The 72,089-nt window shown below is 34.7% G+C and overlaps 1 pseudogene; it reads left to right on the plus strand.

The window, feature by feature from the left end:
* Nucleotides 1-39,955: 39,955 nt before the first annotated feature.
* Nucleotides 39,956-57,868, plus strand: LOC144287630 (zinc finger and BTB domain-containing protein 39-like; annotated as a pseudogene).
* The last annotated feature ends 14,221 nt before the right edge of the window (nt 57,869-72,089 follow it).

The following is a 72,089-nucleotide window of genomic DNA, read 5'->3' on the forward strand; positions in this document are numbered from 1 at the left end:
AATAAAATAACAACATCATACTTCGTGATTATAGAATAACTTCCTCTAAAGGAAGAGAAAAAAGATACCTATCTGCTCTTATCACTCCTAGTCAGCATTGCACTGTGAGTTTTAGCTAGTATAATAAGACAAGAGAAAATAAATGAATACAGGAAATAAGTAGAATAAAATTCTCCTATTTTTAAATGACATGTTTGCCTATATAAGACATCTAATGGAAAAAAAAAACAATAAAAAAGCTTCCAAAATATTGACAGTAGTTAATATTACATAACTAGGTCAATATTAAAAAAAAATAAGCAGTTACATTTAAAAGTAATCAAGGACCAAGTGAAATTTGAAGTTAGAAATATCATTCTCAGTAACATCATAAAGCAAATCATGTCTGGGCATCATTTTAATAAAATACTGGAAAAAGTAATAGGCCTTCAACTACAAGATACCACTGAAAAACAATGAACGAAAGCAGAAACGAATGGAGAGAGATACACTGTGTTCTTGTGTTGGATTTTTACGCTATCAATTATCCCCAAATTGATCATTATATTTAATGCAAACCAAAAAACACTCCAGCAAAGTTCTTTTTTGAAGGAATTGACAATTTTTTGAGTCTCAGAGAGCTAATTAGTACATTTTTATTCCATTTATAATAGCTACTATAAATCAGTTTGAAGGCATTTTTGGAAGTACAGAAAAAAGTTAATGTGGATCCTGGGAATGTAAAGGTTTGATGTGATGGATATATGAAAAGCAACTCTTAGCAACATAGAATGAGAATTGCTATAAGCCACAAAGATAGATTTGAAGAGAGACAAAATCATGAAATCTGGTTCCAGGACCCAATATTGCTTTGCTATTTGTAAAATCTGGGTGGTTTTTTTTTTTTTTTTTTTCCTGTATAAATAATTGAATCTTGTATTTTTCTGAAGGGAAAACTTGAGCATTTCAAATCTTATTCTTGAGCCTTCTTTAAAGTATTTAGTATTTCATGATGTGCATTTTGATTACTAACCTTAGTCTTCTATCATCTCTCATTTTATTTTTGTTTTGCTTACTCTTTCTTACTATATTTTAACTGACTATATTTCATGAATTTTAATATTAACCATTTAAAATATCAAACAATGCAACAATAGAACCTTATGTTAGCTACTCAGATTAGATTATACCATTAATTAATATTATATGCAATATATCTCTCTCAGATATTTTTTTTTAAGATTTTACCTATTTATTCATGAGAAACACAGAGAGATTCAGAGACATAGGCAGAGGGAGAAGCAAGCTCTATGCAGGAGCCTGATGTGGAACTCGATCCCAGAACTGGGATCATGGACTGAGCTGAAGGGAGATGCTCACCTGCTGAGCCACCCAGGCATCCCTCTGAGATATTTTTTTTAAAAAGCAGTAATATAAAGGTGCCTGGGTAGCTCAGTCGGTTAAGCATCCAACTCTCTTTTTTTTTTTTTTTTTTTAAGATTTTATTTATTCATTAGAGACCCACAGAGAGAAGCAGAGACACAGGCAGAGGGAGAAGCAGTCTCCGTGCAGGGAGCCCGATGTGGGACTCGATCCTGAATCTCGGGATCACGCCCTGAGCCAAAGGCAGACGCTCAACTGCTGAGCCACCCAGATGCCCCTAAGCATCCAACTCTTGATCTCAGTTCAGGTCTTGATTTCGGGGGCCTGAGTTCAAGCTCTGTGTTACCTTCCCCACTGGGCATGGAGCCTACTTAAAAGCAAAACAAAACAAAACAAAAAACTCAGTAATATAGTATGTACAGTTGAAGCAGCTTTGCTCTCTCTTTCATTTGTTCTTGATACCGTTTATGGATTTTTTGTGCATTCTTATCATCCATTATTTTATGATCTATGAGTCATAAATACTTTTATAAATATGCCTTTGTAAACAATGTGTTTATATGTGGATGTTTCAAACTGCACATGCATCATGTGTTTTTTTCTGCAAACTGATCTCATCTGAGCAAAGTATTTTGAGATAAAACCATGTCGATAAAAGGTTAATACAGTTAATTCATTTTAACTGACATATAATAATAGTTGATAATATCATTGATGCCTGACACATATAAATAAAACAAAACTAAACATTTATTATTTAATTTTATATTACTTGGGGTTCCTGAATAAGAAACTGACATATTTATTGTCTGTTATATTCTCACATCAACTTGCTCATTATAATTTAAAATAATCCGAGGCACCAAGTGTTGTGCCAATGCTCTTCACATTTAAATGTGCATATTCTGTAGATGATGAAACTGCAAAGCTCTCTGACAGCCCCACCTTGTAATTTTGACAGTCACTCAAGAAGCGTGATGAAGATTATCGTGCTTATCAATACGGTCTTTCTACACATGCTCTTTACTTGTTTACTTTTGCTTTAGCTGCTTTTTGTTGGTTGGTTTATTTTCTCCAGGAAAATTTTATGGGAGTATAATATATCAAGCAATGTTAGGTGTCCCAGTTGTATTACTTTTCTCAGGCAAGTCCATTTTTAAAAATATTTCTAATAGGAAATCTATGTTAAGGGAAAAAAATTTAATGTGTCATTATTCTCCCTTATATCAGGCAGAGTGTTAGAAAAGCATTTCCTGCATAAACTATGATACAATTTCAAGAACAATTATTTGGAATTATAATAATTTCTGTGGGCATATAAATACTGTTACATCTTAATCATCTGACCTGAGAGTTTATTGTATGTTTTTAAAAAATTCAATGTCATAATTAATCTTTAGGTATTCTTTCATGACTCAGTTATGAACCTAACCTGTCTCAGCATCCCCTCTGAGCAGAGTGGTATCTAGTCCCTGAACACTTGGCACGTGATCTATGGTACCATAAAAATTAAACATTTGTTTGAACCAACATGTTTTGAAATTTTTAAAACCTATTTGAACCAACCTTTTTTTTTTATTCTCAAAAAATCTAGAGTTTTGGAGTCGTATATGTTAAGTAAAGATACTTTTCTGAAACTCCAGTGGGAACTTATATTAAAACTGACATTAAAAAAAATTGCTCACTAGGATTACAAATTCTGCCCCCCACTAGCTCTTTTCTAAATCTCCATAAGATATCTGTCTCTTGATAAATCATACTTGTATCTTGGTTAATTTTCATTATTTTTATTGTTACTAGGAAGGATCCATAAGACAGTTGAGAAAGTAATGTTGAATAGGTCAACAAAACTCACTTTATATGACAAAGTACTGCCAGTAATAAGCTGCCATTCCTAGTTCTAATTCTTATATTTTAGTTTCCATATACTTAAATTGTCATTGATTTTTTAAAATATGATGTAAGTTGTAAATTAGAAAAAAATTGTGAAAAGAAAATTCTTAAAATGTCCAGACTTTAATAAAAATGTTGGGACCTATTTCAATAAAATGGGGCAGAATGGAAGATGTACAAATAAAGTATGATTGGACTTTTTAAGGCAAGACCAGAAGATACCTTATGAGAGGAAGATAAGGAGTTCACTTGAATAAACAGGTGTTCTCTTGCAGATCACCATGGTTCTTAAAATTGGTTCATTGATACAAGGCTGAAAATATTTTCCCAGCTATCTTGGAGTAAGTGTTATTGGAAAAAGCAGTTATGAATTTCAAATAATTGAGACAAGTAACTAATTTGAGAGAAGTAAGAGCATCACTGGAGGTATGGAGAAGAGTACAGATTCCTGTGGGATGCACACAGAAAGAGTCATTGAAAAAATAATTTGAAATCTCCTTCTGCAGCTCAGAGAACAAGTAAGCATTGGAGGTAAAGTTATAAAATCCTGAGATTTTAGTAAACATTAAAGACACGGATTAGGAATAAGCAGAATGAGAAACTGGCCCAAAATGAACTCTCTAGTAACATAAATACTTGTAGGGTAGGCAGAGGACAAAGACTGATAAGAACATAGCTAAAGAATAATAATTAAAGAGAAAAAAGAGAATAATTACAGAGAGGTATAAGGATAGCACAGGAACAAATGGCGTCACTCAAGTAAAAAGACTTAGCAAAAAGTAGTGGAAACAACATGTTGAAAAAGTCAAAGTATGAAATTGTTCTTTGCATATGGAACTGCTTATGTCACTGGCGACCTGATCAAGAAAAATCATTGTGTAAAAAAGAAGTGACGATTTCGATGGACCTAGGAAAGAAAAGATCAGCGCTTGTAGAGAGCAATGTTTTTGTTTGTTTGTTTGTTTGTTTGTTTGTTTGTTTTGTTTAAATGCTTTTATATCAAGAGAAATGAGAGGCATAGAAGTAGTCACCAAATTATTATTATTTTTTAATTTACTAAGAGTGAGATTTATCAATGTTTAAAGGAGATACAGGCTCAGAGTAAAGGGAGAAGCAAATGTATGGGAATGGAAGAGATTATGGGTCTTTTATAGATTAGAGACATATTCTCTGATTCTCTGACACTGAGGAGACATGATGGTTGAGAATGCTGGTTGAAGAGTAAGGTGCCCGAGGTTGAATCCTAGTTTATCCCTCACTTAGCTGTGTGATTGAGATAGGTTACTAAGTATAGGTCTCGATTTATCAATTTTTTTGATTTGCTAATTTTTATATTGAAACCAAAAATAGCAACCACCTTCTACAGTTGCTGTGAATATGAAAGTGATTATTAATATAAACTGCTGGAACCAAGGCCTGATAAAGAGGAAGCATCCAATAAATGTAGATTCAGTGGGTATGAAAAGTTGGAATGCCTGGTCTGAAAAACTGTAGAGAAGGTTGACCTCACATAACTTGAAGGGCAGTAATTTGACCCTAGGAGCATCATCAGCACTTTAGAAAAATGAATATGTTCTCATACTATTAATAATAAAAATAGTGTTAATAGCAAATATTTATAGGGAGCTTCCTGTATGCTAATCACTGATCAAAGGGTTTTACATTTGCTAACTCATTTAAAGACAACAACAAGAAGAAAATAACATAAAATACAATCCTCCACAATACTTTAAAGTTAGTTGAGAGTAATCTTTTATGCAGAGGAAGAAATTTATGTGCAGAGTAGATACATAACCTTCCCATGCTCACCTAGAAAGTGGGTATCTTAGCCAGGATTTAATCTTAGGTTTCAAGAATGCAGTCTGTGCCCTAAACACATTATAATGCAGCTTTGTCCAGAGATTTCAAGACATGTCCCTCATTACTCATGCCTTAAATTCACTTTGGAAGTAGTGACAAATATTGATCAGACCCGAGGAGCAAAACCCCAGTCCAAAAGAACTCTGTGCCTTATGGCATAAACAGATGAGGGGAAACATACAGGGAAATCAGATTGGAAAGCATCAAGACAGTTAAGAAAAGAATGAGAAAGGTAGGGCTTTTAGAGACAAAGTTATCATAAGAACAAACAATGATAGGATATAGTATAATAGAAATCATTTTAGTGGAAATCTAAATTCAATTTTACCTAGTTCAGAGTCAGTCACTGAGAGTTTCATATTTTCACATTTTCCCTACCATATATAAAATGTTATCTCAGTTATGTTGCTTTGAAAACTCAGTGCCCTTTTAAAGTACCTAATTATCATGAGCTAATTTAGTCCCTCAAAAGAATATGACTTCTGTAAGAAATAAGATGCGTCCTCATGAGGTAGAAATCCAAATTTTATAGTACATTCCTTTGATTAAAACAATTGTGTACTAGCCATTTGCTCTAACACATGCAGTGTATAGGATGTTTTAATTTGAATTAAATGACTATCTCTTTCTCCACATGAAATGTTGTAAAACTCACTTCCCTAGATAAAGTGGTCATTTAATAAACATTTAATGAACGCTGGCTCTTTGTAGAGTACTAGATTTTATATTTATCAGAAGATATCTCCTCAGACCAAAGGATATTTTGCAAATGGTGATATTATTTTCCATAATCTGACTATTGTGAAACTTTATAGCAGTGATTTTTATCCGAGAGATAAAAATATGTCTAAAACCTTTTCCTGAAATAAATATTTCAAGTTCTTCCCTCAAAACCACTGAATATATAATAATCTAGAAACATTTATAATCTCAAAATATTTTCAGGTAAGATAATATACTTTCTCGTCTTCATTAAGAGCTACTGCCATGTAACATGTAACACATAAAATTCAGTGGACTTATTTGTAACTCAGATATCTTGCCTAACCTCCAGCCCAATTCAATAATATCACTGAAATATCCTTTAGAGGTGTCAAATAATGTCTCACTCAATCTTTTATTTTTTTAAATAAATATAGCAGCTATTGTTAACAGTAGTTCAATTTGTATCATGCTTTGAAAATTTCTAAACTCGATATAGGTTGATAGGCCATTGAATCTATTCAAATTCTGCAAAATGAGAAATCCTGGGAAATTAGCTCCACTTCACAATTAAGGAAATAAGTGCCGTGAAGACTAATTTTCACAAGGCTAAACACTATCACTTCAAGGTTGGGAATAAAATTCAAGCCTACCGGTCTAACTATTACATTATTACATGTATGCGATTTTCCTGTGTATAGGGTAATTATGGAAGACATCTACTTCCATGGATTCTATTAATATCTACCTGCTGTTACAAAAATAGATCAATTATACAGGTCTTGACAGAAGCTCTCTCTGCTGCTATGAACTTGATGGAAATTTTTACTTTGCTACAGTAAAGGCGGTAAATGACAGACTTCTAGTTGTGCACTCCCAAACTTCCACACCTGTTCTCCTTTTTCTCCGTGTTGGTAGTTTTATTTGACCCCAGCTGGCCAGGTCAAAGACTTCATTTTCCGGATTCCCTTGTGTTGTTTGCTTTTCTCTCCTGATCTGTCCCCCACTTTAGATGCTAACTAACTCTCAAAGTCTCTCTTGAATGCACACTATGTGCCTCATCTTCACACTTTTCCAACCTTGAGGTCATCTTCATCTTCTGAAACTTTTTATAGCTTTTAACTGTAGTAGCTCTTTTCAGTGTGGTTCCGTTTCCTCTATTTCATCTAGGACGCTCAACCGAACCAAAGATTTCATTCCTCAATTTAATGGTCCGTCCTCACCTTTAGGTTACACTCCAGTTTCTAAGCATTCCTCACAAGACCCACCATCACTTGAGCTTTTCCCCTGTTATTTACAAATCCCACTGCATCCCCTCAGAGACTCTGTAATCCATCTCTACACAATTATTTTCAAATTCTCCAAAGCATTGCCTCTTTCACCAGCTGCAAGTTTTTATACAATTTTCTACTTTTCTTGGATCTATCTGCATTTCTCTTATCACCATAGTTTTCTCTTCCACATGCTTCAGATTATTTATTCAGTTCTTGATAAAAATGTGACTTCCTCGATGATTGGCCCCGGTAATTTAGTTGACCCTCTTACATAATATTCTTCACTCCTGTCATAGCCCTTATTATAGTTAGTTGCATTATAATTAGTGTAACAACCTCTCATCTTTGAAAGACTGTAAAGTCTCTTCATAACAGTGTCTGTATTTTATTGTTTCACTATCAAAATCTTCTTTGCCCAGATCAGTGTATGGTAGAAATTCAACACCCAATGTATGTTTGTTGAGTGAATAGAAGAATGAGGGAATGAAATTGTCTTAGTTTGCTCAGAGTGCTCTCAAAAAATACCACACACTGGGTATCTTAACAAAACTGTTGACGTTTCACAGTTCTGGAGATTGGGAAGTCCAAGGTGGTACACATTCAGGGTCTAAAGAGAGCATGCTTACTGATTTGCAAATGGCCATCTTTGCCTTCTGTCTTCACAGGGCAAAGAGCAGAAAGAGCAAGCTCTCTTGTCTCATAAAGGCACCAATCCTATTCAGGGCTCCAATCTCATGACTTAATTGGCTCCCAAAGGTCCCACCTACAAATAACATCACATTAGCAGTTAGAATTTCAAGATAAACATTTTGAGGGAACATAGCCCATAACAAAATTCATTCTAAATTTTGAGAACATTTTTCAACAGCTAAAGATAGTACTCCCCATCCCTAATCTTCAACTCTGAAAGAAAATATTTATCTTCTTTAGCCACATTTTAAAACAAATGCACAAAACCCACCTGAATGTGTTAGATTTTATGCAGTTTCTTTGTAATTTGTGGTGCTTAGAGCTGATCTTGCTATATCCAATGTTATCTGAATGGGGTTGACAGCTGGGAATGGTTCTCTACTTTAATATGGACACTGCAGTTGTATTAGTTCTCTCTAAGTCAAATTGCCTTTCTGACAGCCCTGTCACACCATTGACTTATATTCCACTTGTAGTCAACTTAAATTCCAGGTCTTTTTCACTTAAACTGTTGGAAATTCACAACTCACCTTTCCTGTACTTCTGCATTTGGTTTCTGAATTTAAGTACTGTAATAAATTAGGAAATGAATTATTCAATATTGCCAGTGGCTAATATTGCTGTTCTTGTTTTCTACTCTAAAGGCGTCCAGTGATACTTGTTGGTGGATTTTGAATACAGTTTCCTTCACATTTTTCTCTATTGCCACAATCATAAAAGATATGCAGGAAGCATGCTGAACCACAAAATACTTACACTTCTGCTTTTGCTTTAGCAGGGCTGAGAAATATGGACCCTGACCTTGTAAAGTGTTCAATTATCTGGTGACTCTTCTGTTTTCTTTAAGAAATTCATGTGACATAGATTGAAGCTTACAATAGTTTCTGTATCTCTGACTGCCTTTCATCTGAGGGCAACTCAAAATTGTGAATTCAGAAACTGCTCTTCCTCCAACTTACACATGAATTTTTACTTTCCATCTCTGTGAAAGAGCTTTCTTTATTCCTAAAGTAATCCTTATCAAGACTTGGGTTATCAAAATAAATATTTTCATCTTATTATAAAAATGTTTCAATGCTAGATATCATACCAATATAATACAATAGCCTATATTAACTGAAAAGGAAAAATATGTACATACAGATATATGTATATATATATCTGTATATATTATATATGTCAATTATATATCTCTGTAAACTTTAAAGATAGATATTTCAGCAATGTCTGAATATGTAAGGGTGATATCATTAGATTTATTGTAACTTATTAGTTAAAGCCCTTTGAATGAAATTTAAAACAAAACAAAAAATAAGCCAGTGGATAAAAGTTATGATTCTTGCTCTAGTTCACTAATGATATAGGAAGAAAATCTTAAAAGCTTAATTTCTTCCAAGGAATTATTTGTTATAATGTAAAGTGGGTAAGATACTTGGTGATGTAGCTAGGGATTTTTTTCATTGAGATTTTCATTTCAATTTAATGTCTTTACTACTTTCTCTCTCTGTATATCTATAACTATATCTATGTTTACATCTCTGAAGAGTAGAATAAATTTTCAGCTGATTATGAGAGAATATATGTATCACAGTTAAATGAGCATTTGACTTAAGTGTAATTGACAAAAAGAAGGCAAAATCTGCTGTTTCAATGATTCAGTGAGAGGTACAAATGGGTTACATGATCTTAGAGCTCATCAATCAATCAGGATGAAATTGTATCTTATAAGTCTTCTGGAAATAAAGCTTCTTTATAATGAAGCCATGTCTCTTATCTTGTTTGCTTTATTTTGAATTATGTCTCTACTAATTGCGTAGGCTTCCTGATGAGTTAGAGAAAAAAAAGGAGCAAAGAATCAGAAGACAGAATACATAACATATGGAAATTGTTATTGTTGTTTCTGCTATTTTCTTAGTCAAAAGCAAATTTTCAAGTATCTATATCTATTTGTGTCTATACATTAACTGAAATGAAAATACAATAAAATCAAAGCAAAAATTTCACTGGACAAATTTAGATAGTCAAAGAGGACTTTTTATGAGGCTACTCTAGGAGAAAGTGGTCATAGCTCTGTTTGAGCTCAACTCCACTAAAACAAAAGGCTGGAGAGTTTTTTAAGAGCAGGAGTTGGGGGGATTTTAGGTCCTCTGTGTTTCCTAATTGGCTTAAGCAAAATGAAAAGTGTACTTTCTCATAATGTCACATCAGGAGGTAGTTTTATAATTTGGAGTTAGCCTGCAAAGTTAGGCTCCTTGAGAAAGACATTCCTATTTTGTAAACTAGCAAGAAGCTTTGAAAAAGATTTACATTCAAAGGAGCAAAGAAAGGATTTACAGCTATAGGTTTTTTAAAGCAAAGACTCTAAGAAAAGGAATGTCAGAGGCCCAGAGTCAGGAAGACTCTTCTCTAAAATCTAGTCAAGTTGCAGGGAACATTAAGCCAGCCCTGGTCAAGGAAGATTGAAAATCTCTTTAGCCTCGTGAAGTTTTATCTAATCATTCCAACCCACAATTCTTTCTTACTTCTATTAATTCTTTGAACTAAATCAGACACTGGAATTCCACATGCTAAATCAGCCTACAACGATTTTTGATTGGAACACATTGTTTAAAATATTTTCATTTAGATTCCTTTCAACAGGAATGGAGTCTCAATTTCACCATCATACCCACCACTATGGAATGTTTTATAGCCATCTGATTTTCTAATTTCAATCATCTGCTATGTCTCTAAAGGCATTTGAATTTAAAGCTGCTGCAATTCACTTTGGCTTTAATACATTTAGCATTGTTAGTTACTGTATTAGACAGGGTTCTCCAGAGAAACAGAACCAATAATATGTATACACATAGAGAAGATTTATTTTAAGGAATTGGCTCACACAGTTGTGGGGGCTCTCATAAGACCAAAATTTGCAGAGCTGACTGGCAGGCTGGAAAGTCAGAGAAGTTGGCATTGTGGTCTTGAGTCCAAAGACAGTAGAGAGGAGAATTTTCCTTTCTCTTGATCTGTCTTTTCTCTTAAAACCTTCGACTGATTGGAGAAAGCCACCCCCCCTTATGAAGTCTATTCTGCTTTACTTGGGGATCATTATTAAACACAGTTACCTAATACTATCCTCCACAATTATATATTATATATATAAAAATATACTTAGATTCTTGGACATCTCAAAATGGGGCTTATTAAAATACTTATTAAAATAATAGTTTCGACACAATTATTTTAAAAGGGGACTCAATAATTCAAATTAAGATTTCAGTCAACTTTCAAAAGCAAAATGTGTAAAATATTACTAGCTTCCTGCTTAATGTCATATTTTACTTTTTCTTTAAAATATTTTAAGTATCATAGAAGTATATCTAATAGTGAAAATCCTGATAAATCCCAAAAGCATGATTCCCCAAACCAATTATGTATCCAATTAGTACATAATTTTAGCAGATGATTGCACCAAGAAATGAGAAACCAAGTCAATATATATCTATATTGTAAATAATGCCCAAGTATATATGCTGTTTTATTTTATTTTTTTATTTTATTTTTTTTAATTTTTATTTTATTTTATTTATTTATGATAGGTACACAGTGAGAGAGAGAGAGAGAGGCAGAGACACAGGCAGAGGGAGAAGCAGGCTCCATGCACCAGGAGCCTGACGTGGGATTCGATCCCGGGTCTCCAGGATCGCGCCCTGGGCCAAAGGCAGGCGCTAAACCGCTGCGCCACCCAGGGATCCCTATATGCTGTTTTATACCTTATTTTTCAATTAGTAGCTGATACACATCTTTCTTGTTAAAACATGTGTATCTACCTAAACTCTTTGATAGGCACATAAGGTTTTTTAGAAAATTAAATTGCATTTAAACAATTTTTTATTACTGAACACTTTAGTCATCTACATATTATTTCAATGCAAACAACATGCTTATGCGTATATCTGCAGGCAACATATGCATCTTACAGTTGTATTAGTTATTTCATTATATACACTTAGTATGGAAATTTTTTTTTAAAAATTCGGAAAATTAGAGAGGCCATGCTTTGCTACTTGAAGGTTTAAATTAGCTTTGACATATTTACTGTCAAATGGATTATCGTTTCTTACTTTGTTTCTGGTGCTATAATTTTAAAATGGATACATAAAATTCCACTAATTCTTGTTTTCCAAATTATCAGTCTGTTAACATTTTCTGTTCATTTTATTCATAAATTCTTTTTTCTGAGTACCACCATAAAACCTCTTCACCTTCTGATTAAATAAATCCCCTTAGCTAATTCCTATACTATTGCAATCCGAGCAGTTTAATATAAATCTTTTTGAAATCCTGTACACTTAAACATACTGTTTCCCCCTGATCTTTCAGAAAGGACAACTGAGTTAGAAAAATAAAAAAAAGTTAGTTTCATCTTGATCATCTTGAGTTAGAATTTATAACTTACTTAAAATGATTTTACATGTATGTAGCATTGTCAATATACTTATGATTTTAAGAAATAGAAAATCCAACAGTTACTAATTGCATATTCTAAAAAAAGAACTTCATTATCTGTTATAATTTTATACTTCATTAAAGCTTTTTTTGTGTGTATATCATACTCTTTCTCATCATCAAAGAGTATCTGAAGCTCATTAACTATCTTGAAAAGACAAATTACTTTCTCTCTTTGACTACAAGTTTCTTTCCTTTTTATCTGTAAGCATTTTCTTTTCAAGATTACATTTAATCTTTTTTACCCTTTAAATGATTTACTTCCTAACTAACATGAACAACTTTATAATTAAATGTTTTGACAGAAAAAAAGCTTATCTGTTTTGCTGAAGAGCATAGATATAGATTGGCCCACTGTATGGAAAGTCTTTATCACTAACAGTATGGAAATAGGAATGGAAGGGAGATTATGAATACCAAAATAATCTCTAAGCCTGATTAATAAAAATACTTTTTAAATTTAAAATTTTAATGGACCTGAAATTTTAATATTTATTTTATTATGGATAAGTCACATAGTTGAACTTTTTTCCACTGATAACAGTGAAGAATATTGTCATGCCTTAATCATTTTAACATACAGAAATCAGTCCTGCCATGTTGTCAGTAAATGATAACATCTTTCTGTTTATGATTTTTTGCCCTATTGACCTTCAGTAGCAAAAATTCAAGGTTGAATTTTGTTTGGATCTCAGTAGCAATATAAACAATTAAATATAGCAGATTCTACAGAGCAGTTCCAATACATTGGATGGTTGCTAAGTTAAAACAATCCAAATTCCAAGCAGATAACAAGCTCTTGGCTATAGAACGGCCACTGATGAGCAAGCCAATCTCTGTTGTACTTGAAAATGGATAGAAGGGCTCAGACATAAGTCATGGCAGTGGAAAACTATACAGTGCATTTAACACTGTGGGGTTTTACTTTTACAAATTTGCCTTTTTTCTTTTTTTCATGTCAGTCTTTATCTTACTGCTTGTCAAGAATGCAAATTAATTTAGATTTTACTAGGTGACATACAAATCATAAGTAGCTCATAACATTTCAGGAATATTCAAATTAAATTAGAAAAAGTGTCTTCTAGGGACGTCTGGGTGGCTCAGCAGTTGAGCGCCTGCCTTCAGCCTGGAGGGTAATCCTGGAATCCTGGGATCCAGTCACACATCAAGCTACCTGTATGGAGCCTGCTTCTCTCTCTGCCTATGTGTCTGTCTGTCTGTCTGTCTCTCTCTCTCTCTGTATCTCTCATGAAAAAATAAATAAAATCTTTAAAACAAAACAAAAAAGAAAAAAGTGTCTTCTAATATTCAAAATTATGTGTCTCTGGCTGGTGGTGCATTATATAATTTAGGACATTAGCTCATCATTTTATATACACACATACATACACACAATACTACATGGTATAATAAAGAAGAGTTGGTTAGTTTTCTTTCAGATAATGCACTCTTTTTCAGTGCATATGATATTAAAACTATATCTGTTTTGATATAATGTTAATTGATTTTTGGACTTTATATTTTAGTTCATTTTATAGAAATATGTAAAATTAGTGCATGGCAAGTACGATATATCAACAAATTCAGAAAACATATTTTTGACAGCAGTTGGTTTTACAATCTTCTGAGGATTTCTTAATAATTACGACCTTACAATCTATCTATCTATCTATCATTCATCTACTATCTACCCACCGACCTATCTACTTATCATGAAGACAGTACTTCAAAAATGAATTTTCTAAGAATCAGTGAAAAAACTCAGAGATGGTAAAAACAAGCTTTTCCTTGATTTTGGATGTTAACTTTAAGTAGGTGTTTGGGGATTAAAATAATAAAACAAGGGGAAATAAAACACACTTGAATGGGTCTTTAGTGAGGGATAACACAGAAATCATGAGCAGTAAATGTCTGAAATTTCCTAGCAACAACACCCTGATGACCTCAGAATAAGTTAAGCATGGAAAGCAGAAGAAGCCAGCATTCTGTACTTACACGTGATCTTCACTTTTTCTTTTTTTTCTGGGTATTTCAAGTTTTGTAATTTGTAGCTCCTTTTCTCCTAAGAGTGAATAACCCCTAATGACAAAATTTTCTGTTCAAACTTTATATCTTTATTTAAATAAAGGAAATTATGTGAGCCTATTAAATGAAAACAGCTAATGTTCCTTTGCATTATATTCATTAATTTAAGTGATAATTTAAGGATTTGTACATAAACAGTGGGGTTAGTGACAACTGTCAAAATAAGTAGTCAGGCTTATCATTCAGAAAAGGATTTTATATTTCCACTCAGTCATACAGATAACGCAGTTTAAGTAGTGATTGTATATGTGACAACACATTAACACTCCAGGGGTCACTGTAGTAAGAATTATTAATTCAGTAAGTGGAATAGGCTTTGTTGTTCATGGAAGTGTCCAAACTAAAAATATATACATATCTGCCCCCAGGTGAACAGTATTTGATTAATTATAATCTTTATTTGAGGTTATAATGACAACTTAGTCTGTCAATAACTATGTGTGTATTTATGGGTGTATGAGTGTGGGTGGGTTATTTGGTTATGCTATGAGCAATCATGAAATCAACATAAAGCTAAAAATTAGAAATGTAATTTTATCTACCTCCGTCTACTCTTTTCATCTACTTCCGATCCTTTCTTATTTAGTCTCCCTGCATATACCCAGAAGTTACCCGTATCCTGAATTTTGTTTTCATTTTTTCCTTTCATTTTTAAAATACAGTGTTATTGCATATATGTTTGTCTCTATAGCTCTTATTTTAATTTTATATATGTTCTTGAATTATCATGTATATATATAAGAAGAGTCATATTCCAGAACTTGATTATTCCATTGTCAATCATAATTAGATTAGTACAAATTTACATACACAATGAAGCTATGGTCCTTTCATAGCTATATTTAATATTACATTATATAAGTCTATCACAATGTCTTTTTTGTTTCCCGATTTTCAGCTGTTAAAAGCAGTGATGCAATTAACTTTTTTTTTTTTTTCCTCTTAGTCTCAACTCTTCTGTGGCCCCTGGTTTCGCTCTTGGTAACCTCGAATATAGCTAGATTTTGAAAAATCAAAGGTGATCAACCATGTTTTTTGCATTGTATATATGTATGTACTGTATGTATAGGTGTATGTATGTGTGTATGTATTACCCCTGTTGCAAAGAATAAAGTTCAACTTTGTTCAACTACAGATTTGTTCCTGGTCGTCTTTGGCTAAAAAGACATGGAAATTCCCATTAATTAAGTTAAAATAGTTTACTCTCTCTAAACAACTGATTCTCTTCCTAAACATCTCTTGCATTGCAACTTTTTCTTACAATCAGAGAGAACTTCTAATAGAGAAAACACAGCTTTCTAAATTCTTTTGTTTTGACCTGCAGCAATATATTCTTGGTTTGGTCTTGATCACTATAAAATGTTTTTTATGTATCCATCCTTCTTAGTATAATTGTTCTTTCCTGGATGGCAACACTCTTGTGGATCCAAATTTTTCTTGGTTTTTGTAAACTTCACACCAGTTTATATCCAAATATGTCAATATTTGATGTATTTCTCAAGCCATTTTTTTCAGTTAGAATGATGGCATTCTAGATATCATGAGGATTAACTTTATATTTCAGAACATGAAATTTCATGAAGGTCTTCAACCTTGAGGTCTAGGTTAGGAGCAGAATGTATCTTGTATGTTTTACAATCTATGTCCTCAGTTTAGGTTTGTGAGATTTCAATGATATATTTTAGAATATTTATCAGCTTGTGTGGGGCAAGGTCAACAGAATTCCTCTCTCTCTCCCTATATGTAGTGCAAACTTTTGTTCTGGGTCTATATAAGTCACTTCGTTATTTAAGTAATTATAGGTTATAAATGTCAAGATAACAGACTAACAACAAAATCTTTGCATGTTTCACATGTTAATTTTAAATACACTATGTATTGTTTCCAGTATCAAAAGCAATACTAAACTACCTAACAAGAAACATTTAAAATGTGTTTAAGTAAAAACACCCATATAACATCATCTGACTGGCGATAATAATAATAAAATCAATCACTGAACATTTACATTATGATTTTTTCACGCATTTGCTTTTAAATGTGCTTTTATACAATCCTCCCAGCTTCCCCATGGTCTTCATGTTAATATCAACCCTATTTGTTAATGGGAAAATTTAGACTTAAAATAAACACTATATTTAAAATCATCTATGCATAACCAACTTTTTAAAGATCTAGTCTAAAATAATATCTATTTAATCCCTGTCTTTGAATCTTCTTGTATGTTTTCCTCACCTTAAGTATGATATCTAACTACTTCATTCCAAAGACCAGTAGTGTGTATGTGTGTGTGTGCACATGTGCTTATATACGTGTGTGTGTGTGTGTGTGTGTGTCCATGCAGCAGAATGGGCAGGTGTTGGTAGGTTGCTTTGCTATTCCCCTTATAGCAACCAACTCCATCTTTCGCTCTGCTCCCTCTGTCTCCTCTGATCTCAGGGCAGGAAATGGGTAACAAGAAACATTGAAAATATTGCACTAATGAAGCAAACCTTATTAGAAGTTTACTTTTATTTATAGATCTGTCTTATCTCTTTTGGCAAGGTACAATAACTGTCATTGGCCACATTAACATAAAGATCTTATAGCGCTCTCAGATCTGTTGGAAAGCAATTCTCCACAGTGTTTCTGTACATCTTGCATTACCTTTTGTTCTGGACCATCTTTTTAAAGAATGTTTGCTTAGCAAATAGCTTCTGAGATAAAGTGTCTCCCTCTAGGTCAAAGGGCAGATATGTTTAATATTGAAGATAGAAAAGCTAATGTCTCCCTTTCAAGGCAAAGTTTGGGTGAGTTTTCTAGCATCCCCCTTTAAAATATTGGAGTTTCTTAAGCTTGGGGTTCCTCAGCTATGATACAAACCCACCATCATGTCCTCCATATACTTGATCCTGCATCTATATTTCTCCCATAGGGAAGTAGGGCAAGGGACCCTGAGGTGAACATTAAGTTCTTTCTGTCATATTGCTTGCTATGATATTTAAATCTCTTTATTGCTGACCTAGGAATCTTTTTTATCTATCCACATCTATGAAAACCATGGCAGACTGTTAGCTTTCAAGAAGAGTAAAATTTCAAGCCTTTTTACAATGTTTTACCTTTTTTTTTTTTTTTTTTTTTTTTTTTTTTTTTTTTTTTACAATTTTTGACATGGTCCTTCCCCAGTGATACATTTCTGGAAGGGAACATTCGTAGGCAGGTTCTTCCTCCAGTCATTAGGCCCAAGGGAAAAGTCAGCTCAACAAAACTCAACAAACCTCTGGTGTTTTAGGTCTTTCCACTGCTGCTTTTCTTTATTTATACCCAGCCAAAACGTCATTGGGTATCCCACATTCAGATTCTTCTGGATAAATTTTGCACTGGGTTCTGTTACCCTGGGTTTCCATGGGACACATGTCAAGGTCCCAAGAGCTCTGTACACTCTGTTCCTATTACAGCACTGGGACAGCATCCAGATATTCAGAGAGGTGTGGGTATTTGCTTTTGCACTGAGACCTAATCTATATAATGAATCTATATAATTAATCTACTTAATCAGTCAACTTGTTTGCTACAATTTCATGAAATAAGGAACTTGTAGCAAACTATAAATCTTGGCACTACTTCTGTCACTGGAAATATTTTATTGTGGAAAATAAAATGTCAGCTGAATTAAATAGCTTACATGATGATGCAATCCTGGTACAAACTCTTCATCCCACTCTGGACTAGAGGAATGGTACTAATGCTGCATTTTGTGTTCCCCTCCCCAATATATACTTGTTACATGAGATCATCCTCTTTCCTTCCTGGGAAATGGAAATATACCCCAGAGATCTCAACTATCTAAGAATCCCTTCAGCCAATCTTTTTTTTTCCATTTTATCTCTAGGCTTTTCTTCTACCAACTGTTGGGAGGATTGGTCACTAATAATTTTTATCTTCTCTCTGTTAGCCCTTTCAATATGTGTCTTACCTTGCACATACCGCTATCATCCTCTGCTTTGAGATGGTCAATACATTAAAATCTAGTACGTGGTTGAACTCAGTTTCACATCCAGATCCCTGTGAGGACAGACTATAAGGTCTTCACAATTACACTGAACTCTCTCTTGAAAAGTAAAGGGAAAAACTAAACAGATTGAGGGATATGTTAAGGGAACTCTCTACATCTGACCTCTTATAATTGGATCTACCTAATATGTAATGTCAAGAACTGTAATACAGTGCCTCTTATTCTCTGGTTTTATTTCTGATTTCCACTCTGCTGGGAGTTTATGCTTTTTAAAAATACAGCACAAATAAATTGTTTGGAAAACAGAAATTTAAAAAAAATATGAAGTAAAGGTCAACATTTTATCATTAGATTCAACGGACATAAAATGACTCTGGCAAATTGCTTACAAAATTTTCTCAGTGTTTCGCAGAATTTCTATGCTAACTTACGGACAGTCATAAACAGCTAAGGAAGTGAAATGAGTCTGTGGACTATAATTTGAGTACTGCTGTGCCAAAATATTTGCAATATTAATATTATGTTCAGGGCCCCATATTTTATTTTCTTATACAGAATATCCAAATTGTAAAGTTTGTATCTAAGTCAGGCTAGACCCCTTTTTTTTTCCCTTTTATTTAGATCACACCACTATATTTTGGACCTTATTTTTTATCTTCCTGATAACAGTGGTATCTTTATAAAGATTATTTGTAATAATTATTGGTATAATACTGTTACTTCATGTAATTTGTTACTGAAATATTATTAGTTCCCTTATATTTGAACTAAAATTTAATTTCTGTATCTATTTCTGCTGTGGCTATCTCTTCCAATACCTATATTAAATCCTTACTTTTCAGAAAGATAACTTCCTTTACAAAACTCTATTAAACTATAAATACAATGTTATATTTCTGGATTCCTGAGCACATCTTATGTTGTTAATAGTTAATTTATCGAGATATATTCCAATTTAAAACCTAAAGATTTGTGGCTGCTCTTAATATTCTGTAATAAAATTTCCTTTTCCACTAGTCAGAATCTTCTGGGAATTTGCATGATCTCCAGTGTTAACATAACTGGTTGGCACTAATGATTGCCAGTCATTTGATTCTGTGTAAAAGACCCAAGATTTAGGCACAGTACTATCAGAATTTTTAAAATGTAACTCATCTTTATTTAATAGTATTAATGAGTATTTAAAATCATGTTGCTCTTTTCTACTATTCTTTCCACACTATCATCAAGGGTCTTTTGGTTATTTATTTATTTTTGCTTCACTGTCTATTTCTGCAGCTAAGGAGCATTACATTTCATTTCTGTCGCATTTCAAATAATGAGGATATATCAGTAGCAGTAAGGAAGTTAGTCTAGATCTGATTAAATCCTTGCAGATCTCAGCTTTCTTTTATATTTGTAGCTACTATCTTTGCCCACTTAATCCTCCTACGCCATCTAATTTCAAAATGTGATTGTCATTCTGAGGTATCTTTTAGTTTCTCATTCCTAAAGTACTATAACATTTTCAATCATAAAACTGATATGCAAAAATGATGATTTCTTTGTAATCCATGAGGCATTTGATATAACTAATAACTAATAGTGATAATTAAAATTTCTCCCTCTCAGTGAGATACACTCTAAAAGAAAAAATCTCCTGATTGATGAAATATTTTTTATTCATGTTTTTGTAGCATATTCCAATAATATGTCTTAAAATTTTACTGTTCGTCATTTAAAAAATGTTTTTACCATTCAACAAATATAGGATGCTAGCTACTTCTTAATACAAGGAAGGTGAAAATCATATTAAATTATATTTAAAATGAAAAATTTATATTTAAAATTGATAATTTGCTTATAAATTGGAATTATTTATAATTATTTATCCAGTTATTCATGTATAGTTAAATCAACATGCAGGTATTTTTTAGAATACCTCTTGTCAGTCTGAGGGAATAATATGAGCATACGGCTAACTTTTGAGGCTATGTGATTAAACAGTAGGCATGTCTGTTTATTTGCAATTTTAAGTCTAAGCTTTCAGAGAGCCTTTGATTTATTCATTCAGTGCCTTGTTGTATGAATCTGAGTTCAATACAATACTGCAATATTGTAATAGTGGAAGTAGAAAGGAGCCAGAAGTTTGTATTCTTTCTGCTAAGAATTAGAACCTGGCCATAGAAACTAGGTTTTCTCAATCAGATGCTTTAATAGGTCTTTGGAACTCAAGTGACTGAAATACCCATAACAGCTGTGCCCTGCTTCATCACAGAGGTGGCCCTGAGAGTGTATTTTTTTTTTTTTAATTTTTATTTATCTATGATAGTCACAGAGAGAGAAAGAGAGAGAGGCAGAGACATAGGCAGAGGGAGAAGCAGGCTCCATGCACTGGGAGCCCGACGTGGGATTCGATCCCGGGTCTCCAGGATCACGCCCTGGGCCAAAGGCAGGCGCCAAACCGCTGCGCCACCCAGGGATCCCGAGAGTGTATTGCTGGTGGAGCTAGTGGCTGTGTCCTGAGGGGACTGCCTCAGTGTGCTGAGCTCTGATGCTTCTCACTGCTCAGCCTCCCCAGCTCCCCACATTCTTCTGAGTTTAGTTCTTCAGAATTCCTCTGGATTCTATGAAATCTATATTGATATAAGAAAATAAAAATAATGGCACCTTATTTTTAAGGATTTTATTTATTTATTTGAAAGAGAGAGAGAGAGAAATAACACCAGGAGGGGGAGCAGCAGGCAGAGGGAGAGGGAGAAGCAGACTCTCCGCTGAGCAGGGAGCCCAATGAAGGGCTCAATCCCAGGACCCTAGGATCATGACCTCAGAGGAAGGCAGATGCTTAACCAACAGAACCACCTAGGTGCCCCAAATAATGGCACTTTAAAAAATGAAAAAAACATCTCCCTCAGAGGTGTTGGAGTAAACATTACATTAACAGATTGATGGCTGTGTTCCTAAGGCCTCAGAAGTCCTCATACCTTTCAATATTTTGTTTATTATCTCAAGCATTTATCCCCAGTCTCTGTGATCCACGTGGGAGTAATTAATTTACCTATTATGTCTTCTACTAGGATATAAACTCAGCAAGCGAAAAGAACTAATGTTTCCTTAGTGCTTAGTCCTTAGTGTTTAGGTCATTGACTGGTACCTGGTGGGCAGTCAATTAAATATTTATGGAATAAATAAATGACTTCCATTTCTGTGTAGGTTTTCTCACGTTGAAAGTCAAGGAAGTCTTTCTTTCCACAGAATTTCCCAGACTTAATTTGCTACCATCAAGTCCTTCAGAGTTCCGCTCTCTTTTACTCAATCGAAACTTAATCTACTTATATAATCGCTTTAGACTAGATAGCTATCAGATTAGCTGATGTTTATTACAGCACCTAATTGCATCCTAAACTCTCAGTAACTGTTAATTATCAATAATAGCAAAACATTCAACCAGGATTGGCCTCTAGCTCTTTGGAAATGTTATTCACGGAGACTGCAATTCAAGGTTGACATTCTGGAGAGGATACAAGTACAAGAGGATACTGCAATAATTATTTTTATGTTTTTATGTAACACCTGTGGTTTACTCCCAATATTATTGCTGTTAGTATGTTGGATAACATTTAGCCTCTTCAAGAATACATTTCATTTTCCTTCTGAGTCATGGACATGGGTTTTAGGAAGTAATGTCATTATTTTGACTTTATTTCTATTAAAGTCTCAAAAGATAAAGGAAAGTCTTCACTGTGACTTGCTCAAAAAATAGTTTTCTTAAATAATCATTACTTTGCCAAGTACTGCACAACATAGGAAATACGTAGTAATATGAATATGAGAGCATCCCTTTTTATTACCTTTGTTTATTAGGCCACTACAATTTAATGAGAACATTACTGTGAACATGATTATTTCTTTGTTTGCATTTTATATAATTCTCAATGTAGGCAATGCTTTATAATTTGTCATAGGTTATTTGAGTTTATGAAAAGTTATATAAACCATATGTAAAATTTAAATTCATTATTTTTGCTGCTTTATCTTCTAAAGTGATTTTTTAAAAATATATTTTTAGTCAAGTTCATTACCAAGCTCTTCTGTAAGCCCAGGAGATTTTATATAACTGTCTATAACAGAAACAAGGATATTCTAACTACTTTGAGTGATTTTGAAATTTAAAGTGAAAATGTTTTTGCAAATAAGTCCTATGTTGAGAAAAGCTGAACATATTAGTTCCTTGAATATCATTTTGATTAACTCACTGAACTAGTCAATGAGTTCTCCTTTTGCATCTCCAAAGATCTCCTTTGAGATCTCCTTTGCATCACCAAAAAAACATTTTAGTACTTAAAAAAACTGTCAGTATTTTGATGATAAGACTCACATGCTGTTCAATAAAGTTGGATTTTATTCAAGAGCATAGAAAGTATTTATTCATATATGTTTTAATCAGAACAATATCATTAATATACAAAGATATATTTCGGTGCTTTTTTCCTAGTCTTTACTATCTCTACTTCCAGGGAAATGTTTCAAAACTTTTGCATTCTTTTCAAGTTTATTAGGCCAATCATATCTGCTCTCACAATCCTCACAGACCCCTAGAACCACTACACAAACACACACACACACACACACACACACTACCACCACCACCAACAATACTACTACTACCACCACCAGCATAGACTTAAGAAGCTTCCAACTGAGTAATCCAGGAGGCTACACTCTCAACTTCCTGAATGCTAACACACAGCAAGATATATCCTTTCACACTGATGCAGACTGAATTTTGTGCTCTCCCCCCATTCATATGTTGAAGCCTAATGTTCAATGTGGTGCTATGGACCCTCAGGAGGTGATTAGATCCTGAGGGAAGAGCCCTTGTTATGGCATTAATGCCCTTATTAAACAGATGCCCAGAGAGGTCCCCACTCCATTCTGCCATGAGAGGACACAGTTGGAAAACAGCTGTCTATGAATCAGGAAGCAGCCTCACCACAGATAGAATCTGCCAGCACCTGGATCTTGGACTTCCCAGCCCCTAGAACTGAGAAACAAACTTCTGTTGGTTAAGCCACCCATTTATGGTAATTTGCCATAGTAGCCTGAACAGACTAAGGCATACACTAACTTTTTTTTTTTCCCTTCAGTTTTTTCCCCTAAGGAATATACAATGGGATTTAATACTTCCACTTGCAGCCCAGATCTCATTTTCTCACATTTTTTAAGGAATATTTTGGCATCATTTATTTGATCTCTCTCTTGAATCTTTACCTTCAATTTCTCTAATGGCTCTTTCTCCTTAGGCATAAAATGATAGTCTCTCACATTTTAAAATAGTTCTCCCTCAATTCTAAATTTCTAAATTCATCTTAAGCCATTTTTCTACCTTTTTCCTTCATTTCACTGCCTTCAAAATACTCTGTTATCTATGCTGGATAATATATTTGGTATTTTCCTTTATTTTGGTCCATATGTGAGTTATATGTTCAGTTCACCATGGACCAAAGTCATCCCTCTGCTGCATTTTACTGTGCAACCTGAGTCTTTAAATTCCAAGTTTGATCACAGCTCATAGATTGAACCATCCAGAAACAATGTAGAATTAGATGACAATGACTATGTGTGTGTGCGCACACATGTGTACATGTGTGTCTGCAGGGGTGCTAGCCATAGCTTAACAAGCAAGCCACCTAAATTAAAGTCTATTTTTCCTCCTTGGCTCTCAATAAAGAAATTCTTAATCTGAGATTACTGTAATAGTGCAGTTTGCTATTTCTTATGATAACTTAGTCCAAAGCATTCCTTAATAAATTAAAGTAATACTTTCTAGAAGGGTAGAAATTTAAAGTGAGATTGTCCATGTTGCATTCATTCTATTTATTCATTGAGTGCCTATTAAATGACCAGATATCATTCTATGTACTTTGCATATTTCAGTGATTAATAAGAGCAAAATAAAACAAAAAAATCCTATTCTTAAAGAGCAAATACTTTAAAAACCTACTATAATCTTTAATAAAAAGTAGATCATAAAGTATTTTAGAGGGTTGCAAATGCTAAGATGGTGAAAATAGAAAAAATAAAGCAGGATAAAAGTGATCAATAGTATTGGTTGTTCAGGAAGCTTGCATAGGTGACATTTGAGAAAACATCTTCAGGAAGTTCAGGGGATTTCATGTCATTATCTAGGCAAGACCAATCCAGGTAAAGGGAATACCAGTACAAAGGTCCTGAGGCCTGATCATAACTATATTGTCTGAGAAACAGAACGCATATTAGTGTAGATGAAGTGGAATGAGGAGCAGTCGTAAGAGTTGAGGTCAAAGAGACACAAGAGCTTTGTAGGGTCTAATTGGGAATTTATCATTTCTCAGGGATCCACAGTCACTTACGAATAAAGATTTATTATCACTCTATGTTTCCTAAGAAAACTTCTGACTTCAGAAAACAAAGCAGTTTCAGTGCATGGTCATATTCCTGCTTTTTGTATTTATTTGAATTTTTGGACCCTCTTAGAGTTAATTGAGAATAGTCAGTAACACTGCACACAGTGTGTTAAATGCTAGAGGATACATGGTTCACACATAGTGAGGACACATGTGATTGCTGTACAAAGCGACCATGACCTCCAGATACTCTACCCTGGTCCCCATGTGCTGATAATTTGGTGATAGCCATTGGCTCTTGGGTTGTGGCTGCACAAAGTGGGCGGAGACTCCAGGCTCCCTTTGCTCTTCTCCTAGTGGAGAGAACACAGAAAGAGCTGATATCCACATATAAACTCATAGAATATCACATGGATTAATAAACAGAAAAGCACCAATATTCTACAATATATCTGGCCCATAGTAAAAGATAAATTAAAGAATATGATCATGTGATATGGTCAGCTAACTTGACTGTGCAACTCAACCATTGGTGAAAAATAGTTAAAATGGCATGTTCCACACACATCTCAATGTTTTTTCTTAAATAGTGGCTTTACAATGGTGGGCTTATTACTTGGAGAACCAAAAAAATCTCAGTTCTGAATAAAAAGATGTCATGCAATTTATGAGATATTATCTATGACAGATTTAAGCTGACTAATACATAAATCTGGCTCTTTAAAATAGTGGGCACTCCTCTGTAGCTTCTATGGGTAGAGGTCAGAAATACCAATATTCTTTATCAGCACAAAAAGGGTAGAAAATTTGACAAAAGTTCCTTGCCCATGGGATTCAATGGAAAAATGGATGAGGAATGTATGTATTTGCTTCTTATTGTAGTTAATTTATTCAAAACTTATTTTTCTACTTGATAAAAGTATTGTGCTAGATACTAGCGATCTGACTGGATGAAAGTAGGTAAATTAGAAAATGCTGGCAAAACTCTGATAAAGGACTGTGTGCTTTACAGGGTTATTTATAATAGAAGACTGCCAGATAAAAGAATATAAAAGAAGTAGCCATATTGGAATCTTTCACTGCTGAAGTGAGAGGAGTGGCTTACTCTTGGTAAAGGACAGTTGTCTCTTGGGTTGGATGGATTGATCCCATCCTAGTAAAAGTTAAATTGGAGGAGCCATCCATGAATCAGGACCACATGGGGGTCCAGGAGGTCTCCATAGCTCCGTGCTTATGGGGCCAGTGGAGATTCCTTGGTATTCCTGGGAGCTAGAAGAGCATACTGAGACCTTTTCATGGGGTTGTCAACCTCTGCAGGCCTGAAATTTGCCTGCTCTAGTTTGTACCATTTTCACTTCACTTGAGGCGGTTCTTGAGCTGCCCCCATTCAGCAACTTTAGACTTTTAATTGGACACAACAATTGAGATTTCTGGTCATAAGAGTACTTCACTGCCATGGGTCATGTGCTCAGGATCTACCAGGGCCAAGTAATTGCTCAATTATTACCTCTCAAAGGGTGTGTGCATTCAACAACCCTGGGAATTTATGGATCCACAAGCCTACAAGTCCATAAGTCAAATGGGTGCCTCTGATCCATGGCAGTGTTTTTGTGTGATAGGTTCTAATCAACAAACTAGGAATTAGCTGAGACCTGTAATGTAAATGCAAATGGGAAATGTAGATTAGTGGGACCCTGGGTGTCACTCAAAAGAGTGAAGAGACATTATAGATGGGTTAGGTTGGGTCCCTGAGAAGGTGGTAATCTTATTAAATTTAGTGAGAGAGGAGAGCACCTTGTGGGACACATTATTACAGAGTCCCCCTTCAGAGTGCGGTGACAGTGGCCATTTGGCCTAAGGAAGAAAAGGAAGGAGGCCATGAAAGGGAGAGAACATCTGAAAACTTCTCCTTCCTCAGGTGGGTACCTTTTGGGCTCTATTGTGTTTGAATCACCAGTGAGGGCTTCCCCACTATAAAACATGTTTTGAGTGTAAGTCAATTTATAAAGAAGTATCTTAATCTGAAAAGAAAATGATACCCACTACCCGCAATATTCATTTAAACCTAGAAATCCTTTAAATTTGTTGGTAAAGGATCTAGGGTATGTTTAGGTGGTCTTTATTCTAGCAGAAGATTTTTCTCTCCTTAGATAGCATGGGCTACCTAACTGTATTTTGGCAAAATTGTAATTTATCTTTTGAAACTTTATGTTCCTTTTATGTTAAAGCCAAAAGGAAGTAAGTGAAGTCCTTTTTACAAACGTCTTTATTCTCCAGATGAAGTGGGAAATCAGCTACATATTGCATCAAAACTGAAATGCAAGAGAAATTTAGATCATTTAGATCATCACTGATGACTTGGGGTAAACAGTGTGTTGGGGGGCAAGCTTCAGTAAATAGGGGGAACACAAAAACCCATGCATGTTGTTGTCTTTCTTAGGTGAAGACAAGGGGTATTGACTGCTCTAGTCTAGAGGCACACTGAAACTGCAGAGCAAAGATAAACTACAGTGAAGAAAGTGGCTTCAGGGATAGTTGATGATAGAATAGTATTTGGTTAGGTATCCCCAGGCAGTGAAGGATAACAATTCTGTTGATGGCCCTGAGGCCTTGAACAAATCAATATTATTGTCTATTTGGTTTTCTGATTGGCAGAAGTGTTACAAAGACTAATGCAGGGCAGATGAGAACACTTTTGAATGTAAGCCTCCAAAGATAGATTTGTTCTTCCTTTGCTTTGGGTTTCAAAGGATACTAGGAAAGTTTGGATAATGGTTTACAGGCTCTATCCATTAGCAGGCTTTGCTCCAATTATTTTTCAAATGTCAGTGGGATTTTTAGCCTATAGAGAGCTAGGTATGGTTTTTATCTGGTGTATGATCCAAATGTAAGGGATGAGGCACAATTTGAATATGAATAGATAAATTCTCTGGAATTTTAAGAATTAAGTCACTTTTGTATGCATTTAATATTATAATTCCATTTTCAAAGTAAATTTGCCCCTATTAAATTTATAGTAGTAGTATCTCAGAGGAAGAATGAATGGTTTTCAGCCCAGGGTCTAAAGACAGGGAATATCTGTGTGTTATTTTAAATACCTACCAAATGTGTGATATGTTTCCTTGGGGGAAGCGGTTAAGCAAAGATGGAAGGGTTTAATGTGGAGAGATTAGCATCTGTATCTACCAGATATTGATTAGTCTGGCCATCTATATTTATAATTAATTCACCTTATTAAGTATTTTAGCATAAGGCATGATATGGGGTGCTTTTTTTCTTCTTCAGAGTACCCTTACTGGTAGAAAGTGATGCATCTTTTCTTTCAAAATAAAAGATATTGTAAAAGACAATGGATTTTGGTTTTTAAAACTAAATTTTCCAAAAAAGAGAGAGGGAGAGGAAAGAAGAAAGAAGAAAGAAAGAAAAAGAAAGAAAGAAAGAAAGAAAGAAAGAAAGAAAGAAAGAAAGAAAGAAAGAAAGAAAAAGAGAGAAAAGAAAGAAAGAAAGAAGAAAGAAAGAGAAAGAAAGAAAGAAAGAAAGAAAGAAAGAAAGAAAAGAAAGAAAAGAAAGAAGAAAGAAAGAAAGAAAGAAAGAAAGAAAGAAAGAAAGAAAAGAAAGAAAGAAAGAAGAAAGAAAGAGAAGAAAGAAAGAAAGAAGAAAGAAAGAAAGAAAGAAAGAAAGAAAGAAAGAAAGAAGAAAGAAAGAAAAAGGAAGAAAGAAAGGAAGAAAGAAAAAGGAAGAAGAGGACAAGGAAAGAGGGAGGAAGGAAGATTGAGGGTTATTTTAGATTCAGAGACTAAAGAATGGACAGCCTGGGTGGCTCAGTGGTTTAGCGCCACCTTCAGCCCAGGGTGTGATCCTGGAGACCCGGGATCCCATGTCAGGCTCCCTGCATGGAGATTGCTTCTCCCTCTGCCTGTGTGTCTGCCTTTCTCATGAATAAATAAATAGAATCTTAAAAAAAAAAAAAAAAAAAAAGAGAGAGAGAGAGAGACTAAAGAACCACAAAACTCAGATACAATGCTTTAAGCCTGACAGTATTCTGAACCAAAACAAGCAAATAACTTCACACCTGTAGAAGATATTTTAGGAACATTTGTAGACTAGATGTAAGACTGTAGTAGGAAATTTATGTTAATTTGTTTATGGATGATTATATATTTATAATTATGATGATGTAAGAGACTTTACTTATTTTTTTTAAAAAAAACATGCTGAATTATTCAGGAAAGAATGTCAGAATATCCACATTTTATTTTAAAATGTAAAATGGTTATATAAACAATATTTCAGAATGTGGATAAATCATAGATCCAGAGCGGGGGCATCACTGTATTGTTTTTCTTTGTTTTTCAGGTTTTAAATAATATATTTTATTATTTTAGTCCGTATTTTATTATTTTGTGTATTTATTTGATCAAAAGAGCTTTTGTTTGTCTTATAACTTAGCAGGCCTCACCTCACACATCACATATATTTTTGTATCACCTTTTTAGCTTACTATCATTTTGAAAGTATTCTCTATTATCTATCTTAAAGTTAGGTTTTGTTTGTGAAATACAAACTGAAAATTTTTTTCTTTTTTTTTTAATAAATTTTATTTATTTATTCATGAAAGACACAGAGAGAAAGGCAGAGACACAGGCAGAGGGAGAAGTAGGCTCCATGCTGGGAGCCTGATGTGGGACTCGATCCGGATCTCCAGGATCACGACCTAGCCGGTGGCAGATGCCCAACCGCTGAGCCACCCGGCGTCCCTGTAAATTTTTTTCAAGTAAAGTTGTATCATTTAAAAGGAGAGAGAATTTTGAGGGCACAGACTCTTGATTTCAGCTCAAGTCATGATCTCAGGTCATGAAATCAAAGCCCTGCACGTGTACTCTGAGCTGTGCATGGAGCCTGCCTAAAATTCTCTTTCCCTCCCTCTCTTCTACCCTTTCCCATCCTCCCTCTCAATCTCTCAAAAAAAAAAAAAAAAAAAAAAAGAGAGAGAGAGAGAATTTTCATCTCATCTCATATATCCATTGTGTATTTTATATTAATGCTGCTATTTAGTAAACTACTTTGAAGCCAGTGACTTTTAACAGTCATTCGGGGGTGTTTGGGTGAGCTGGGTAGCATTTCTCATACCTCTGTAGTCAGCTGTGGGAGAGTCAGTTCTGCTGATTGTGATTGTGTCCTCTTACAAATTTGTAGGTCAGATTTCTGTTGGCCAATCCACAGTCTTTCATCCTCCACCAGGGTAGCCTGGACTTGTTCATACAATAGCAGCAGGGTTCCCAAAGCAAGTCCTACTGTGCTTTTAAGCCCACACTTCTTATTATTCTGTTGACCAAAATAATTCACAAGAATTATGTAGATTCAAGAGGCTAGGGAAATAGACTGTATCTCTGATAGAGGTACAGCATTGTTTTGCAAGGGGCATTTATACAGAAAAGTTGCAAAGGTGCAAGGAGAGATGAAGTATTGGGACCATTTTTAAAAATTTACTGTCAAAATTGTCATGAAAGTTTATGTTTTCCAATTTATAAAATCTATCAAATTAAAAATAATGAGATATTACAGACAAAGAAATCCACTAACTCATTCCAGCTCCCACATGCTGCAAAAATCTACAGTTTTTATAAAGTGATTTTTCAATATTATCAGGATATATGTATTTATATTATGTTCTAATCCCTTAATTTCACATTTGTTTTGTTAATTCACTTATTAAATATAATCAATTTTATCTCCAAACTTTTATAATTTGTGGAGTCTTATTCTCATTCCAAATAATACTGTAGTCACTTATACAGAAATAAAAACATGAATGGCAGACTGGATAGAAATGTCATTGTGCAATTATTTTCTCTCCTGTGGTTATTCTAATTTTAGTTATCTGAGCTTGGGTTCCACACTCCTTCCTCCCTCCCTACTCCCCAGCCTTTGTTAGAGAAAAGTATTCTTATCTTAATTTTGAATTTTCTATTACAAACTTACTTTTTGTCTATTCTTTAATGCTGTTTCCCAACAATTTGATTGCATTTGCATTTTGCTCTCAGGAATTCCTACACATTGATTGTCATCTAAGGACATGTTTTAGGTTTCTTCATTTATATGTAAGTATGTGTATAAATGAATGGCCTTTTTATACAGGAAAGGAGATACTTGGGTGTGCTCCTACCAACAAACCAGGGATCCAAGTTTTAGAATCTTTGTAATCATCCTTCCCTCTTGTTAAGCATAATCAAAGAAAGTAATCTTTAAAACCAGAGGCAATAAAATATTTTTTATTATAAATTTATTTTCTATTGGTGTTCAATTTGCCAACATATAGAATAACACCCAGTGCTCATCCCGTCAAGTGCCCACCTCAGTGCCCCTCACCCAGTCACCCCCACCCCCCTTCCACCTCCCCTTCCCCCACCCCTAGTTCGTTTCCCAGTGTCAGACTGGATAAAAGAGACTCATTTTAGACATAAGGACACCTACAGCCTGAAAATAAAAGGTTGGAGAACCATTTACCATTCAAATGGTCTGCAATAAAATATTTGTATCACTTCATATGTACTTTGCTTCTCTTAAAATTCCACCCCCATATTTTACATTAAAAGAGGAATTGTAGATATAAATTTGCCTTTCTGGTTTTGAAATCCAGCCATCATTTGATAACATGTGGAGTGAGTCAGCATCGTGGGAAACACACAAGGAAACTTGGTTTCTCAGTGTTTCTTCTAATTGCGAAGGAACAATACCACTAACAAAATTTGCAGCTTTAAAAATCAGCTGTCCTGGAGTCCTGTTCAATTATCTGTGGGTTTTGTCCCCTGTTTAAGATTCATCTCGAGAAATGCCTGACACAGTGTAGGAACTCATTAAACACATGTTAAATGAGTAAGTGAATGAATTAAAAAAAAAAAAAAACCCACAGGTGTGGCTCTGCCTTTCTCCTTGCCAGTGAAGCTCTCCTCATCAGTAAAAAGTTCTTTTTTTTTTTTTTTTCTTTTTTCTTTTTTGTCGGTGAGAGGTTGACCCATGGGAGCTTTTTGTTTGATTAATTCTTACTCATTCTTGAGTCTCACAGCTCAGCACCTTTCAACCACCTCTGAACCACATAGGGTTGAAAGAGATTTCATCTCGCACTCCCTTTCCCCTCCATACTCCCACCTCCACTCTCTCTACCTCCACCTTCTCAAAGATCTCCTTTAATTACTTCCCATGGCAACAGACTGCTTCTCTAGGTAGATTGATTGTTAGTGATTTTGCAGTGCCTTTTCCTCAATTTATTTTTTTCCCTATGTCTTAAAGAAATGTGTAAATATGCTTGCATGTTGAAAATAACCTTCAGCTCTGAGGCAGATTCATAGGATTTCGTTTATTTTGTCAAATATACACACACGGGGTTGCTTAATTAGACAGTCTATTGTTTTGAATAGTATTTAAAAACCACAAATGAGTAGAATGTGCATCTGTTCACAGTATAACAAGTTTGGTATTTTAGCTGATAAGCAGTGTTCCATGTCTTCAAGTTGTATACCATGACTATATTTGTTTTGCTTCTGTTACTGAAGAAAAATAATTCTGAATTCATGCTTTTACTCTTATCATTTTTCAGCATTTTTATTTCAAAGGTGGCATTTTTTCTCTTTCTGTATTAAAATCCTTTAATTATAGGCTACATGTAACATGCACCAAACAAATAACTTAGCCACTATAAATGGAGAAATTTTTTATAATAATTTCAGATAATGTTTTGCCAATTCCATCTCTCCATTTTATGGCCTTTTATTCAAAAATTAATTACAAATGTTAAAAATTATTAATTATTTATGAAAGTGTCTATTTTTATAGACACTTATATACACAGTGCTTATTTTGGAGCTTTAGCTTATAAACGCCCTCACAAAGCACTTATTTTACAAATCATGTAATTTGTATGTTGATATTAAAACATGATTAGATTTCTTCTAGTGTTCTATTTCATGTTACACTTGGAATTTTGTTAGGATATACCAATGAGAATAGCTAAGGATAAACTTGGTGAATAATTTTATAAATATCATTTTATATTGGAAGTACAGGTTGAGCATACTTAGTTGAAACCCTATTTCTTTAGGTGTTCATTTAAAACAAGGTTAAGACAATTCTGTTGAATATAATATCTATGACTGAGAAAACAAATGTCAAATTTAAAATCCCTATGAATGCAAATGATTCCTAGTAATCGACACTAAGTATTTTGGGATTTTTTTATTCCATAATACTGCCAATATAAGTAAATGTATCAATAATATGTACCCCTTAAAATAAAGTGAATATTCAGCTCTTCTCAGAGGACACATAAGCAGTTACTGCCTATCCTTCCTTATAATACTTTTGCCATTTGTTTAACTAAATTTCATTATGTATAGAAAAATTTAAGTAAGCATCTTGCATATCTGAAAGACAGAAATTAAGAAAAGCTAAACAAACTAGACACACATTTATGTTCCACTTAGATATTTGTACACAATGTTAGAAATATTTATTGGGGGATCCCTGGGTGGCGCAGCAGTTTGGCGCCTGCCTTTGGCCCAGGGTGCGATCCTGGAGACCTGGGATCGAATCCCACGTCGGGCTCCCGGTGCATGGAGCCTGCTTCTCCCTCTGCCTGTGTCTCTGCCTCTCTCTCTCTCTCTCTCTCTCTCTCTCTGTGTGTGACTATCATAAATAATTTTTAAAAAAGAGAAATATTTATTGGTTGAACCTGTATTCAACCCAAAAATTCAATTGTAGCAAAGCTTATTTGTAAATACAATTAGTTCACTGTGATTTAATGGCATATTGAAAGTAATCACAATATCACTATATTGTAGGCCTGAAACTAATACAACACTGTTTGTTAACTAGAATTAAAGTAAAAACTAAAAAAAAAAAAAAAAAAAAAAAAAAGACAAAAACCCACTGATATCTTTAAAAACAAAAAAACAAACAAAAAAGAAAGTAATATGAAGGAATGAAATTGTTTCCTATAGCCTGAATGAATTGATCATTCAAATTCCACAAATTGAATCATGGTTATATCATAAACTTTTTAGAGCAAAAAATATGTTTATTGCAATATAACTTATAGATAAATATATTACAAATATACCTATAAATGAGTCTATACATTTATTTTATAATATATAATAATAAAAATAATACATTACATGTATGTATTAAATATACATATATATTTAGCATTATCAAATTTTTATAGGAAACCCTGCTATGTAAAAGAATATAGAAGCTGATTTCTGCCTGAGAAGGGTTGGACAGAGGTCTTATTTACTTGACTTCCCTTTTTCAACGGCTCCATGCACTACAGCTTGAAAGCCACTGCTCTAAATGTGCTTTTACTATTATAATTTTAGACTGATAAGACTATAAGAGACACGAGTGTTAAAGGCTCTCAGTCTTCTTGAGGTATCTTGGGAATTGTCACTTAGCTGGTTCACGGCAAAGTCAGGGCTGGTCACCAGACACAGTGATTCATTTACTCTGCTTTTCACTTACTTCGCTATAACAAGTACTATAAAAATAAAATGAACTCATGCCAGGAATAGCAGAATCAAAATACATTTCACAGGAACATAGAAAACTAAGTATTCAATTTGAGTAGCCTAAAATAAAGACATTTTTTAAAACTGTTTTCATTTTTTCAATGTTTCAATTAGAATATTTTAGTCATTTTCCTTCTCAGTAAATTAACTAATATTTATAAGATAGCAAATACCAACTAGTTATCTATAGATTTCCCTTACTCTAAATTTTTGATAGGGCTTTTGTTAACCCAATAGAAAGAATCCTACACCAGTATTCCTTTTACTACTATATGTTTACTCAGAACACAAAATATAGTGTTTATAATAAAACATAAATTCTAATTTTGGTATTATCTCTCTTCTGTGATAGCATTATCTAGGTAATTAAACCAAAAGTTGAGGGTTAAAAAAAATTGTTCCTTTGTTAGTATGTTGACTGAGATTTTTTTTTATCTTTATGACAAATTTTGGTATACAGCAGTTTTCTGCAGTAATGGAAAAACCGACAGATAAATGAATAATGAGATTGTATTGAGTTATGTATTTTTCATTCTCCTCCAGTTTGATATGATTGCATTTTACTATGGCAACTGGGTTTTAACTAATTTTCCCCCTATTTTTTCAATTCACTTGGATAATAGAGGCTATGAGAGTACCATTCACCTTTATTGTAAACAAAACTGATTCAAATGAAACAAGATATGCTCATAAAAATAATGAGAAGTTTTATTTAATATTGTGCACAATTTAATAAGAATCTTTGTTTTAAATCTTTGAATAATAACGTCTTTTGTCATATCTTCATTGCTCTTTTGTAATCATTCCATTAGATTACTGCAATGGACAACATAATTATTTTAGGTAATATTAGTCAAATTTTGCAGGAATGAATTCATATTTCTCTATAAGATAGTAAGACTTCCTTAAAGATATTGCTATCTCAAAAAGTGGCAATGAATCTAATATTGGTTAAAAAAATTGTCAAAATATTTTTTTGCAAAAAATACTCAAGTTATAACTACATTTATAAAACTCAAAACATAAAATTTGAAACTAGTATAAAATTGTAGTTAATATGCTTCTCTTCTCCAAAAATATTATAAGGGGGATTATGACATTTTTGGGTAACATTTTTGAGATGTTTTTATGATGTAAATTTTATTATAGGAAGAATATATGTAATCATTTGTTATATATTTGAAATTTTGTTAAATCAATTGTTAAATCAATTTCTGAGTTTTCTGAAATAAGTGTTTGATTTTAATACAAAAGAAACAGATTTTTTCTTCAATTATTTACATCATAAAAAAATTAAAGGCAATAATATCAATATCTTGAACACATTCTGGAATCAACCAAAATGAACAATACATGCCTTTGGCTCAGGGTGTGATCCCAGGGTCCTGGGTTTGAGTTTTGCTTCGGGTGCCCCACAGGGATCCTGCTTCCTGCTCTGCCCATGTCTCTGCCTCTCTCTCTGTGTCTCTCATGAATAAATAAATAAAATCTTTAAAAAAAAAAGTTTTTTCATTGACATTGTATTCATTAAAAAATGGTAGTGGCAATGATGAAGTTGGTACTATGCTACAGCAATTCTTATCCTATGAGGTAGGTAAGTTTATTTCACAAATTTTCAGATGAGAAAAGAAAGTAGTTAAATATTTTTCTTTGACTTCATTACTGATTAATGAGTAGACAATATTTATTTGTTTATTTTTTATTCAAAAATAGTTAATACCCAATGTTATATTAGTCTCAGGTGTACAATCTAGTGATTTATTCACAAGTGTAGCTACCATATTCCCCACAAATTACTATTACTATATCATAGACTATATTCCTTATGCTGTGCCTTCTATTTCCATGATTTATGCATTCTATAACTGGAAGCTCATATCTCCCACTCCATAAGTAAACAACACTTAAACTAATGTTATATAAGATATAAATATTTCCCTTAATGACAAGCTGTTCATTATAACTACTCCAAACACCAAGATAAATTTAATAGTAATTTCAACCTTTCATGCCCTCTCTTCTTTCTTTTCTTTTTTTTAAGAGATTATTTATTTATTCTTGAGAGAGAGAAAGAGAGAGACAGAGAGAGAGAGAAAGAGAGAGGCAGAGACACAGGCAGAGGGAGGAGCAGGCTCCATGCAGAGAGCCTGACATGGGACTCAATACTGGGACTCCAGGATCACGCCCTGGGCCAAAGGCAGGCGCTAATCCACTGAGCCACCCGGGCTGCCCCCATCTCTTCTTTCAATCATCTGCTAATATGTTGACATTTGCAAATGTTTATAATATTCAGTCATAAACAGTTTCTTAAGGAAGTGTTATGCCTCTCCAATCAACAAATTTATAATTTGAATTTGCAATGAAATCACTAGTTTAAAAATAAATCATTTAGGGGCGTCTGGGTGACTCAGTTGGTTAGGCATTTAACTCTTGATTTTGGCACAGGTCATGACCTTAGAGTCATGAAATTGAGCCCTGTGTCAGGCTCTGTGCTGGGCATGGAGCCTAGTTAAGATTCTGTTTCTCCCTCTCTCTCCACTCCTCTCTCATCTCTAAAAGTAAATCAATAAGAAATAAAAACAAATACATTTATAAATGATAATATACTTCTGAGAGAATGAAGACCTCTAGAATGATAAATGCTAGTTAACAATAAATTATTCTACAGTTTTTTCCATGTTAGTATTTATTCAATGAGCATGTGTGTGTGTGAACATGTGTGAGCACATACAAAGATGTACATCAAGGCACTTGTTGAGCCTGTAATATTTTTTTTTAAATACTGATGACTTTTTACATTTTTGGTAGTGCCAACTTTCTATATTGATGATATTTTTAATTCATTCTATTTATTGTCCTTTGAGTAGAGAAGAAATTTGCCAGCATAGTTAATTCTCTTTTTAAAGTAATGAATTAAACTGTCCAACACTGATGTCAGTAAGATGGCAGAATGGGAGTTCCTCTGCTTGTATTCCCCTTCAGCAACAATAATTTGGCAGCCATCCATAGACAGAAGGGCCCTTGTGAACACTTTGGGATATAAGTAAAACTTTGTGAAAGCCCAGCAGAGTCAAAGACCTAGGAACCCCATTTTGAGAAGCAGACTTGTACCCAGGTGGCTAACTTACCCAACATGGTCCTGGCTACAGACCCAGAAATAACTCCATCCCCCTGTGGACAAGGTTATATTGCTCTGTTTGGCCTTGGTTTTGCTACTAGTATCATACACCAATGGGCCTAGGAGGAGTCACATCCTCTCATGTGTCAGGTTATAGGCCCACAGACCTCAGTCCTGGCAATTGACCCTGAAGGAACCCACAACTCAGCTCTAGCCCTTCTAGACCACAGTCTGAGTGTCCTCACAATCTTGGAGGAAAGTCTCCAAATTCAGTCCCACTTTAGATTCTGAAATGACCCTCTAACTGATTTCAACCCAGCTTAACTGTGTTTATGGAGGAAATCCCATTAGCTCAAGGAACTGAGAGGAGAAAGTATTTACCTGCTGAAAACAGTCTATAACAACTGGAAGAGGTATTTGTTCCTTTAAATGCACAAATACTTGGGAATCCCTGGGTGGCTCAGGGGTTTAGCTCCTGCATTTGGCCCAGGGGCGTGATCCTGGAGTCCCGGAATCGAGTCCTGCATCGGGCTCCTTGCATGGAGCCTGCTTCTCCCTCTGCCTCTCTCTCTCTGTGTGTCTCTCTCTGTCTCTCTCTCATGAATAAATAAATAAAATCTTTAAAAAAATGCACAAATACTAGCACAAGGCTAAAAGAATCACAAAGAATCAGGTAAATATGACACCACCAAAGGAAGCTAATAAAGCTCAATTATTGGACCCCAAAGAAATAGAGATCTATCAATTGCCTGACAAAGAATTCAAAGTAATTATCTTAAGCACAATCATGAAAAAAAAAAAAAGAATCAGCATAATCTAACATGGGTTATTTTCAGCTGGCTAGTTGGGGATGGGAAGATTAAAAATACCATGAATTATGGGATACCATTAAGTGAATAAACTTTTGAGTCACAAAAGCGCCAAAGGAGAAAAGAGAGAAAGAGGCAGAAAATTTATCTCAACAAATTATAGCTGAAAACTCCTTAAATGCAGGAGACATGTGAACATCCAGATACACAAAGCCCAAGTTATCTCAAGCAAAATCAACCCACAGAAGATTAACACAAGACACATTATAATCAAATTGTTAAAAGGCAAAAACAAAGAGAATTTTGAGAACAGATAGAAAGAAAACACCCACACATATAAGGGAACCCTCATAAGATTATCAGTGGATTTCTCATCAGAAAACCTGCATTCAAGGAAGAAGTGAGATGATGTATTCAAAGTGCTGAGAGAAGAAAACCTGCCAACCAAGAATATTACCTGACAAAACAGTCCTTCAGAAATGAAAGATATATGAAGACAGGTTCCTTGGCTTACAAGAAATGTTATGAGGGTGTTCTTAAAGGACACTATGTGACATGAAACATCTGAAATTAAAAAATAAATAAATAAATAAATGGGAAAATACTCTGAGTTCATTGATTGGAAAAACTAATATTGTGAGACTGTCCATACTATCCAAAGCCATATACAGATTTAATGCTATCCCTATAAAATTTTTTCAGTGGCATTTTTCACAAAACTAGAAAAATTAATCTCTGAATTCATATGGAATGACAAAAGGTTCTGAATAGCTAAAGCAATCTTGAAAAAGAAGAACAAAACTGAACACATCCTACTTCCTGATTCTAAACTACATTACAAAGTATAGTAATCAAAACAATATGGTACTGGCAAAAAAAAAAAAAAAAAAAGACATGTAGACCAAAGCAACAGAATAGAGAGAAGAGCCCAGAAATACGTTGAAATATATGTGATATGTGACCAAGTAATCCATGGAGGGCGCCAAGAATAAGCAATGGAGAGAGGACGGTGTTTTTTTGTGGGCGACCACGAACTAGCTGGAGTAACTGAACCAAACCAGGCCCGGACTTGCTTCCCTCATTCACTCAAAAGGCTCCAGAGCCCAAAGGGTGAAGAGTTGGTAGACACTTGAGAAAGGGCTTGAGCAATGGTTCTCAGGGCTTGCTTGTACGTGATCTCCCACATAACACAATAGATACAACTTATTCTGGCCTGGTCATAAATGTAAATAAGGGTCTGTCTGTCCTTGCTGGTCTGTTTACCATACCTAATATTCCTTTGAAGTATGCACATCTGGAGCAACAAGCTTATCTATTTACCAGGGTCTTCTGGCACTCGTGAGTCTGTCTTGCATGCTGAGAAAAGGCAACTTTGGAGAGTTTCACAAACCTGCTAAAAATAAACACCTTCTTGGCTTTGTTTTGCTCATGCTATAAAATGTTGTAAAACCTTGAATAAAGCTGGCACTGCTTGGACATCATCCACTGTGTCCCGCCTGTCCCCATCTCTTTACTTTTCTTTTATTTTCCTCATCCCCTTATCCTCAGGACCTTGATCGTGTTGCCACAGCACGCGCAACAGTTTTTAATACAGAGTGGTGTGAAAATTGGGTATTCCCATGTAAAAGAATTAAATTTAGTCTTTATCTTGCACTGTATACAAAAGTCAACTCAAATGGATTAAATACTTAAAATAAGACCTTAAATTTCAACATTCCTAGAGAAAAACACCAGGAAAATTGGACCATGGGCTTTGCAATGATTTTTCGATATGATACTGAAGGCACAGGCAGAAAAAGTAAAGTAAATGAGACTACATTAAACTAAAAAGCTTCTGTACAGTAAAGAAAATCATAAACAAAATGAAAATGGAATGAGTGGAATAGGAACAATATTGGCAAACTACATATCCAATAAGGGCTTAATAGTCAAAATATATAAAGAACTCATTAATCAATCAACAGATGGTAATAATAATAATAATAATTCCATTAATAATGGTCAGAAGAAGGGGGCACCTGGATGGCTCAGTCAGGTAAGCATCTGAGCTGTCAGCTCAGGTCATGATTCCAGGGTCCTTAGATCTATCCCCACGTCTGGCTCCCTGCTTAGCGGGGAGCCTGCTGCTCCCTCTCCCTCTGCAGTTCCCCCTACTGTGCTCTCTTTTTCTGTCTATCAAGTAAAGAAATAAAATCCTTAAAAATAAATAAATAAAAACGGTTAAAAGACTGAATAGACATTTTTCCAAAGAAGACCTACAGATGGCAAGCAGACATGTGAAAAGATGCTCAGTGTCACTTACCATCAGGGAAATGCAAATCAAATCGACAAGATATCATCTCACACCTGTTATGAAATCTTTGATCAAAAAGACAAGAGATAACAAGTATTGATGAAATTTGGGGAAAATGGAGCTCTTGTACACTTTTGATATGTATACAAATAAGTACGGGTATTATGGAAAATAGTATTGAGGTTTCATAAAAAATATTAAAAAAGGAAATACCATATGATTCAGTAATCTCACTACTCAGTGTATTTGAAAACATACTGGGATCCCTGGGTGGCGCAGCGGTTTGGCGCCTGCCTTTGGCCCAGGGCGCGATCCTGGAGACGTGGGATCGAATCCCACTTCGGGCTCCTGGTACATGGAGCCTGCTTCTCCCTCTGCCTATGTCTCTGCCTCTCTCTCTTTCTCTCTCTGTGACTATCATAAATAAATAAAAATTAAAAAAAAATTTTTAAAAAAAGAAAACATACTATTGAATATTTCTCTTAATTGAATTATTGTCCATAATCAATAGTGCTAAATATAAATCTCGTACATTTTTCTCTATATTCTTCATAATAATGATATTAAGGAAACAAGCATTTATAGGTAGTTTTATGAACTAATATAGTATATTATGATTGTATATTATAAATAATTTTCCTTATTACTAAGCATATATTTCATGAGTAATGAAATTTTACTGTTCTTGTCCTTCTCATTTGTTAATTCTGCATTCAAATCTTAAAAACAGCAGAAATTTATTTTTGTCTATTAGTATTAGAAAATAATCAGTTGTCACTCTTACTTCATATGCACAACTAATTGTTCCAAGGCCATTCATTGGATCATTTTTTTCACTTATTTGTTCTGCTAGTTGTATCATATATCAAGATCCCTTATGTACATACATATGTTTAGTCAAAGAATAATTGCCCTGGACAAGTTAAACAGGTAAGGATGTCATTATTCAAGATTATTGTAGAAGGTGGAAAAAAAAAAAAAAAACGGAACTCAGCTATGCTGAAATGAAAGAGAACTGTCAAGCGCTGAGATGAGCTACTGGAAAGTTACTAGGGAGAATTGGTCAATGTGGTCAAATCACCTGTTAACTGGAGCTATGGAAGTTAGAGTTTAGACTTTCACGGAGATAGGAGATAAGGGTGCTATGGTTTCTTGATGATTACATACTAAAGAAATGAGTTTTAGATTCTTGAGACATTCCTGAGTTACAAAACTGGCAAGAGGCTGGGAGAAGATTTATACCCCAAGGGGGCAGAGAAAGCATTTTTCAATTGCAAATTTTCTAAAGTAAATTCTCTAAAGAAAAAGGGGATCCAGGACCTATGTTAGGAAGAACTTTTTCTAAGATTAGTCAAACTCAGGGGAATTTTTTTTTTTTAAGATTTATTTATTTATTCATGAGAGACACACAGAGAGAGGCAGAGACACAGACAGAGGGAGAAGCAGGCTCCATGCAGGGACCCTGACATGGGACTCCATCCCATGACTCCAGGATCACGCCCTGGGCCAAAGGCAGGCATTAAACCACTGAGCATCCAGGAATCCCCAAACTCAGGGTAATGTTACAGATTTCTTGGTCAGTTTCTCTGTTCTACATCCTGTGCATTGATTGATTTTAGTTTGTTTTGACCACAGCAGTTTCATAAAAACCTTAAAATCTGAAACTATGTTTCTATATTAAATCATAATTCTGTTGAACACATAGGACAACAAAGTGCATATTTATGAAATTGGTCTTCTGATCATGGAAAATTATATATTACTATTTATTTAGGTTTCTTTTATACCGTTTTATTTTTTTAAAAAAATTTTATTTATTTTTGATAGTCACACAGAGAGAGAGAGAGGCAGAGACACAGGCAGAGGGAGAAACAGGCTCCATGCACCGGGAGCCTGACGTGGGATTCGATTCCAGGTCTCCAGGATCACGCCCTGGGCCAAAGGCAGGCGCTAAACCGCTGCGCCACCCAGGGATCCCTATACCGTTTTATAAGATATTTTTTACTTTTCTTTACAAAAAAAGTAATTTTTTGTTGGATACAAAAATATTTTTGTATTGAATATATTTTTATGTATATGACAATGAAGGTTTTGATACTGTTTTTGTTAAAAATTTGTGTGGTGTTTTTAGAGAAATGCCATTTCTTTAAAACCAGTAAACTTATTGAACTCTTACTAGTTATAACATAATTAAAAACTTGTCTTTTTGTCTATAAACAAGATGTTACTCCTCAAAAACCAATTTTATTTTGTTTCTCTGTTGTTTCTATTAATTGGAAATTGTTTTGTATTTATTTTCAACTATCCTAAGGGCCTTTTTAGCTTTCTTGTTTTAAAACTACTTTAATGATTCCTCTAAGAAGGGGTGTGTGTGTATAAAGTTCTTACTGCCAGGAGTGAAAATGTAATATAAATCACCATTCGTTGAAACAGAACAGTACTAGTTCAACCATTCTTTATATATCTATATATGTGCCTATGTGTACACACATGAACATCAAAAAAGAATGGAAAAATGCATAAAAATGATATAGCTCACAAATAGTTATTTTCAGGTAATTGTTTAAAGATTTTATTTATTTATTCTTGAGAGACATAGAGAGAATGGCAGAGACACAGGCAGAGGGAGAAGCAGGCTCCATGCAAGATGCCCGATGTGGGACTCAATTCTGTGATCACGCCCTGAGCCAAAGGCAGATGCTCAACTGCTGAGCCAACCAGGTGTCCCACCAGGTAATTTTTGAATCCTTTTTGAGATGTCAAAATGAGACATGGCATACTGGTTGAAGGCAAGCACTTTTAATTCTGGGTTTATCATATACCAATTTCACTGTAGGAGTATTCAAATGAATTTGTACCACAATGTAAAAACAAACAAACACCTTACACAGAATTTTCAAGTTTGTAAGTACCTAGTTATTATTGTTATTATAATTAATGTTATTATTGATTTTTTTATTAGGCACTGACTTTTCACTTTTAAAATTAGTTTATACTCTGTTAATCCTACAAAAAATTAGAGAAGCAAAAATGTCCCTTTTGCCTCAAAAGGACAAGTTGCATCTTTAAGAAAAATCAAGATTTTCTGAACTAAATTTACCAAAACTCAGCTGTGCTCCTGAAATGAACTCTCCTCACAAACTTGAACACTGGGCCCAAGAAGAAAAAAGTTAAATGAATTATGTGAATCTCTCATTTATGAAATACCAAATAATTATGGGGGCTCATAAACTCTAGATGGCATATCCAACGCAAAGAGAGTAGCCTTCTTCACCACCATTGATTATTTCCAAATGGGAAGTTATGCCCTGTATTGCAAGATGAAGAATCTAAAAAGTTTTATATAAAATCCCTAAAGTAGTCAGTTGCCAAAATGACCAAAAAAAAAAAAAAAAAAAATTAAATCTTCTCGCTGTTACTCAAGTATTGATATTGCCCTAGACAACTAGATTGGTAATATTTTCATCTTTAGAGCAATAACTTGATTTTAAATATTAATAGCCATGACAGAAAACTTTTCATAATGCTAATTATTATTATTATTTTTAAAGATTTTATGTATTTATTCATGAGAGACACAGAGAGAGACAGACAGAGACATAGGCAGAGGGAGAAGCAGGCTCCCTGCAGGGATCCCAATGTGGGACTTGATCCTAGGACCCCTGGATCTCTATCTGAGCCAAAGGCAGACACTCAACCACTGAGCCACCCAGGAGCCCCTCATAATGCTAATTAAATTTAGATGAATCTCACTTATATCACACAGAAGCAATTGAAAATTTGAACATGGATTAGGAAATTTGAGTAATGTTGAAAAATGTTTTAAGGTTATTTTCTCTCTTATGCCTATTTTGCTTTACTAGCTATAGTTGTTTTACAGATGATTTTTAAATTATCTAATCCATGATTTTAGCATGTCACATGAAAACATGTTTATCATCTTTTCCAAAATATATTCCATCTATGTGTATGTATATGTATTTATTTTATTGTTTTAGTTTTCACTCTCTAGCTTATCTTTAATGCTAATGGGGTGCTTGTATCCACTAAAACTTAAGAAAATACTTATGTAGTCTTCATCTAATACTCATCTTGTGTCTTTAAGTAGATGCATTTGAAAGCAAAGAAAAAAATCTCAATTTCTAGATTTTTAAAAATTCTTAGATTTAGTTATCTGTCTTTTTCTTAAGTGGTGAGCATATAGCTGAAGAACTTTGGATATCATTACTTAAAGCACAAACAAAATGAATCGTGTATAAAACTGAGTAAACAAAGTATCACTTATTCAGGGGTATTATATATAATATTTATATTTCACATATATCTTTTAAAAAGTATGGTAGCATGACATACCCTATGACTTATGAGGTGGGACTAAATACTTTTTTTTTTTTGTAGCAATTTCCCTTATTTCTTTATCTACAGAAAATATCTCAGTGACAAATTTAACAGAGAAGACAGTTTAATGGGTGAATTCTATGACTCCTAAGCAGTTATTTTTTTTATTATTCTCCACATTATAGAGGCATGACTTATGTGAAGGCCATTGTAATTTCTATTGTTAGAGGAGTAATTTGTTTCGGTGCAGAATGACTAGCAACTCTTATGCAGTCTGTGAGCTATGGCAGCAATAATAGGGAAACATTCACATGGTCCATTTACAAGATGAGGTTGCATAAAGTCCATCTGATTACATATAAGTGGTTATTAGAATAGGTCCTCAAACAAGAGTCATAGGAGAGCTATAAATTCTCAGCCATCTATTTTCAAGTCATTTTATGAGAATTGTAGTTTCATGCATATTGGACACTTCATTGTCATTGGCTTCAGAGCAAGAATAAATGGCACATTCACAGACCAGATACAGACTTCTTGGTTCAAGTGTCATCACAGCCTGCACTATTAACAGAGAAATATTAAAAAGAGAAAAATATCTATTGATAACAATCACTTTATTTTGACTCTGCAAAATAGGAATGTTAATTCACTATATATCAGAAGCTATTATGAAGTTCTAAAGACAGACATGTTTTGTTGTACTAAAAGTGTTCTGTAATTAATCAGCATGAAGCCTCATAGTACTGTACGTCCTTGGGCTGCTGCATAAGAAAATTGCAAACATGCACATACAAAACCATTCATAGTATTCATGTAGAGAGATCAATTTAAAAGAAAGTTGCAGTAGTCATGCCAAGACACAAAGGTCTAGGTTTCTTAGTGTGTATTTGTTCATTCATTCATTCTGTTTCAAGACCTCTCACCCCCATGGTGATCCAAAGGCAAAGTGAACTCATAGAGAATAAGTTGTGGAACAGTGAGAATTCCTGTGGTTTGAGAGAGGCTTCCAGGTGGCCTGTGTGAGACACTACTGACAATTATCTGTGAATAGAAGCTGAAGAATCAACTGGAAGCTTTCAAAATTCATTGTAAAAAATAATCTTACAGTTCTATATATTTTAATTTCATTTGGGTATTAGCTTTAATCAAAAGTTTCCATTAAATGTATAAAATTAGGTTCTTGTGTTTTAAAAATGCATAAACATGTATTAGGTGAAGCTACTTCAACAACAACTAAAAGGTGATATAAGAGAATTGTTGGTCACTTGTTTTATAAAGCCGTCTTTCCATTATTCATAAATATATTTAAACCTTAATCTTAGATGTCCATTAAAGGAAACAGCCTTATATTTGATGTATTTATGGGCTGAATAATTAATAGCGAATGTGCATTTTAGTTGCTTTATTGAACAACTAAAAACTTCACATCTGGGGATCCCTGGGTGGCGCAGCGGTTTGGCGCCTGCCTTTGGCCCAGGGCGCGACCCTGGAGACCCGGGATCGAATCCCACATCAGGCTCCCGGTGCATGGAGCCTGCTTCTCCCTCTGCCTGTGTCTCTGCCCGTCTCTCTCTCACTGTGTGCCTATCATTAATAAGTAAAATAAAATTAAAAAAATTAAAAAAAGAGCTCTCTCTTTAAAAAAAAAAAGAAAGAAACATGACAAATAGGTATAATGTTTTATATTAAATTTGACATCGTGAGAGAAAATGGACATTAGTTACAAATTAAGACAATTGAAATAAGCTTTGGACTTTAATTAATAAGGTATCAATCTTAGTTAACCATTTCTGACAAAATGTGCTATTCTAACAAATTAGGCTAATAATAAAAAAAACAAGGACAAAATATATAGGGACTCTTTACTACCCTTTAAGTTCTTTTTTTAATAAATTGAAAACTTAAAAAAATTGAAAGTCTATTAAAAAACACATCCAATATATTCATGAAATGTTTTTCAGAGACTTGGTCAGGTGTCCACATATCTAATAAGAACATGTAGGCTTATAAAGGTGTGAGTAAAGTACTGTTAAAACCAGAGATTTATTTAAAGGAATGTAGCAGTTTTTTAGTTTTCAACACAGTCTCTATAACAAAATACTGGATTATTTTTTTATTATGCTCCTCCTCTGGTACATGTGTGTGCTCACATACATTCTTCTATTTGGGATCACAAAGCTACAGACATTTCTAAACTCATAAAGGTCTAAAATAAAAAGAAGTGTACATGGCACTTGGAGAAGTCACCAGAAACCTCATACACTGTGTTAGTAAATGTCAGATGCTGTTGAAATTCTTTCACCAAGATATATAAATTAATAAACTTCAATGAGGACTAAGCTAAGAGTTGCCTTTGGGTTGAACTTCATGTGTTTATATATTGGGTTGTTTTCTTTGCTTACACATTTTCTGCCCCAAAGCTAAAAACGACAGTCCTTTTGTAGAGACTTGCTGTTCTTTCTTCAATAGAAAATCCCTGTCTGATACTTTTAAAGCTGTCTTATTCCTCTTCACTCATTGTCAAGAGTATGGGGTGGAAAATGGAAAGGAAACACTATGTGCAATCTTGTTTCTATTTAGAAATTGACAGTACTTTTTCATTCTGAGTGTAACTAATACAACTGCAGCTTTTGTCACCAAGTAATAGATATAAATTTATTGCTGGGATAGAATGATGAAAGTGATTTTTTTTTCTTAAAATCTACACTATGCAATATTTGTTCTTGAAGATGAAACAACCTATAAATCTTTGTGGATAAACTCTAACACTTAATGTTCCGATTTCCACTAGCTATTTGATAAAACCCAAGTTAATTAGTGTCACTATTAGAGGTAGCTATAGCAGCGAAAGATTTTGGTTATTGTTCCCGGAAAAACAACAACAAAAACAACAGTGTATCAGTGGATTTTTCAAGAAAAATTTTAATTTATATCTTTATTATGTACTTGTGAGTATCAAACTAGTGGGAATGTCAGGTTTAACAAAGATGGTAAGTGTAGTTTTGGCACATTTTGACTTTTTGTTCTACTTCTAAAGTACTTAACGTTGAATTTGCTCATTCCAGTTCAACTTTATTCTATAATCCAAAAATTTTACTCTTTTATCTTTTATTTTCAATTTATACCAAGTATTTTATCTTTTTTATTTTATAATATTCCTTATATAATCACTTCTGTGATGTACAGAAATGTTAATAATCTCAGAAATTAAGGCAAAAATATTTTCCAATTTGGCAGATACATGAGGAAAGAGGCAACTAGATTTGAATACAATTTAATATATGTATATATATACATACATATGTGAAATACATAGTATATCACATAAATATTTATATGTAATGAATTAATGTTTCCATAAACTAGATGTATGCAAGAATGAAGCAGGATATATGTAATAACTCAGCGGGTTACCTTGAGTTACACTGTCCGCTGGATGAACAAGTCAATTAAGTTCTGGCTCACAAAGTGCAAAGGGAAATTTCCCCTTTATCTCATATTTGTTTTTGTTTCTTTGTTTCAGGATGAACTTCTTAGTCTGAGAAAGTTCTAGTTTGGTGCCTGACATTGTGACAAAATAATTGATAGTATCCACTTTCAGTCAGAAATGTCTCCTTTTAGAACCTGTCTTATATAGTATTACAATAGAAGGCATTCCATCCATCATCAGTACCATCTCTTTTTCTTTCCTCTTGAAGGTGAAGACTCTCCCCTTAAATAAGACCAGGTATGAAAAAAAAGAAATAGGGTTTTCCCCTGTATGGTAATCTGCATTACTATTTACATTTAAAACTGGTGTAAGGGCATCTGGCTGTCTCAATAGGTAAAGCATGGGACTCTTGATCCCAGGGTTGTGAGCTCAAGCCCCACATTGAGGGTAGAGTTTACTTTAAAATAAAAATAAATAAAATCAGACTTTGGTGCAAATTCTGATGCCCCAGGATAGTAATCTTAGAAATCCTCCTCTAATTATAAATAGTGAAGATTTTCACTGAAGATATATCTTAGTCTGAAAATTAAAACACTTGTCTATTTATACTTAAGAAAAAAATAACAGAATTTATTTCAATGAAGAAAATCAAAGTGGATGTAAAATTTTATTATGAAAAGTAATTTTTTGTGAATTTCAATGAATATTGTTATATTATTGAGTATATGAAAGTGTAAACTAGGTGTAGGTCACCTCAATGATAAACACAAGCACATACGTATTTTTAAAGTCTTTTATTATTTACTTTTTATTTTGATATAATTTTTCTAAAGCCAATTTTTTAAAGTTTTTAAAATTTATTTTGAAATAATTTCTGATTTATAGATGAAATATAGTACAGAGTTCTTCTGTACTCTTTACCCAGATTCCTATGATATTAACATCTTATATAACTAAAGTACATATATTAAACAACAAGCATCATATAGATTTTCCCATATTTTCCATTTCTTACTATTGTTTCAATGATGGATCAATCTAGGACACTGCACTACGTTTATTTCGCATGCTGCCATAGTCTTCTTCAATCTGTGACAATTCTTAATTCTTTTATTGTTTTCATGACCTTGACTCTTTTGAAAATTAGTATTCAATATCTTGTAGATTACTCCTTAATTTCAGTTTAGATCATGTTTTATCATGGGTAGATTGGGGTTATGGGTTTGAGGAAGAACACCACAGGTAACCTCATAGCATCACATCAGGGAGTACCTGCTATCCATGTCTTAACCCTGGTGAAATTAACCTTGATTACTTAAGTGTCTGACATAACAAAGTTACTTTTTTCCATGGCCATACCCAAATTTGTTGGAAACAAGTCACTAGGTCCTGTTCACACTTAAGGGAAGGGAATTAACCTCCACCTCCTGCAGGGGGGGTTAACCTAGAATGTGTAGGCCTGTGATAAAACCACCAGAAAAAAATTATTAGAATTATTTTCGGTGAGATATTTTAAGGCTATGCATGTATTCTGTTTCTTAAATTTTCACCTACTGTCTCACTAAATCACTGGATCTTGACTACTGCAACCATTACTGTGCTATTCTGATGAAAGGTTTTTCTTTCATTGCTTACACATTTATTAATTGGAATTCTTCAGAAAGAAAACGTTTCCCTTATCTAACATTTATTTAATGATTTGTTTAAATCAGAATGAATTTAAATGTATCTCTTTTGTTCTTTTTGTCATAAATCACATGGTACTTGTTTAATTTTGTTGCTCTAATTTCTCTGGCTTTGGCTACTGGAAGTTCTTTCAGGTTGACACTCGATGTGTTTGTTGTTGCTGTTGTTGTTTTAATCTTCTTTATTTTATGGCTCATGATGTATGTGCCCTTCTTCAGCCCTAGACTCAAACATTAATTCAAACAGTTCTTGATCCTTTTACTTAGAAAGCAAGATCTGGGTGCAAAGATTGCTCATTTCTCTTGAGATGTCACTGCTTATAGGCTGTCTCAGCAGACAGAGCTAGAAATTGTATGCATGCTTTCATATCAGTGTATGTGCACATATTCATAATTATTTCTATACCTATCACACCCACCCACACACACACACACAATCATACCATTATCTTTTCCCCTGATCCCAATACACAGGTTTCAAATATACCTTCAATGTTGGTATCAGTTGGAATTTTGCTGTCTCAGATTTTGCCAACTTGGCATATGGGTGTAAGGGTGTAAGTAAAATCTATATTTCTGTGGTTTTTGCTTACATACTTCTCCAAAAATGATTCTATTTTTCCCACCAGATTTCTAGACATTTACCCCTGCTTTTCAGAAGCTTAATTCTACCTGCCTCTCTCCATTCTCTGTTTTTTTTTGCTTTTCAGAAAATAGTTCATAATTCAGCGTGCTTAAGTGCCCTTTATTTAATATAAATTCTATTGACTTGTACACTCAGTCTCCCAATTAGTCTACCCAACTTTAGCTTACACTTAAAACAATCTCTATCCCATGATTCCTAGCTACATAAATACCTAAAATAGATCCTGCTCCTCTTCAATGATTTTTTTATTTTTTTTCAGATAAAATCCAAATCTTTTACCATAATGCAAAGCTCACCATACTATAGCTCATGTGCTTCTCTAGACTCACATCTGCCTGCCCAATTCAGGATTAATTCATATACATTCTTCCCAAATGCCAATTATTTCTTCTCTCCTTTGTTATCCCTCTGTTTAAATTATTGTGTATTTCATTCTTAAAAATGCACAAAACTGTGGAAGGAGCCTCGGTGTCCAACTGTAATGTAAAGTTAATGATCTATCAAAACATTTTTCACGTAATCACCACACAAATCAAGAAAGAAAACATTGCCAGCATCCTAGAACCACTGCCCCGCTTTTTAATGATATTGTCCTTATTCACTGAGTCTTCCTCCTCTTTCTTCAAACTTTTTGACCACTAGGACTAGGGTTTGTTTTAAATTTGCCTAGATTGAATCCTAAAATTTCTGTTTTGCATGTGACTACACTATGGTTTTAACCATTTTGTTGCATGAAGTTAAAGTATGTTTATTTATCATATGTTATTAAAGGAACATACAAGAATTTATTCATCTATTATATTGTCACTGGACATTTGGATTTTCTCCAGTCTTGGCAATTAAAAAATGATGATTTCTGAAGAAATGCATAATTAAAGATATATATACAACTGAGTTTGGAATTACTGTGTCATATACACAAATCTCGTTATTTGGCAGATAATGACACAATGTTTTTCAAATTATTTGTGACAATTTAGACTCCTACCAGAGATGTATAGAGGTTCTTACTGAAGGGCATCTTCATCACACTTGTCACAGTTATAGCTATCTTCATATTTTAGATAAGTAGTATCTACATGTAATCATTAATATTTCATCAAGGTTTTATTTTACATTATCTAGTTATTATTTAGTTACCTAAATTTTAATGCTTTTATCAACCATTTGGATATCCTCCTTTTGGAAATGCTTAATTATGTCCTTTAATTTGTTAAGGATCTTTTATATTGTGATGTCAGCCCTTCATTGGTTATACATGCCGTGAATATCTGTTCCACTCATTATTTAACATTTATTATTTTATTTAATGAAACAGTTAAAAATAAGTCAGAAAAGAGACTAATCTTATTAGTATTGCTATCTGATGAGCCAATGGCATGCTGATTAGGAAACCACAACTTAAGTATTCCTTTAGTTGTTCATTTAAAATTTGATTTTGGGAAATTGGCTAAAAATTAAATAATTCACTAATGAAATAAGTATTTAACTTAAACCATTAAAATGGATTTTTCTTTTATCAAATTTAGGTAAATACTTCCATTTTATATAAGAATTGCAGTATTGCATTTTGGATTTTGAGGAAGATTCAGATTTCCTAATTGCAATCTAGGTTACAAGGCATATTTGTGACTTGTTCTCTATTACTTGAAGTGAAAAAAAAATTGGAAAGTGATGATATGTGAATAAAAAAATCAGTATTGAAAAATGATAATTATAAACAGCATATTTAATTTTGTGTGTGTGCACAGGTGTTGTCTATGTGTGCGTGAAGAAAATAATACAATAGGAAGACTATATATGATATATTGTGTTTTTATTGTGTTAGATGCCAAATTAATATCTTATTAGATTATTTAGAATTTGGGTTCATTATTTAACATCTTTTGCTTTACATATATAACCTGAACAGATAAAGTTAATTGAAAATAGTATTGATTTTCTTTAAATTAGATATTTTGTTTAAAAAATTAAAGTTTATTTCACTTCTGTGAGTTTGTCCATTTAGTCTATATTACCATAAAATTGCCCTAACATTGGTCACTCTTTTTCCTACTTTTATATGTTCTTACTAAATACAGTAACCTGCATTAATCAAAATGTGCTTTTCGAGAGGATATGCACTTACTTGGCATGTTTTCCATGGAACTAAATTAAATCTGATGACATGGTCTCCCACTTCCCTGGAGTGGCCATTCCCTAATAGAGACACTGGCTGATAATTAGATGAGGTTCAAATGGGACTTAAGGGACCACATGAAGGTCAAAGGTTGGTAGATTCTTTTTTTCTTTTACTTTCAGGACTTCTGTCACCAATTATCTACTAACCACAGAAGTAACACCACTCTGTAGGAGACATTTAAAACTACTTCTTCAACTGAACTTATTTCAGAATTTTTGGTTACACCTGTTAGGATCTGTAAGAAAGTGCTACTTCGGTCTTCCTTCACATTTAGCACTTGAGCAGCTCTCCTACCTGTGCGACATAGAATAGTGACGTGGGAGCTAGTCCCTGCCTGCAGAAATGACCTAAAATATCTGGTTCTATGGCAAAGGTTGAATTTTCCATTCTCTCATGCACTGTCAATTCATCATTTTAAAATCTTTTTGATCCTCTAATTGCCTATTGAGACTATCAGTCATCTACTCTGTTGCTTTATAATAGCTGGGAAACTTTTTTTACTCCTACTTTATTTTAATCTTTATTGACTTATTAAACATAGGAAAGAAAAATTCATTTTTTCTTGAGAAAATCATTTTATGCTAATCTATATTCAAATACATGATAAAGAGATCTCTGAAGAAAATAATGCAGTAGCTTATCCTTATAGGCACTTTTGCTTACAGGTGTGAAAGAATTGTTAATTTGTATTTGTTTGTCAATAGTAAAATTAAAACCTACTAAAATTTGTATCAGGAAATAATCTAACAGGAATTTCTAGAAGGTTTTGTATTATAAATGGCAACATTTATTTCATAGGCATCAACTGACAGTTGTAATTGCAGTGTAATCCTGCAAAATTATTGATTGAAAAATAAAATAAGCTTGATACCTCTTGATATAAATTATGAAAGAAACATAAATATATAAGGTATGAAAAAAACAGAGAATGGTAGTATAGAGAACCTGAAAAACTAAATAATTTTCACTGCAACTCCTAAGTAACTACAGCCCCTAAATACTCCTCGACACTCTGCTGAACTCAACATTAGTAGCTAAACTACAACCTAAATTCCCCAGTATTTTCTTGAGTTTTATTTTTCAGGAAAAAAAAATGACTTCTGATTAACCTTCCCAAATGTGTTTTCTAATATTCTAAGTCCCTCAGTCCTCTCCAGGAACTTGTCTTCACTTGTCATCTATCCATTCTCATGATGCCTTGTTTTTATGAATGCCATAAATGCCAGAGCTATCAGTTTGCGGTTGTTTCCTTCCTCACACATAGGAAGCTTCAGCAAAGAGGCTAAGAGCTCACGATTCATAAGCAAAGGCCAGACTCATGTATTAAATAGTAGTTTCATTTTGGCCAAGTTATTTGATCTCACTGAGTTTTCCTTTTTCCTCTCCTGCAAAAATTGGATCACATTTTATTCATTGATTAACAAAAATTTGTATTTTTGTTCCTATTCTTTACCAGTAAGTCTATTAGCTGTCAGGTATGTAGTAAGATTCATTCAAGCAGAGGTAAACCTTGACCATATGGGTGGTAAACAACAATGACAAGAACATGAGAGTTTTCCACATGAATCCTGCAAAAAAAAAAAAAAAAGATGTGAGAACAAAAAGCTATTTTCTTTATTGACCTGAAATCATATTAAAACCAACTTTGAGGGGGATTCCTGGGGGGCTCAGGGGTTTGGCACCTGCCTTCGGCCCATGGCATGATCCTGGAGTCCCGGGATCAGGTCCCACATCAGGCTCCCCACATGGAGCCTTCTTCTCCCTCTGCTTGTGTCTCTGCCTCTCTTTCTCTCTCTGTCTCTCATGAGTAAATAAATAAAATCTTAAAAAAAATTTTTGAGGTCCTATCTTATAATAAGGGCAGGGAATTTAATCTAATGTATTACTTGGACCATGCTCCTTTCTCTAGGATTTCACAACTACACAATACAACTGTGGGGATAAAAAGGCAGGTTAATTGTCATGTCTTTCTCCTATCATGGATATCTTTGATGTGTTTCCTATCCATGCTCATAAATACCTTGAGGTTAGGATACACTGCTGCTAACAGCACCAATCTTTTCTAGAATATTTCAAACTAAACCATGAGATCATCTATCTAGAGTTGAATCCACTGCCTCAGGTGTCTGCAAGGTAGTGGCATATGGGTATTACTGTCATAGGAATACCATTCTCTATCAGACCTAGAATAAATCACCACCGATTCTCCTATTCGATCTTTTCTCTCCTGAGAGGCACTCATCTGTCTCTGCTCTCTATTTGAAAAATTCTTGAGGAATTTAAGTTTCTAGAAAACAAAATCTGAGATCCAATTTTCTATAATGGTATTTTTATTTTCTTCTCTACAGTTCACACCTCATCACTCACAATAAAAAGCATATCTGAATGAGAGAGAGGCCACAAATGTCTGGTTGGTCTGCTTCAAATTAGAGAAAAAAATTGTAGAGACAATTAATATCTAATATAATATAGTTATCATAATTATTAATAATACCTATGTATGTGTATGTAGTTAATATTTAATAATACTTTAAGCAATAAAGAATTTCATTTTTTTAAATATTTTATTTATTTATTCATGAGAGACACAGAGAGAGAGGCAGAGACACAGGCAGAGGGAGAAGTAAGCTCCCTCAGGGAGCCTGATGTGGGACTGGATCCCTGAACTCCAGGATCAGGCCCTCAGCCGAAAGCAGAGCTTAACCACTGAGTCATCCAAGCGTCCCAAGAATGTCATTAAAATAGAGAGTAACATGATGTTTTGGGAAGAGCTGTGTATTGTATGGAATGAACACAGAAATAATCCCTGAGGATATGGCATTTACAGTAAAAGCTGAAGTTGTTTATTTTTATTTTTAATTTTTTTAATAGTATGTGAAAGGCTGAGGAGAGAATAACTCCAAGCCTTGGAACCTCCATGGTGAAATTCTCTGAGCTGAGAAAGAATTGAAAATGATAAGTGTGATGTGAGTATACATTGAACAAAAGAAAGTATGATTGAAAAGGCCACTGTAAAGGCCATAAATAGGGCACAGGTCATACAAGATCTTATAGAATATGTAAACATAATTTTGATTCTAAATGCTAAGAGAAGATAATGATATGTTTAAGTGGACAAGTCATATTATTTTATTTTAATTTTAAAAAGATCACTTTGGCAGCCACAGAGAGAGATATTTGAAATAAATAAGAGAGGAATCTGGAAGACGTGTTAGGAAGTTCCTGCAAGTGTCCTGGCCAAAGATGAGTGTGCTGGGGAGAAAAGATGAGAGATCATATTTGCAGTGCACTTTTTGGACAAAAGTGACCACTTAAGTTACCACTTAAGAAACAATCAGTATAGGTCACCCTCTTCTGGTGGGGCCCAGCTTTTGTATGAGGAGGCAGTGATGATACTCAGGCCCAAGGAGCCCAATGAACCATGCTGATAAGGGGGCAACTTCATAGCAGCTGATAAGATGGGCATGAGGATCAAACTACAAAGCAGCAACAACCCCCAACAGCTGGCTGAAGGAACTCAGTAAATGCCACCCCTGGGAGACCATATGTGATGTCACCATTGTGGTGGGGAGCCTTTCCTGCCTGGCCCATAAAGCTGTACTAGCTTGTATGGATATTTCAGAAACTTTTTTCTGTATATTGGGCTTGATGCCACCAGGACCCATGTAGTAGACTTTATCACCTCTGCCAACTTTGAGAAGATTCTGAGCTTTGTCTACACATCAGTTCTTGACAGATCTGATCAATGTTGGGGTCATCGATGAGGTAACTAGGAGAGAATTACTTGTAGTTTGAAGACCCCACTGAGGAGACAGGCATAGCCGAGGAGATGAATAAGTTAAGTGATGCCAGTGGAGATGAGCTGACTTTTGGAGAGAATGATAACCAAGAGAATAAGGCCATGTCCTGGCAGGTGTGCAAGAAAATTCTAGAGCACAGCATTCATTTGATCTGACAGCATGTTCAGGACCACAAGCACCTGCTGACAGGCAACTGCAAATTCTGGGAGACCCACTTCTAGGACCAAAACTCCCAGGTGACCCATGTTCTATCCCACATTGGTATTTTCCTCTTCTCTTGTGGCATGTGTGAAACTTAAGTTCATCACCAGGTGGCAGCTGACCCTCCACCAAGGGGGTGGAACATTTGAGAACAACATCCCTGTCCAACCCAATGATCCCCTAACTGGGAATCTGGGTTGGTTTACAGGTGCACCCTCCACAGAGTTGAAATGTGCCATCTGTGGGAAGTCACAGGCCAAACGTTTCCACATGGTCCAAGGCCACATCCTTGACCATCTAAACTTGGAAAGCACCAGGTCTGCTTTATCTGTAACCACTACCAGCTAAACATTTACAGCTCCAAATGGTACATGCTCTTCCACCCCAACATTTCAGTCCTCTCCTGCTCTGTCTGTGTGAACGGCTCTGGGGACCAGCATCTCATAAAGAAGCACATAGCTATGCACCAAAGCCTGGTAGATGCCCTCTCCCCCTGCCACTCGTGCAGCCAGAGCTTCAAGTCAGAGGCTGCCTATCACTCCCATGTCAGCAGCACAAATAAAACAGTGGCCTTGAGGCAGGGTCTGATTTGGGGCTTTAGCACCCAGCAGTCCAGAAGTGGAAGCTTCCAATGAAGGAGTTCCTGAGCGAGGAGATGGCTCAGCAGGGCTAGCCTGGGAACAGTGAGTACAGCTGCAAGGTTTGAGGCAAAAGGTTTGCACAACAAATGAGTTCAGCTACCTCTGGCGGTTCTGCAGGCAAGAAGCTGTACCAGTGTAAGATGTTCTTCCGAGGTCATTCAACCATCAAGTGCTACCTGAAGACACACTCGGGGGCAACTCATGTACAGCTGCACAGTCTGAGGCCCCTACAACTCCATCCTTAACCTTGTGAGCAAGGATGTGGCATGCACAAAGACAGCCTCTTGCTTGACTTCACTGGTAAGCAGACCTTAAACCATATCCATTGCAAAGAGGCAGAACAGGGCCTGGCCCCGGCTGAGGCAAGGGAGCTCCCAGGTGTCAGGCAGGATGTTGATTTTCTGGTGGCTGTTGTCCCCTCTTTAGCCAAAGTTTCCATGTAGCCTTGGGAGGAATTCTGTTCTGTCTTGTGTTTAAGGAAAAAGAAGACGAAGATGAAGATGAAGATGAAGACGAAGACGAAGACGAAGACGAAGAAGAAGAAGAAATAGCACATGAGCTGTTACTGTTCTTGAGAAGCAGCAGCCCTAACATGTTTGCCTCCTTACCTGTTCTTGCCTGTGAAGGACTGCATTTTTTTATTCTTTCAAGGCTGGCTTCGGGATCTTGTCAGGCAATTGGTGTCAACTAGATCACTGTCCCCAACCTCTCAAGTTTTAGTTTACTGATAGGTTTTTTGCTGCTAAGAATTTAACCAACATCCTCACTGAAAGAGGAGGTGGGGAGAGGCTTCCACACTGGGAAGTATTGTCAGATTTCCAGCTGGGACACCAGCTATGAGGGAGATTTGGAGGAATGTGGTCATTCAGAAAAGACTAGTCAATAGGACAGCTCCCATCAGGTCCCAGGTCCAGCCCTCGGCTGGGAAAACATAGATGGCTGAAGGTGCCTGCTTGTTCCAAGATTCTGATCTGCTGATTGTACAGTAACATATTCTGGCAGCTAGATCCAAACTGGGGTCAGAAAGCTTCAGGATGAATCTGTGCTAGCCAGAAGAGGCATCCTGCAGTGCCAACTGAAGTGGCAGCCTGGATTCGACAGGAAGAGAGGTTTCTCTTTTCTTCTCAATTCCAAAGAAACATGATTTTATGGAGTGATGGCCCAGCTGTCAGGCCTTCCCTACAGGGTAAAGAGGAGAGGGAGTCACTTTGATATAGTCACATGTCATCTGGCTCCCTCCCTTGACTTTGAGTGCCCTGGTGGAGAGGTAGGCATGTCTCTGACAACAGCAGCCTTGCCTTAATTTACATCCAGTCACCCACCTAGAAGTGTGTTTGGTCTGTACTGTAGACGAGAAGACCCCATGAGGTGGTAGAGCGATGCACTGTGTGGCCCTCATGATTAAAGAGAGCCAGGGAACTGGTGGAGTGTAGAAGGTATGCATTCTGTTTGTCCTGGTCAGGAAACCTGTTTATTTTGTGCTAACCCGGCAGGAGCTTTGGCAATTCACCTTTGACCTGCTGGAATTTATCCTGATCTGGTATTACATCCCCACCAGGAAGTGCTATTGGACAGCAGCTGGCTCAGACCCTCCCTAGATGGCTGAGGAAAGGGTCTATCCAGTCTTGGGGGCTGGTTGTCTCTGCTCTTCATTGACTTTTGAGAGGGTCTCGCCCAAAGAAGACTGGAAGGAGAGGGCCCTCAGATCCTACACGTTCACAGGGCGGCACCTCAGTAACACTACCTCACTTGCTTGCCTGAGCTCTGGGAATCCCTAGCCTTGGGCTTGTCGCTGCCCTTGGTGGGACTCAGTAGGATCCCAGGCCTGTTTCATAAGCAAGTGGTTTTAATGAACTCACAAAGCCTTTTTGTGAATTAATACTTATTTTTATTTTTGTATACATATCACCCAGCATCTCTTTTGAATAAGTGACTTCAGGAAAAAGAGTTTCTCCCCAGAAATTAGTCTTATTCTAGGGTACAAATCTGACCAGAGATTTGGGAAGCAGTGGCCAGAACTAGGGGAGAAAGTGTTAAGTCTTTAACCAAGCAAATTTTTTACTTTCTCTCCACATAGCCTCTTGCAGGATAAACCCAGAGGACCATTAGATAATGCCTATGAGTTCTAGAAAGTCAGGGCTTGCTGAATTCCTGACCTTTCGTCATCCTTCCTTCCAGTGATTGACTAGACTGGGGACTGGGTTGAGAGAATCAAGTCACATGAAAGACATTTTTGCACATTTTCACATCTTTCCTAAACTGGGAAAGCTCTACTAAGACATACAGGCAAACCAAATATCTGTCCCTGTTAGACCTGCTTCCTCTCCCCCTAGCCTGCAACTGATAAAACCTCTGAGTTGAAGTCCATGGCTTTCTGGTGGGGTGAGGATTACCTGAAAGGATTTGTGCAAGTGGCCACTTTCCACATCTACATTCACCTTGTTATAGGTTCCATCAGGACAGTCTTGTCAGGAAAGCAGTGCTGAGACTTGTTATCCCTGACTGCCTTTATCGGGCTGACCATTGGAGAATAGAGAAGGAAAATGTGTAAAAGACGACAGTCACATATCTGCTGGTCCCTCCCAGATGTTAGCAATGACCGATTCTTGAATAATCAGGTTTGAGAGAGGTAGTCCCTACTGGAACACCGCAGGCAGCTGAGAGTAAATAGATTGATGTACTAGAGAAACCTTTTCCCTTAACAGAGAGCATCATGGATGCTGGATTGTCTCTACGCTTAACCTGAGACTGTGAATTTTCCCTTCCTGCCAGTAAACCAAAAATCAGATCCTTGAAATTTTGCCCCTGAAACACTAAACAAAAACAGCAAAACTGTGCGCCTTGATCCTCCTGAGGCCAGGTGGTTGATCAGGATGGTCCAGGTGGTCGCTATCAGATATGTAGCAGGATTTGCAGCTCACAAGGTTCATTGGCTAAACCCCGTTTCCCTGCATGTCCCCATATTCACACTTGACTCCTCCCTCTGTTTGGAGTCACGTTTCTGTCTCTGCCTCCAGATCACCTTTCTCTGAATTGTTTCACTTGAAACACTGTATTGTGGCAAAGGGCACTTTGGGAAAACTGGTGGAAAGTATTCAATTTTGTGTTTTATTTTGTTCTGTTCTGTTTTGTTTCAACCTTTCCTTTATTTAATTTTGTGGCCCCCTCTTCCCGGGAGCCTGGTCCAATACTGTCTTCCTGCTATATTTATTCCAGGGTGCTCTTTGATCCTGGAATGTCTTCTTTATTTCTCTTCCTTGCACTTTCTTGTTCTGTACTCAGGACCAACTATGTAATGTACAGAGCCCTTTGTTTAAAAATGAAGAATTTCAAGAAAGCAACGGTAGAGCATGAGACCATTCCTAATCTGTTCCTGAAGGAAAAAAGATAATATTTACATGGAACACTGGGACAAGCAACAGAGGTTGCTTATGGCGAGAAGAGGGGATCTGTGTCCTGCTTCTCCTGTCACTGACCAAACAGCTCACTGATGCCACCGTGCCACCAGAAATCTCTGCTATATCCTAGTATTTGGTTCTAAATTTTAAGACTCCATGCAGTGTCTATAGTTTATAGCTAGATGGAAAGAAAGAAAGAAGGTAGGGATGGGGCCCAGGTGACACCTAAGAACCAGGAAATCGGTTAAAATTTCTTTTGACTTTCTTCTTTTCTGATTTATCAGTGGCCTTTTATCTCCAAAAAGCCTGTGGGCTTCAATACCTGTCCCCAGTCAGGTTTTGCTACTGATCATTTTCTTCCACTTCTGGTCTCCGGCTGTGCCCTATTCCTCAGACTCCTCAACTTCGGAAGTACATTTAAATCACTTTATAGATGAACACTGGTTTTGTTGGCATGGGAGGGGGCTATGTGGAGGAAGCTGTGCCCATCCGGGAATCCCCACACATCCTTATCCCTAAATTCTGCATTGATTAAGTCAGGAATTGCAGGGCACACAGCAGTCGTTTCATTGTGATCATTCATCATAAATTCAACATCAGAATGAAAATGAAACTATTTTGATTTCTATGCTTTTTTAACACTCTTTCTTCCCCATCCCTCCTCCCCATCTTGTCCACCCTCCCCTCCCATCTCTCCTAGCTAAAGTTTCTTGCAAAAACCAAGAGTTGGTAATGTCCAACTCCTTCCATTACATTAAAAAGCACTGACTACCTAATATTTAAGTGTTTACTATCTATTGCTGTAAGGTTTTGTAAATTTTGTAAATTTTCCCCCAAATAACAGATGTCTAAAACTGTTGTACAAAATAATCAATGTAATTTCTAGCAACATCATGATGATTATTACTAGAGAATATTTTATTATCAGAATTAGAAGTTACTGAATCTTACATAGAAAAGAAGGAATTATTAATATGGTCAGGAGGTTATGTAAACATCCTTTGGTTTCTCTGGATTTTGTGCTATTTGTCAACTTTTTACAATTTGTAAACTGTTTTTTTTTTACATATATATTCATCATTGTGTTTAATTTAATCTAACACAGTAACAACATGTATTACAGAAATTTTCCATAACTAAAATCTTCATGTCCTTTAAGACACAAATCAGCAATCCTGTATGTCATTTGCAATTTGGAGTCTACATTACATGAAAGCAACAAGAGTAAAGAATTTTTGTTTCAATTGAAATTCTATTATTCTTAAGAAGATGGCTTGAAATAACCACATTATCAACTAATAACTTGAAATACACTAGTAATGTTCTGAAAATATGAGAGAATATATTCAAGGATTATGATATTTATTTCAAAAGGATTACTATGTAGCAAATATAAGCATATTTCTATGTTTATATTTTGTGTAAATGTATAACAAAATTCGGTATATAATTAGCATATAAGAGATTCCTTATGCTAATCAAAGACTAAAAAACCTGTGGAATAAATAATTAATGCTTTATGAGGAGTATATAAACATTTGCATTATAACTTGATGAGTTATTTCCCAGATCAGAGCATTAGCATCAAGGAAAAAATGAAGATTATCATGACTTGCCTTCTATAACCTAAAAAACTGAAAGAACACTTGTCTAATTTAGAGGTACTGAAAACAACTTTGTTTTTCAAATTTTGATAAAATGTTGGTACCGGACTAAGTCATGAATGAATATTGTAAAAACCAAACCAACCACTACAAAAGTATAAAAACTGATATGTTCAAAACACTATAAATAATACAAGACTGAATCCTAAAAGAATATTCAAGAAACCTTCAGTAAGGCAAGAAAAGAGAAACAGAGAAACAAGGAACCCCAGAAAAAATTTTAAACACATAAAATAGCAGACCTAAGTGTCACCAATCAACAATTATCTTAAATATAATTGATCTAGGTATGTCAATCAGAAAACAGAGATTGGCAGATTGGGTAAGAAAAAAATACAGCCACATTATATACTGCTTTCACCACCCTGGTTAAGTTAATTCCTAAATATTTTATTTTTTTCGATGCTATCATAAATGGAAATGTTTTCTTCATTTTTTTCTTACCTTGTTCATGGTTAGTGTATAAAAAATTAAACTGATTTTGTGTGTTCACTCTGTATCCTCCTACTGTGCTGAATTTGTTTATTAATTCTAACAATTACTTTGCGGAACTTTTAAGGTTTTTCACATACAAAATCATCTCACTTGTGAACAGAGGTAATTTTCTTTCTTCCTTTCTCATTTGGATGGAACAGGTAAGTTAAGTCTGCACCACATGATAAAATGGGTGGGACTTCCCTTCTAATAATTTGAAATTTTATTTTGGTGACATTGGAGAAAGCACAAAGATTTACGTTTAAATAATTGATTATAGGGTTACCTTTATTTTTAGATAATTTGAGGTAATTCTGTAGGCAATTTCGGATGTAATACAAAAGCAGAGGTATTGTAGAATATTTTCTAACAATACTAATGTATTATTCCAAGCAGGAAATTATAAGCAACCAAGCCAAGACAGCAGCATGAAAAGAAAGAAAAATCATTTCTTGGGAAAATTAAAGATACTTTTATATTAAAAGTTTTATTATTTTATCTACAAATGATAATGTTAATGGTGCACTCATTGAGAAATGAGTAAATCAGTCAATTCATACATACATTATGCTGTGGAGACCTACATGGAAAGAAATATTGAGATCAAGGCTTCAAAAATAAAATGGACCATGATTTCTATTACAGTGGTGCATTTGAAAAATTGTTAATAACAATATTATGAAGTCAGAGTGACACTAAAAATCTCTCTTACAGGAGTTATAAAAGCAACAGACACCATTGCTCTCTGCTTTATTGCTCAACGTAATAAGCTGCAGGATAGAAGTCTACGTGCTGTCACCCTGTAGGTTACCTGTCACAAGGCAAGCCAGCCTTTGTGCTCTGGGATTTCCTCTACTCACACAGCAATGTCTAGACACGATATATTGTAGGTATGTGTTTAAATCCTGAATTCACTTTTCCTATCTCAGATTATTGAGTTAAAAAAAAAAAGGAGCCAGACCATGTAAAATACTAGTACTTTTTCCTTGCTCATGCTTCAAAAGATATAAAAAAAATTACAAAATGAATGCAGGAGAGTCTATAGGACACCACAGATAGAAAAAGTTCTAGATGACCATCAGTGAAAAGCAATATCAACCTATTGAAAATGAATGGGACTTAATTCCATAGAGACAAGCCTGACAAATGCAGTGAAAGAGACTCAAGGAGAAATAAATATCAGAGAAGATTGACCTGTCTCACTGAGTCATGTTCAGACTGTTCGACAGCCTTGTATAACAGTGAGTGGATCCTTCTTCATTTTTAATATTCAGACCTCGACCAGCTTCAAAAACCCATGTGTATATTGGTGCAATTACAAACATAATGAAAATTCAAGAGCGTCCTATTAACCATCTTATTTTAAACCACCACATTTAAGTTTGCCAAAGAAGTAAAAAGAAATTTTAATGAAGTATTAAAGTATTAATAGTAATACTTGCCCTGAATTCACAAAATACTGGCAAATATTTAGAGTTACTGATACAAATAGGTAGGAAGCATATCGTAAACACTCAAGACCACATTTGCAACATGAAATTCACAAGACACTGCTAAGCAGAATGTCTCATTCTTGATATCCATCCAGTATGTGTATCATGTCTTGAATGCTTAAAGTTTTAAAGCTTTAGTTTTCATGTTAATGAAAGGGAAGGAAAATATTGGCAAGTTACTCTCTAATCAACCTAAAAAGCATAATTTAAAAACTTCTAAATTATGTGTAAAACTTAGAGACAAAATGATTTGATTTGTACTAATTAATAATTTTTTCTCATTTTGTCAGTAGAGTGGCTAATTTAAGTACCCTGATTACACACCACCACTGATCTATCTTGTGATTTCAAACCCTTTTATAAATTTTTAAAACCCACAATACTATTTAATTTCAAATTATCAGCTAATTAAAATGCTATTTTTCTCTTGATGTTAGTTACTTAGGGCTGGCGTAACAGACTATCAAAAATTTGGCACTTAAAATAATAGCTATTTATTTTCTCACTATCCAGAGGCCAAAAGACTCAAACCAAAGTTTGGCTAACCGCACACTGCTCCAGAGACTTTAGAAGAAGAGAAGTACTTTGTTGACTCTCTTAGTTTCTGGAGTCAGCATCCCTTGTTTGGTGACTGCGTTTCTGCAGCCTCTGCCATTCCCCTCATGTTGCCTTCTCTTCTTTCTATACCAGTCTCATTTCTCTGTCTCACTCCCCTAATGATATTTGTCAGTGGATTTAGGGCCCACCTAGATAGTTCAGAATGAGCTTCCTTCTCTCAAAATCCTTAATTTAATCCCATATTTTACCACATAAAGCAACGTTCACAGATCTCAAGGGATATGAAATCTGTCTTTTGGGGGATACAATTTAATCTGTTACATTTTGTCATTTCAATTACAAATAAGGTTCAATTAATTTATGTTCTCTCAGAACATAGTTTTAGCTATAATTTGTGATTAAAAATAAGTTTGTCAAAAATGAAGATAGGATGATTTAGCTAACAATGGAACAGAGATATACGATCTGAACATAGTGGTTTTAAACTTTACCCTTTGATAGTTGTCAAAAAAATTGTCATTTTCTATGACCTATGTCATGACCTAGCTTTATTTGTTTTCAAAACATTTGTATTATCAATTTATGTTTTAAATAATATAGTGCAGGTAAAAGTTTTTAAAACAACCAGATACATTTGGTGATAGGCTAAACCTAACTTTTAACTTTAAAGGAATTTTCATTTAAAAAGTTCTAAAACAATTGAAGATATTATTCAGAGAGTTTTCATAACTACTTTACTGAATTTAAATAAAGTTCCAGTTTTGAATGTTTAACAATAACTTGCTTGAGGGACACCTGGGTAGCTCAGCGGTTGAGCATCTGCCTTCTGCCCAGGGTGTGATCCTGGGGTCCGGGGATCCAGTCCCACATCGGGCTCCCTGCATGGAGCTGCTTCTTCTCCCTCTGCTTGTGTCTCTGTTTCTTTCTGTGTTTTTCATGAATAAATAAATAAAATCTTTAAAAAAAACCCACAATAACTTGCTTGATGTGACTATAATTTCTTAATTTTCATTCATTAATACGTTATCTAATTGTAAACAAAATTTTGTGAAAACTCTATGACTAAAATATTTCTCTTTTGTCAAATGTAATATTTTAGGTTGCTTGCTTTACAAGTACAAAATCTCTTTCTGATTATATTATTATTAGATACTCTTCCCTAAACATTATTAAATACATATGCCTATTTTTTCTCAATACATTAATAATTTAAGTATCTGGTCCCCATTAACTTACTCTCATTAGATTTTATATTTTAAAATTAAATAATAAATGAATACACAAGGGACACCTGGGTGGCTCAGCATTTGGGCACTTGCCTTCGGCTCAGGTCATGATCTGGGATCCAGGATCGAATCCCACATTGGGCTGCCTGTAAGGAGCCTGCTTCTCTCTCTGCCTGTGTCTCTGCCTGTCTCTCTCTCTCTCTCAGTCTGTGTCTCTCATGAATAAATAAATAAATCTTTAAAAAAATGAGTATACAAAACTAATGTTTTTCATCCCATTTGTTTACTTCATGTGTGATGAATTATTTTATATTGAAAGCATAGTTGTGGTTTATAGGTTATTAATAAATTGTTCTCACAAATGCTAAGAAAGTCTACGGTAACTGCATATAGCCATTAAAATTTTCACACCTACATTTAAGTTTGGAACAACGGTTACTTTGAAAAATACAAAACCATTTCTTTGAAGAAAATGAGAAAATCTTCAAAGAGGAGATAAACTGTTGTAGACGTCTGAATAAGAATTGTATTTGAATTATATACATATACATATATACATATAGATATATTTATACAATAAAAGTTTCTTTTTCTACTTCTACTTCTACAGAAATTATTGTTTAGAAGGGAGGAAGACTATGTCAAGAAATGAGAATACAACTTATTTTGGATTGCTGCATTGAAACATTGTATTATAAACAGTTCATAATCTTGAACAGACCCAGATACCACCACTGTCTACAAGTGCTTAATAATTGGATCCTGAACAGGACAGAAAGAAAATTGTTGAAAACCCCAAAACAGTAAAAAGTAAAACCAGTTTAGGGGCCCTTAGGTGCTTCAGCTAGTTAAGTGTCTGGCTCTTGATTTTGGCTCAGATCATGATCTCAGGGAGAGGGTAGGATCGAACCCCATGAGGGGCTCTGCACTCTGTGGGGTCTGCTTGAGATTCTCTCTCTCCTCTCCTTCTGCCCCTCCCACTGCTCACATGCTCTCCTTCTCACTCTCTCAAATAAGTAAATAAATCTAAAAAAGAAAAAAACTTTAAAAAAAGTACAAATGAGAATTTTCTTTATATGTATAATGAATGATACACTTTTGTGTTTTTGCTATTGTTTTTGAAATACACTTAGTGTCATCCCTCCATGGGTTCAATTAATCTTTTAGAATGGCTACAGAACTCAGACACTTACATTTACCAGTTTATTAAAGGATAGGATAAAGGATACAGATGAACAGCTAGATGAAGAGAGATCTAGAAGGATGCTAACTGGACCCTCTTGATTCCTTACATTAGTACAATATTTCTATAAGGGTGAAATCACATGAAAATGTAAAAGAACTGTTTGAAATATCAAAATACCACATTTATTTATTTCAAGATTTTATTTAAATTCCATTTAGTTGATGCCTGGGTGGCTCAGTGATTGAGTGTCTGCCTTTGGCTCAGGGCGTGATCCCAGGTCCGGGGATCAAGTGACACATCAGGTTCCCTGGGAGGAGCCTGCTTCTCTCTCTAGCTAATATACAGTGTAATATTAGTTTCAGGAATAGAATGTAGTGATTCATCACTTATATATAAAACCCAGTGCTTATCACAAGTGTCCTCTCTGTTATGGGCCACCCATTGAACCGGTCTCCCTGCTGACCTTCCCTCCAGCAACCCTCAGTTTGTCCTATATAGTTAAAAGTTTCTTTTATGGTTTTTCTCTCTCTTTTCCCTCCTGTGCTCATCTGCTTTGTTTCTTAAATTTCACATATGAGTGAAATCATACAGTATTTATCGTTCTCTGACTGACTTATTTCACTAAGTGTAATATTTTTCTAGCTCCATCCATGTCATTGCAAATGGCAAGATTTCTTTCTTTTTATGGCTAATATTCCATTATATATATATGTGTGTGTATATGTATATATATATATATATATATATATATATATATATGCCACCTATTCTTTATTCACTCATCAGTTGATGAACATTTGGGCTTTTTCTGTAATTTGGCTATTGTTGATAATACTGCTATAAACCTCAGCATGCATATGTCCCTTCAAATAAGTATTTTTGTGTTCTTCGGGTAAATACTTATTAGTGCAATTGTAGGATCATAGGGTAGTTCTATTTTTAACTTTTTGAGGAAACTCCATACTGTTTTCCAGAGTGACTGAACCAGTTTGCATTCCCACCAACAGTGCAAGAGGTGTACTTTCTTCATATCCTCGCCAACATCTGTTGTTTCCTGGGTTGTTCATTTTAGCCGTTCTGACAGTTGTGAGGAGGGTATCTCATTGTAATTTTGATTTGTATTTCTCTAATGATGAATGATGTTGAGTATCCTTTCATATGTCTCTTAGCCATCTGAAAGTCTTCTTTGGAAAAAGGTCTACTCATGACTTTTGTCCATTTCTTAACTGAATTATTTGTTTTTGAAGTGTTGAGTTTGATAAGTTCTTTATAGATTTTGGATAGAAACCCTTTATCAGATATGTCATTTGCAAATATCTTCTCCCATTTTGTAGGTTGCCTTTGGGTTTTGTTGAGTGTTTCCTTTGTTGTGCAGAAGCTTTATATCTTGAGGAAGTTCTAATAGTTCATTTTCCTTTTGTTTCCCTTGCTTCAGGAGACCTATCTAATAAGTCGCTACAGCCAAGGTCAAAGAGGTTGCTGTCTGTGTTCTTCTCTAGGACTTTGATGAATTCCTGTATTTAGATCTTTTGCCCATTTTGAATTTGTTTTTGTGTATGAAAGAAAGTGGTCCAGTTTCATTCTTTTGCATGTCACTGTCTGATTTTCCCAACACTTTCTGTTGAAGAGACTCCAATGGATGGAATCTCCAATGGATATTCTTTCCTGCTTTGTCAAACATTAGTTGATCATAGAGTTTTGGGTCCATTTCTTGGTTTTCTATGTTGTTCCATTGATCTGTGTGTCTCTTTTTGTGCCAGTACCATATTGTCTTGATCATTATAGCTTTGTAATATAATTTGAAATCTGGAATTGTGATGCTTTCAGCTTTGTTCTTCTTCAAGATGGCTTTGGCTACTTGGGGTCTTTTGCAGTTCCATACATATGTTATGATTGTTTGTTCTAGTTCTGTGAAAAATGCTGGTGGTATTTTGATAGAGATTGCATTAAATGTCTAGACTGCTTTGGGTAGTATGACATTTTAACAATATTTGTTCTTTAGAATACTTCATTTTAAATCACATTAAGATTGATAAACATCAAATATTTACACAAAATTAAATTAATCAGCAAAAGCTGATATAGATGCTCAATTCTCAGTGAATTTGGATGGTTGGACAGATGGATGAGTGAGTGGACAGATGGTTGATTGGTTGTCGAAGTCATCATAAGGCACTTTCCTAATATTTGAGCAGGATCTTATGAAAGTATAAAGTGACATTTTTTTCCTCTGTGCTATCCTAGTTTTGACAAAACTATTATTTCTCTAGTTTTCCAAGACAGAACTGTGTATATTATCCTTATTTTTTCTCAATCTCTGTGCAATCCATTTCAATCATTTAAATCAGTATAACATACCAATAAAGCAAGAAGTAAGACATTTGTGAGGGAAATAAGTACTCTCTAACAATTTATTTAACATGAGTGCATTTTGTGTGATAATAATTATATAAAATTCTTAAAGAATTATTATTATTAATACTATTATTATTATTAATTATAGTTTGGATAATGGAATTTGATATAAGCAAAAGCTTCTGGAAATTTTTTTTTTCTGGTTTCTGGAAATTTAATCCTAATGAAAATTCACTCCAGTTTATAGTATACATAATGACCATGATAAGAACTGTGATGAATATCTTAAACCTAAAACATTTGGATTTACAAATATATATATTTTTAGTTGTCTAGTAGTTGCAAACTCTTATACAACTTATTATTGTAATTGAAATTGCTAGTTAGTAGATTATTATTATTATTAATGCTCTTATATAGAAATTAACTATGAATTTTATTTTTGCTGTATACCATGCCACTAGTCCATACTGACCTAATATGGATCCCCTTAAATATGTCAGAAAATATATACTGTACTCTCATTTTTGTCAGTAACTATATTAAAATAAGAAAGTTAATTAACCTTTTGGGTAATCTCTTTCTATAAAATTAGGTGATTAGACTATACTTGGTATAAGTATCACTATAGATGTTTTGGGCTGTAACACTGCTTACTAAAAACAAGAATCAGAGAAGTACTTTCATACTAATACTAATGAATTTCTAAAGCAAGATTTGCAATAAATTACTTTTTAGAGTCCTTGTTACAGAATTTTAAATTGTTTTTATTCCTGTCCATTTATGACCCTCTAGTTCTTTTACTTGTGTATTTATATTTCAGCTTAAATGATCTTTTGCACCTATAGGTTCCAAAAATGTACTGTAAAACCATTAGCTATTCTAAAATTCCACTTCAATTTTTATATTTCTTTCTTTGGCCATTTTTAAAAAATAGATTCTATATTCAAAACAATAAGAGCAGCAGGTTTGTGAAAGAGAAATACAAGCCTCTCTATTTTTTTTTCTTCTATTTTACACATCATTGAAAATCTGAAAAGGGCTACAGAGCAAAGGAATGCTAAGAAGCACATTACCTTGCCTTGAATTGCTGTCTGCTTCAAGAGAGATGGAATAACTTTTACCATCAGCACTCATTCAATTGAAAGTCATTTAATAACAGAAATGTTTATAGGGATCCCTGGGTGGCGCAGCGGTTTAGCGCCTGCCTTTGGCCCAGGGCGCGATCCTGGAGATCCGGGATCGAATCCCACGTCGGGCTCCCGGTGCATGGAGCCTGCTTCTCCCTCTGCCTGTGTCTCTGCCTCTCTCTCTCACTGTGTGCCTATCATAAATAAATAAAAATTAAAAAAAAAAAGAAGACTTTAAAAAAAGAAATGTTTATATAGTTGAAGATATGGCAAAGGAATTGGGGGTGAAAATATGTCAAGCATTGTGTGTGAGTGCATGTGCTTGTGTGTGTTTGCTAGAGATTTATGCTTTTCAAAGTTTTGTTCTGTTTTTACCATTTTCTCCTAGAGCTCGGAGATAAGTCATGGTCACTACATTAAATTATGCAGAAAATATTAGCAGTTGCACATCTCACCCACAATCCCCTCTAGTCAGCAGGAACATGTGATCATACAATTGTATCAGTGTTTTCACTGATAAATATTTTCCATAATGGAAAAAAGAATGTGTTAAATGAGGGAGTTGGGATACACAGGTAGACAGCAGAAAAAGAAGTTTCTGGTATTTTTAAAGTAGCTACTTGGTTTTTGTTTTGTTTTGTTTTGTTTTTTCTAGATAATAATATCTCTAGTTTGCACTATTACTAGTTTTGCATTGTTTAAGGTTATTCTTATTTTGGGGTCCAAGAAAACTTTTCACTTACAGTTATAAAGCTATATAGAACTGGATGGCCAAATGTATGCCCTTCACACATCCAATTTTTGAAAAGCTAGAGTTGTTCATTATTTCAACTTAGTTATGCAATACATAATCACATTTTTTTTTCTTAGAGAGAGAATTGGATTTATCAAGTACCAAAAGAGAAAAGGAAAATATAAAAGACACATATTAATGATATTAACTTAATCTGCGTCAAAAACTCAGTGCCGGGATCCCTGGGTGGCGCAGTGGTTTGGCGCCTGCCTTTGGCCCAGGGCACGATCCTGGAGACTCAGGATCGAATCCCACGTCGGGCTCCCTGCGTGGAGCCTGCTTCTCCCTCTGCCTGTGTCTCTGCCTCTCTCTCCCTCTCTCTGTGTGACTGTCATAAATAAATAAAAATTAAAAAAAAAAAACTCAGTGCCAATGATTACTTTGAAA

This window comes from Canis aureus, chromosome 17 (genome assembly GCF_053574225.1).
Source record: "Canis aureus isolate CA01 chromosome 17, VMU_Caureus_v.1.0, whole genome shotgun sequence".
Classification (NCBI taxonomy): domain Eukaryota; kingdom Metazoa; phylum Chordata; class Mammalia; order Carnivora; family Canidae; genus Canis; species Canis aureus.